At 36.6% G+C, this 72,089-nt stretch overlaps 2 protein-coding genes across 11 annotated transcripts; both read right to left on the bottom strand.

The window, feature by feature from the left end:
- Nucleotides 1–1,406: 1,406 nt before the first annotated feature.
- Nucleotides 1,407–16,179, bottom strand: LOC149068235 (uncharacterized). Of its 5 annotated transcripts, XM_089251481.1 has the most exons (4): nucleotides 16,040–16,179; nucleotides 13,648–13,915; nucleotides 9,030–9,335; nucleotides 5,747–8,945 (listed from the first exon to the last, which is right to left on the bottom strand). In XM_089251481.1, the coding sequence occupies exon 4, from the start codon at nucleotides 8,823–8,825 to the stop codon at nucleotides 7,764–7,766; it is 1,062 nt and encodes a 353-aa protein (XP_089107607.1). In that variant the 5' UTR covers nucleotides 8,826–8,945; nucleotides 9,030–9,335; nucleotides 13,648–13,915; nucleotides 16,040–16,179; the 3' UTR covers nucleotides 5,747–7,763. The 5 variants fall into 5 exon arrangements, 4 of the variants coding, with proteins under 4 accessions (XP_089107607.1, XP_089107608.1, XP_089107609.1 ...); XR_016195173.1 differs by lacking the exons at nucleotides 5,747–8,945; nucleotides 9,030–9,335 and adding an exon at nucleotides 1,407–1,518; XM_089251482.1 differs by having other exon boundaries at nucleotides 5,747–9,335.
- Nucleotides 16,180–25,974: 9,795 nt separating this feature from the next.
- Nucleotides 25,975–65,632, bottom strand: LOC149068234 (uncharacterized). 6 transcript variants are annotated; one of them, XM_089251475.1, is made up of 3 exons: nucleotides 65,338–65,632; nucleotides 63,618–63,696; nucleotides 25,975–31,982 (listed from the first exon to the last, which is right to left on the bottom strand). In XM_089251475.1, the coding sequence occupies exon 3, from the start codon at nucleotides 31,431–31,433 to the stop codon at nucleotides 30,261–30,263; it is 1,173 nt and encodes a 390-aa protein (XP_089107601.1). In that variant the 5' UTR covers nucleotides 31,434–31,982; nucleotides 63,618–63,696; nucleotides 65,338–65,632; the 3' UTR covers nucleotides 25,975–30,260. The 6 variants fall into 5 exon arrangements, with proteins under 6 accessions (XP_089107601.1, XP_089107604.1, XP_089107602.1 ...); XM_089251474.1 differs by lacking the exon at nucleotides 25,975–31,982 and adding an exon at nucleotides 53,866–57,105; XM_089251479.1 differs by lacking the exon at nucleotides 25,975–31,982 and adding an exon at nucleotides 53,868–57,105.
- Nucleotides 65,633–72,089: the final 6,457 nt, after the last annotated feature.

Below are 72,089 nucleotides of genomic sequence, written 5' to 3'. Positions count from 1 at the left end.
AATTTTAATTTTTTTTCTTTTTAAATTTTTAAAATTGTTAAAAAATATATAAATATTTTTAAAATTATTTTAAATATTTATTTTTTTTAATCTTTTAAAACTAAATACTTTTATTAAACAACGTTATCCACGTACGGCGTTCACTCAGACCGGATTAAGACGTTTGAAGGCCCCCCCGAGCACTTGAATAGTTTTGGTGTCCCTTTCCCCACCCCCGATACCTATGCGTATATTTTACTCGATATTGACTATAATATCGATATGACTAATACAAACTAAAAAAAAAAAAGTGCAATTTTATATTTCAGAAGTAACTAAAAGATGGGATTTCATTCTAAAAGGTTTATGAAAGTTATTTTATAAAACTTGAAAAAAAGAAACTAATAAATTTATCGATTACATTCGAGCAAATACAACCGATCAGCTTATTGGTTGCATTGGGTTGTACGAGAGAGAATACTTGAGTTCGTGATAAAAAAAAAATCCGCTAGATATTGATGAATTTGTGAGATTTTTTACATTTAAATGAAAATTTTTAATCACTTTAGGGATAATTTTATCATATCCACTCGATTTTTTTTTTCATTATTTCTTTAATTACATCCTTTAAAAATAATCAGAATAAAACATGGAATTAATTGCTTTATTATTACTTGTTTCCTCGAAATTTATGATTATGAAATCCACATTGAATCCTTCGGAAATTTCAGAAGCACATTGTCTTGTGAAGTTCAACTTCGTAATATACGAAAACTTTTTGCCACAAATATCACACTCGTATGGATTTTCTCCAGTGTGGATCCACTTATGCAAATATAACTTACGGTACGAGGAGAACCTGGTGCCGAAAATACCACACGCATACGGCTTTTCTCCAGTGTGGATACGATAATGAATATCTAAACTTGCGCGCAGTTTGTATTTTTTGTTGCAAATGCCGCATTCAAATGGCTTTTCTCCAAGATGTATTTTATTGTGCCTCTTCAACACAGACATGAGTTGAAATATATCTCCACAAACATCACACTCGTATTTGCAGCTCTTTCTCTTGCGAGGCATTTTCATGCTCGTATCAACAAAAAATATTCGCAGATTGAATGTCACAATCTAATTTCTTAAGCGCGTTACTGAACAAGCTTATTTCTTTTATTATAATGTGGGTTACAGTGTCAAAAGCTTTTGTAGAACAAAGATTCAACACACATTGTCGTTCGTTGCTAACATTGATTCTTGTACGAATTCGTAAGGTTTGAGATCGGCAAAAGCCTCCACCGCACTCACGTGACTTTCGTATGGTATGCTTTCGACTTGTTCTTCAACTGCAAGCATCATATCACTGTTTACCAGAGTGAAGCTGAAGAACAAGAAGGCGACGGAAATCTTTGCACCGACATTCATATGATGATCTCTCTCTTGTATTTGCGCAGATGAGACACATCCGCTGAAATCTTGAACCTTTTGATGGTCTCCCTCCAACAAATGCGATTTCTAATTTAGATTGTTATAGTGCTTAAAAGCCTGCAGAGAGAAGGAAAAGTCATCATAAATTCTTCCCTGAAAAAAAGTGCTTTTTTGGTGGAAACATTTATTTATCATCAACATTAATTAATCATTTGAAACATTATATTAATCTTCATCTCAACCCTTTACGCAGAAAATTCTTTCAAAAGAAAGTACATATACCTACGTGATTTTTTTGCTCTCTAAAGAAAATCTCTCGATATTGTAAAGCCGTGACAAAATAACGATAAATTAACTGTAACAAAATATTCCCATAATGAGGTGCAGCGACAAAAATTTCCATAAGATTTAGTGACAGAATATTCCCACAATGAAAGATTATATATATGCGAAAATATTCCCATAGTGTGTTAGAAGCTATGGTGAAATTCCGAAATATCCCCATTTTATTGTCCACCTTTCATTTTTTGTTTACATTGCGTTTTCATTGTTCACATTTCGTTTTGGTTTGCATTGCGTTTTTGTTTGCATTGCGTTTTTATTGCCTACATGAACAAAATGATGTCCAAAGAGAATGAAAAGTATCTAATACAACTATATATCGTTCTCTCCACAGATAATTTTTTTATATGTTGGTTTATGTGCTGATTGGATATCTTATCCTGAAAATAAATTGTCAGAAAAGGGATTGTGTACCCCTATTGAATGTGTGCTTCTCCCAAGCTGACCAAAAATCAGGGGGCAAAATATATTTCGATAAAAAAATTAAAATATCGAAAGAAAAGTACCCTTTACATGCTACATTAACCAATTCCTGTTGATTTAAATGCTTTTTGAAGGGTGTTGACTCAAAATCTCTCGGTAAAAAAATTTTTGTGCTCCCCCCCCCCCCCGAAAGGTCGATCCTGCCCACGTCATACCGTTCTTTCATGAAGATCTGGACACCGTAAGGGGGAAGGGGGGGGGGGTGTTTATTACGCAGCCGTCGTGTTAGCAATTTCAAACGTGTTTGAAGTTTGCGGAGCATTGTCGTTAACGATCTTCATTATGCTATTCGCTCTGTTTGGCGTTAGATAACTGGGATTGGAAAGCTTTCGTTGAGGTCGCGTTACGAAAATAAACATGGCCGCTCGAGCGTACATTTTTCGACTAATACGAGAGCAACGGAGACAGATTAGTAGAATTGAAAAATTCATTATTAATGTATCAAGTTTGTTTATTTATTTATTCAAGTTCATTAATTATCATAATTCAGAGACATCATCATTATTGTTGGTAGGGGGTCATTCAAGTATTACGTCAGCATCGATGGGGGGGGGGGTTGGTTTGGATGATGCTTACGTCATCAACCAACCTTTATGAAAATATGAAATATTCTTAATGGCATTTCATTCGGTGCGCCAAAAACGGGGGAAAAATCTTTCGATAGTTATTCGGCACCTGAACTAACATTCTAACTATTGATAAGTCCCGTACAGAGCCACTTTAATGATCTCTAAATGTTTCACAGATCCTTCAAGTGCTCTGGAAATGTTTCCAGGCCGCTCCACGCGTCACTCAAGTGATTCGAAATTATACCGCGGATCACTTAAGTAATCTGGGAATGTTTCACGGGTAATTTGAGCGATGTAGAACCACACTGGGCCACTTCAGTGACCTGAAAATGTGCCACTGGCCACTTAAATGCTCTAGAATTGTGCCATGGGTCATTTAAGCGATCTTTAAATCTGCCGCTTAGTTCATTTTTACAAAATTAGGTTTGAGGAGGCAAGCCACATCAGATAACCTTCAGGGCCACATTTGGTCCGCGGGTCAAGGGTTTACCGTATACGGCTTAAAGTATGGATCGCAATGAATTTCTTATTCTTAAACAGAAATTTTGATTTCTTAGCCTTCAAATAGCATTGAAATTAACAGAAATCGATTATAATAACATAGAAAGGTAAATACTTTCGAAATTTTAATTTTTATATAAAAATGTTTTTACATTAAAAAAATTTTTTTCTTTTTTCGTCTGGGCGGGTGGAGGCGCACGAGCCCCCTGTGGCCCCCCTCCCTCGTACGTTTCTGATCCCACCAATATGAGTTAGGAGGTAGGGGCAGTGATGGCGAAATTTTGTGAACAAGTGGGGGAAGGGGTTAGAGTTTTGCTGACGGGGGGGGGGGTCAAAAATGGCTAAAAATTTGCTTACGTAATACTTGAACGGCCCCTAATAAAAATGTTATCTAATTACACATACTATACTGACTGAAAAAATCATTCACGGTGAAATCTCGCAAAATATTCGATACTCACACGATTATATATATATAAACTCCTCTACATTTTTTTTTTTTTTTCAAATCTTGCTCGGAAATGCCTTTATTCCAATGTTATACTTATCTCAATCTAACGATATTATTTTCAACCGCGATATATTTTTAAGGCATTTTAAAATCGCTGCAATATTTTTTACACCTCGGTCAAAATCGTCTTTAATATATTTTTAACCTTAGGGGCCGCGGAAAAAGTGCGGCTGAGTAAAAAAAATATCCGTTTTGTTTTTTTAGATGCCTTTTGCGTAAGATAGATGGTACTCACTCATACGTTGCAAATACATTGATACTTCGGCTAACGAAGATAATTCGTACCGGAATCACGTTCGTTAACCGAAAATTTCGTAACCCAAGGCGGCGTGATACAGAAAATCTGTACGTATATCTTGTGCAATCACCAACGAAATAGCGATTGGGGGCGGGCAGGCATTTTACCACAACTCAACAATCTACAATCATCCCACAAACAAACTTGTTAGAAAAATAGAGGAAATAATATTTAAATAAACTAAATATATCTATACATACGTCAACTATACGTCATTTTGGGAACTTCACGTTAAAAAATTTCTTTGGAAAAAAAATCACGATCATCCAGGGATGACCGAGCACGCTGCTACGTTCATAATCCCTAGATGATGGAAGTACGCTGAAGGTTAACCACTTCACGTACAATGGTTTGACATTAAATTTCAATTATCTCTAACGAAACGGCGATAAATCTGGTAACCTTGTCCTAAAAGTTTCCCAAAGTGAGCAATATTGGCCCTTGGGGGCGATGTAATGGTCCGGGAGGGTGATAGAAGCAACGGATATAGCATGGGATGCTATGGAACATTAAGTTAGTTATGAGAAACTACGTCCTAATATAATCGTACGTTAGAAAAAAGTAGAAGGGGGTTGAAGAAAAAATATAGAAGGGAAAGAATAATAGTCTTTTTTAGAGTTCTCTTTCGCTTTTACATGTATAGAAAAATATATTATAATATAATGTATGAATTACCATATGAATTTCTACCAAATTCATATGGTAGAAAAATACATTATAAAGAGGGAAAGAAAAAGCAACTTTCGTAGATAACAGGGCTGCTATTTACCTCGCGATGATGGAGAGGAAATAATACACAGAGGATTTATTTGAATTCATTCCGCTAGCCGTTCATTTTCGCCAGCCGTTTTGAAAATTAATAGAACATCTCACTGTTTAAACCAAATAGTCTAGACTAACGGTTCTGAACCGTTTTGACTCGCGGAGCCCTTTTTAATGGCTGAGCCCGGTGTGTGGGCATATTTTTTATTTATTCGTCAAAGATACTGATTTATTTTTACGATTTAGAAATATTTATAATATTTGTTTTTCAAATTTACTGTTTTTATTTTCCTCGAGCGGCCCCAAGGGCTCCGCGGAGCACCGATTGAGAATCGCTAGTCTAGACTATTTCCTTGTGCGAGTTTCATCTCTTTCTCAGTCATCTGGCGAAATGAAAAACAGTCCAAATGATTTTTTTTTTTTAATGTAGCTTACAAAAATTAGCCACAACACATACAAACGGGCACAAAAAATATAAACGCACGTGCTGCACATACACAGCAATTCAGCTGCTGAGAAAATTATCTGATTGGTTCATCGCTTTCGTCCCAGAGTTTTTCATAAAATTGATAACGGAAAGCCGACAGGTTTGATGAGAAAAATCGCTTTTTTTAACGACATTCGTTGAGGTTTGCGTATGGTAGAGCTCGTTGAGACTGTTAAGCGCGTAACGTCACCCAGAATCGCGCTCTTGAAAAATTTTACAATAAACTTCTCACATTTATGTGTTTCTTTTTTGAGTAACTTTTTATGCTCGTTTAAGTCGGGAGAAGTTTTCCTCCGCAAAACCCGAATTTGTATTGTTTTTCACTTGTATACTACCACGTGTGACTGTTAAAAGCAGACCTTAAAGCAAATCTCGCACTCGTCGTTCATATATCTGTTTAAACCAATTCCACAACTGATATGAGAGTAAATGCACGATACAGGATATTCAATAATTTTCTCGTAATTTTGTAAGAAATACTTTATTCAAAAAGGCACAATTCATTGCAATCCAATCAGCATTTTGTTTTTCGTAGAACACATTACAATTATAGCACAGTACACACAAGTTATTACTGTTTCATCAATAATATTACTAATTTGGAAGTCCTTGGTGGAGGAAGTTCCACAAGTTGATACATATATAACGACTTTACCTATAAAAGATATATCTGCAACCGTTAATTTTAGAAGTACTGTATATTTTCAATTACAAATGACGTAAAGTTTCTTAAAATGCTGCAATTTTTTGAAAGGGTTGCGTAAGTAAAAAAATAAAATAGCTTTTTTTCTACGAACCCCGTGGCCTAAAACTTACAATTAGTAAGATATAGAATCCGCCCCAAAAAAAGTCACATACATAAAACATCATATTTCTATACGCAATATACAGGGTGGGCAAAAAGTCAGTAGAAACTTTAAAAATTCATAAAAAAACCGGAAAAATAACCGAAATAAAAACGGTAGTAGACGTTTTAACCTCTTACCGGCCGAATTACTGAATTGATTTCCTAAATTCTTTTGTTATTTCCCGTTCCGATCCTTTAGTATAGAGATATCAACCATAAAATTAATAAAAAAAAATTTCCAGCCTGCATGTTTTTTGTGCTTGTCTATGCCCATACAAACATTAAAATAGACAATTAAATTTATTCTCCCTTGAAAATAGGCGATTTTAAAAAAATTACATTTAATGGCATAAGTGATGAAACGAATAAAAATTTTTATTTGTGAATCAACTTTGGAATTTCACTCGTTCAGGAAAAAAAAAAAATGCATGTGCTTTCATGTAAGAAAATTATCTTTCTAATTAATAAAACTAATGTTCCCAATAAAGAACATTGGCTATAAAAAGATTAACAAATCTTAGCTGGACGATTGTCGAACATCTGTAACTCTGTGTTCACTACTGAAAGAATGTTCTCCAAATTAAAAAAAAAAAAGCTTGTTCACCTTTAAAGACAAAGAAGCGTTGTAGAGAAGGAATATGAAAAATTGACCTTTTAAGAAAATTTGTATAGGGACTGGAAAGCACAGCAGACAGACTTCCATCTTTGGAGAAAAGTATCGCTACACCTTCCACACAAACAAAACTCGCCAGTGTTTTCTCAGTGGAAAGCAAACAATTATTTTCTCAAAACTCATAAAGAATATTTCAGTTTCCTTTATGATGTGCAAAAGAATTAAACTGCAATACATGACCACAATAATTTGGTTTTCATTAAACATGTGGAAAAATTTGCAATTTTTTTAAAATAAAAAAAAAAGTAATTTTGTGCACCTCAAATGCGTTATATTGCAGAAAATAAACATTAATTGATTAAGAAAAACTCGAGTAATCAATTTTCATGACTAAACTCTCTTGGATAACTAAAATTTGGTTTTCTCTGCATGAATGTATCAATAGGGGACAGGAATCGGCACGGTCATGGCTTACTCCTTTAACGAATCACTCCGCTTACGAGGTCATATTTTTGGTATCCCAAGAGTGACTTATTAACAAGGTTTGACTGTATTTCAAATGGAAAAAAAGTTATACAAATCATTTTGTAAATGTCTCTTCTGTCGATAGACATAGATCCAGGAAACATTGACGGTTCCAACTTCAAACCACTGGATTCCACAAAATGTGCAAATGGAAAGGTAATTTTGTTGCAAAACTACTTTACAGGAAAGGCACTGAAAGGTGAAACTATTTATTTTCTCTCTCTCAGCCACAATGTTTTATTACATATGTACACATAAATGTCTTTTCAGCAGTGTGAATTGTTTTGCGATTTCACGATATAAACAATGTAAAACATTCTACCGCAACCTCCACACTCGCACTGTTTTTCATGTGAATAAATTTATTCCTGAATTTTCAAGTAAGATGACAGCAAGAACCTTTTTGTCAAAGATCATCCTCAATTTATTTTTCTCTGGTGTGGGACACCAAGTGTCTTTTCAAACCTCTGAAAACTGAAAAACCTTTACCACACATTTTACACTCGTGCGGTTTTTCTCCAGAGTGCACAATTTTATGACTACACAAACCTTTCGAACAAGAAAATCTTTTACCACAAACTTCACATTCATAAGGCATTTCTCCGGTATGAACTCTTCTATGATCCGTTAACCCAGAGCCATTAAAATATCTCTTACCACATATCTCACACACATAAGGTCTTTCTCCGGTATGGGTATTTATGTGGATCTTTAAATAAGATTTTTGCAAAAACTTTTTACCGCAAATCGTGCAGTCAAATGGTTTTTCCCCAGTGTGAATTTGTTTGTGATATTTCAAGTGAGATGACTGCAAAAACCTCTTTCCGCAAAAATCACACGCATATGGTTTTTCACCAGTGTGAATTCGTTTGTGATATTTCAATTCAGTTGATTGTGAATATCTTTTGCCACAACATTCACACTCATATGGCTTTTCACCTGTGTGGATTCTTGCGTGTCTCTCCAAGTGATGTTTTAGTAAAAACCGTTGATTGCATCTTTTGCATTCATATGGCTTTTCACCAGTGTGAATTTGTTTGTGATATTTCAATTCAGTTGATTGTGAATATCTTTTGCCACAACATTCACACTCATATGGCTTTTCACCTGTGTGGACTCTTTCGTGTCTCTCCAAGTGATGTTTTAGTAAAAACCGTCGACTGCATATTTTGCATTCATACCGCTTTTCACCAGTGTGAATCTGTTTGTGCACTTCCAAGTGCACAACTTTTTTACCACAAATCTCACAGGAATATTTCTTTTCTCCAGAAGGAGCTAATCTGTGTTTCCTTAGCTCATTGCTTGTGCAATCGTTTTCGTCACAAAGATCACGGTTATGTTTCTTCTCCCCAGTGAAAAAACTCTCTTGGTTGACCAGTGCAAGGGTACTCGGAAGCTTTTCACCAGAAAAACCATAGTCATTTGGTTCTTTCTTGACACAAATTTTCCTTTCAGCATCTGAGGGGGAACTCTCTTCACTGGACATCTCCTCAATGTGGATTAATTCGTATTAATCGATTACTGTGTTTTCAGTGAGTAAAATTTAATAATTTTGGATAACTACTGCTGCGAGTGTTGACATTCATTCAGCAACATTGATAAAAATCTGCAAAATAAGAGGTTAAAAAAATAAGAGTTTCACTTTTTTTTTCTTACAAAAATTTTCACTAGAATTATATCAATACCTTACCAGAAATTCTTGTTCTATCTCGAAATTGTTCCGAGCAGCTTCTTGCAGCACTCCTCCTAATTTATACAGCAGCATGCCATTTCCAATGAATATGGATGCGATGAACGAAATTGACAAAAACGAAAGAATTGTTATTAATGCACGCCTTCATTTTTTTAGCATATTCATAAAAAAAAAAGACATTTTAAGGTGTCAGAGCTGCCAAGACAGACAAAAAAAGGACTCTGGAATGCACTGTCTATGTATGCATGCACCCTCTGGAATAAGGGGCGAAAAGAACCATCCACATTTTGTGAGACAGAAAAGCTAAAGAATAAATGATCTCAAATCAGCAACTAAAAATGACATTCTAGTACAATGCTATTTTTCAGACAAAAATTCTGTAGAATTTCAATTTAATTTAAGAGAGTATAACAGATCGGATGATGGTATGGAAATGCTGGAAAAATATTGGTTCATCAAATGGTTGCAAAAGGATTGAAGCACCAGGTGTTATCTATTTATGTATACACCCCCCCCCCCCCCCGTATGGCAAATCACATTCGCCGGGCCGAAGTAAGTAACTCATATGTTCATATGTATGTATATGTTATGGTAAAGGACAAGCTTTAAAATTCATGAAAATTATAAAATTGGCATTTTCAGTGATTTTTGCGAATTTGAATGACTAATTAGTTAGTTATCTTAATTAGCATCAGGATCGTTGTGATTAATAAATTACAAGCTTTGAAAATTAGAAAATTCGCAATTTTAGTAATTTTCATGAAAGTTACTAAACGTCAGCTTTTACCAACTCGCCTTTACCAACTTCGGGCTTTTACCGTAACATATACACACAGCACATCAAAATGAGTTTCAATAAAAAAAATTTTGAATTAAGGCAGACGCGGTTTTCTTAATATTTTTTTACTGCAAATGCATGATTATCATTCGACATTTAATAAATGGCTGAAATAACCAAGGATCAACAATTCTCTAATGGAATATTCTTCTACAATCAATGTATCAGGATGGGAGAGGGATTTTCAACTACTGGTCCCGCTGGCCACTGCAGTGTTTCTCTTAGTGGTCCGATCGTTTAATCAGTGATCTCGGACCACCAATGATTTTGAACGCAGATATTGTGTTACTCTTTCACTTCAATATCATTGGAGGTGAACGAAAGAAAAATGAAATTTAAAAATTTCGTGATTTAAATCAATAATTTTTTTTAAATAATCAAGTGATTTTAATCACGATTTCAGCATACCCTGTGAGAAACCACACAAGGCATCAAGAGGCTAACTTTTTTTTCTGAACTTTCGATGCTGGAATTATTTTTTTCACTAATTCTAAATTTTCATAGGTGATGAAATTACTTCTTTCAATTATTTTTTCTTATTTTCAATTCATCAATTCTAAATTTTCATCAGGTTTTGTTTCTTGCATTCATTTAAAGGTATTTTCAGTTCGGAATTTTCATTAATTTTTGTGTCAATTTACATTCAATTGTGTTATTTTTATTTTTGTGTAGATATTTTTCAGCGTTGCTGTATATCTCCCCCTCTCGCACACACACCTCTGTTGTAGAACCAACTGTGCTGTTGTAAAGGATTGGGGGGAAAAAAAAGATTCCACATTCCAGACAGGTGGGGACTTGCATAGCCTACATGATTTCTGAAAAACCAGTTGATAAAAGAAACTCCATAAATAACAGATAATATTGGATACATATAGAGATGTAAAATTCTCGAGAATAATCTTTAGAATATTCTAGGACATTCAGGGATATATGCGAGAATATTCTCTGGAAGGACTACTATTATAAATAACTTGAGAATATTCTTATTGAAAATGATAAGCATTATTCTCAAGTTATTTATAATAGTCCTTCCGGAGAATATCCTCGACTATTCTCCTCATTGAGAATATTCCTTAGTTATTTATAAGAGATGTAAAATTCTTGAGAATAATCTTTCGGAGAATATTCTGCGGTAGGACTACTATTATATATACATAACTCAAGAATATTCTTATAAGTTCTTGATGAGAATATTCTCCTGTTATTTATAATATAGTTACATATAATATCCTTGAGAATATTCTCTGGAAGGACAACTTTCATAAGTTACTGGGAAATATTCTTATAGAAAATAATAAGAATTATTCTGAAGTTATTAATAATAGTCCTTCCAGACAATATTTTCGAATATTCTCCTTGATGAGAGTATTCTTCAGTTATCGAAATCTTTCCAGACAGTATTATCAAGAATATATGTAATAACATGTATTATAATAAATAATCTCAATAAATAACTTGAGAATAATTATTATTTTTGATAAGAATATTCTCTAGTAATTTATAATAGTAGTCCTTTGAGAGAATATTCTCAATTTGAGAGAATAGTCAGAATATTCTAATATTCTCAAGAATATTTTCTGTCCCCGTCTCTCTTCCCGTCAAGAAGATGGGTATATTGAAGTTTGTAGACCACACAATATTAAAGTTTGAAAGCAAGAAAATGAAACCAACACATGGCTGTGAATTGCATAACTTTTAAAGAAATGTGAGTGATAGAGAATTTAAGTGTGTGAATTGAAGAAAACAACAGTTCTGTATCTTGGAAGGTGATTATATAAGAATAGCTTCCTTTATCAATCAACTTTGATTTAATTTCTTTTATGTGTTGCGAGCTTATTTCTGAAAATGTATCTAATTTTAAAATAATTTTTTAAGGTTTTAATCTAATAGTTTCTAAAATATTTATAACCAAACTTTTAAAACTTCTCATTATGACCTGGAGAATATTCTGGGGTGATTATACAAAATATTGTTTTGTTGTAAATGTTTCAGGCAATGAAAACTGATTTATATTTCACAATATAAACAAAATTAGTAAAAAAATTTAAATTATTTAAAAGAAAACTGCATATTCTCGATTATTCTCCAATTTTTACATCCAGGAGAATATTCTCACCTCTCTAATTTATAATAGTAGGTCCTTCCAGAGAGAGAATATTCTGACCCCCCCCCCCTTCCCGTCAAGACAGGGAATATTGAAGTTTGTTGCCCACAATATTTAAGTTTAAAAGCAACATGGGGCTGAATTGCATAACTTACAAAGAAATATGAACAGGGTTTAAGCTACGGTCGTAGAATGCGAAAAAAGGAGTAGCCACTTTCACAAAAATGCATACAGGAGGTACGCAACGAGTAGACATCCAACCATCAATTATTACATTAGGGGTCATTCAAGTATTACGTCAACATCGGGGGGGGGGGGTTTGAAGGTTGCTTACGTCATCAACCACCCTTTTTGAAGATATGAAATATTCTAAGCTGCTGACTAAATATTGCTGACAAGGGGTGGAGGGGGTCAGTGTTTTGCTGACTTTTGTTGACAAGAGGGTGGGGGGGGGGGCTCAAAAATGGCTAAAAATCTGCTGACGTAATACTTGAATGGCCCCTTAGCATCGTAGCATTTTGCTAAAGCTTTTCCCCCCCTTTCTGCTTTTTTGCGAAAGGAATTTTTTATCCAGCTTAAACCCTAAATATGAGTGATACAGAATTTAAGTGTATGTACATTGAAGAAAACAACAGTTCGGTATCTTCTTAGAATGAAGGTGATTATAGAAGAATAGCTTCCTTTGTGAATCAACTCTGAGTTTTATGTTTTGCTTTGCACTAATTTCTGAAAAATAATTTAAAATAACTTTTTAAGGTTTTAATCTAAAGGTTTCTAAAATCTTTATAACCAAACTTTCTTAAAACCTCTCGTCATGACCAGGAGAATATTTTAAGAATATTCTCGAACTGAAAGCTGTCATTGAGGAGTGATTATACCAAAAATTGCTTTGTTGTAAATGTTTAAGGCAATGAAAACTGATTTATATTTTAATATAAACAAAACTAGTAAAACAAATTTCATTATTTAAAAGGAAAAGGAATATTCTCGATTATTCTCCAATTTTTACATCCAGGAGAATATTCACTCGTTTCTCTGAGAATATTCTCACTTCACATCTCTAGATACATGTCTATCAAGCAGAACGATGAGTGGGGTGTCACATGTTAGACTAAGAGTTAAAAGACTGGCGAGTTGAATGCTGCCTAAGAAAGACACCATGCTGACTGTCGCAACAAATCATGGGGGTGATATCAGTAGCTGAAGCTGGACAACCTACCGGTGAATCCTTGAAACAAAAGGGATGGCAACAAAGAATTAATAGCAGTTGCTGATTCATTGAAGTCAGATGAAAGAATACAGAATTTGATAAAAACATTTACCTTGTATCATACTCAAGAGGATTATCTCCATTTAAATAGCCACAACAAAATTAAATTCCAAGAATAAAAAAACTGAAATGTCAAAAGCTATTTCTACGCAATCTGCAGATTGTTTCATACAATGGGCAAAACGAACCACCCATGCCTGTAGAAGCGACTTCAAAAACACCTCTATCTCTAAAATTTTTATGCCGTGGAGTGATTTAGCTTCATGAGGAAAGAACAAAAGACATTGAATTCCTCAAGAACATTCTCTTCAAAAACAATGCCCAAAGTATAACGAATAAATACAATACACATGTCGAGAAGTTTGACCAGAGATGAAATCAGCAACCTCTACAAAATACCAACCTCTGATTGGCACGATCCCTTCTCATCCTGATACGATGACATCACCAGTAGAAGTCAAACAGCTTATTGTGCTAGCAGATCAGGATTTTATCGTATTTATATGCGGACAACAGTTGCATAACATATCACTTGGCCATCAAAATCTTGGACCAGAAAAGTTTGCCAACAGTCTTGGAGGTATGCACTTGTCACTGAGTTTCATTGGTAGTGTTGATTCATCAATGGCTTATAGGAATTGTCTGGTGTGTTTGCAGGAGTCCCGAAGATGCTGAAAGGAAAAAAAAAAAAAGTTTCCTCAAAATATGAGAGCTATAAGAATGGTTGCAGAAGAAGTCTTACTGAGTGTGTATTTGATATTTCACCAGCCAAACAACTGCAACAATATATGTCATACGTGGAAGCTGAACGAGAAGGAAATTGGCAACTACATATTGAAGTTGTTAGTAAAATGTACTTTTTTGTAGCAGGTCATTAAAACTATGCACAGTACGGATGGATGATGATTTTTGCTTGGCTAAGATACAAGAAATCAATTGGCTTTCTGGATATTACGTCGAGGTAAACTTGGAAAAAAGTGTAGTTTTTCTCCACTGGAAATCGAACTTGAAATCAAACATGGGAATTGATCAAGAAGTCCTGGGGAAAAATGACACTTCTTTCGAGTTCATCTTTGCATAAGATCCAAAAAGCCTATTGATTTTATGCGCAGTATGTCTATTTTATCTAAGAGCAATGGAAAAAATACCTGTCAGTGTAATGAAGAACTTTCTGAATAGAGATCACGTTATGCCTGGCACCTGGAATCTAATTTGGAGTGGCATGTAGATTGAAACCACATTTGAGCACTTTGGGCCACGATCTTAAAGGTATTATCGGGATAACTTTAAAGCCAGAAACTCTGAAGGCATGAGCAGTAAGCTTTCATATTTTCACTTATCCTGGAGGAAGGTCTTGCCACTGTGGTGGCTGAGTGATCAAAGTGATGGACTTGCATTGCGAGGACCCAGGTGTTCGAACCCCATCGGTGCCACAGTGGTGGTTGGCTGAAGTTGGTTATCTGCTGTTCCCAACTTTTAGGGGTGAATACAAGCTGATCTCCCCATTAAAAAGTCTCGCCACAGAGAGCAACAGGCCTACAATATTATAATTATCCATTCATTACACTTCACGCTTTATGAGTTGCGCGAAAAAACTCATAGTTTAAAAAATTGATTGCGAATGGCAGCACTGCACATATAACAAGCATTACACAGAAACAAACTTCACGGAAGGTTCACTATACATACACCACTACTACTATTAAACCAGACATGCACCTCGTTTATATTCCACTGCGGAACCTCTAACGAACTGGTAGGTGTTGAAATGTGTGTGTACGTATAGTGAACCTTCCGTGAAGTTTGTTTCTGTGTAATGCTTGTTATGTGTAGTGCTGCCGTCTACAATCAATTTTTTTAAACCACTATACATACACCTACATTCCAACATGTACCAATTCAAGAAAACAGTTATTTTCCAGATATCTTGCTGAGGTGAACTCGGAAAGAAAAGTCATCACAGCTCCGCCGGGACTCGAACCCAGGCCATCTTGCATACCGGGCAAGCATGCTATCATCTATACCACTGGAGACATGACCCTGCCTTCCTTATATCATGCACTGTGGCGTGAAATAAGGAAGGTATGTAACGAATTAACGTATTGGTATGTACCAATTATACCAATTTGTTAGAGGTTCTACAGAGGAATGTGGGTGACGGGAGGGTAGTAGTAACCAATCACTGCCATGCTAATGCTTCCTGTGTTACTAAGAGAGTAGGGATTGTAATTACGCAACCCGGGCTCCCGTGATCAGAAGCAGTCGGCCAATCACGCCCGACGTAAAGAGCTGGAGTGAGGCGTGTTGTGCCCCATAGGAGGGCAGTCATTTCAACTTTTCCAGGAGGGGGGGGAAAGAATATGTACTCAATGTATTTATAATTTTATTTATATATATTTGTATACATACCATTTTTATTGTATTTTCAAAAGCCGGAGGGGGGGGGGGGCAACTCCCTCAAATGACGGGCCTGAAAGCAGTCATGCTGCTTTTCCTACTGGCGAGTGGGCGTCGCGTCGCGCTGGGCGATTCACGTTGCACGCGGCGCAGGAAACCTGCTCCTAGGAAAGCCTGGTTTAAAATGTATAGAAACCAATTGCGACCGAAGCTAAATGCCGAGAAACGTGAATGTCGTTATAAGTGAGCGACGCGTAAACGAGGTTCTACTATAAATACGTATGAAGACGCTCAAAATGACATCAGCAATGAGGAGAGACACCTGGTAACCGATTTGAAAGGAATTTTAGCACCCCCAAATTGATCAAAAAACAAATATATACATATATTTCACTTACCTCGAAATGTAATGGCGAATATGGCTTGCCTCGAAATGGATGAAGTTGGCGACTTTTCTACCGGCAACAAATCTTTTATGCGATGGATGATGAATTCAATGCACTTATGTGGGTTGGAAAGCTGAAGGTAACATAAACATACTGCTTCTTCTTCTTCTTCTTCTTCAATTATACAGGGCTTTATGCCTTCGGGCCATCCCCTGTTAGAGAAAGAAACTTCCACAAGAGCATAGAATATGTTATAAAAATGTACTAACGAAAGAGCTTTCAACAATCACAGAACACATAGAAATTTCAGCAATTTCCATTCTTCCTTCTTCTTCAGAAGGGTATGAAAAAAAGAAAAAAAAAAAAAACACAAACCAGACGAAACAAACGCAGATGGAGATGTTATATGAGATGGAGAAGAAGTCTTCAGGCTTAGGGGACGATGCTAAGCCGCTTTAAAATGATATGATGACATGGAGTCCCTGGATGAGTGTGTGGTAACAAAAAATGAAACCAAACAACCAAGGTAGAAAAGGACAAAAAACCAAACGAGAGAAAGAAAGAGGGGGAGAGAAAAAAAACAAGAAATAAAAACTCAAGAAAATCGTTGACTAAGGGTAACAAACCTCTCAAAGCAACAGATAATGTTCTCAGGTCTGCCTGAACAGAACTCGGACCAACACCTAACTGGTGGAGAAAGAGAATTAAAAGTTGAGAACCGAACCTGGGAGAACCTAATACAAGAAAACAAAAAGTGAGAGGAAGTTTCAGGAATCTTGCATTGTAGACAGAGAGGGTTAGCCATTTTCTTAATACGATGTAGGTATTCGTTCAAGGGAGCTCTATTGCAAATAAGTTTGTAAAATAAACATTCCAACCTTCTATTCGAAAACAAAGGGGAGAAGTTCTGGCAGCAGTTATAGAAGGAGCTAAACTCAGGAATAGATAAGAAAAGAGCATTGCGAATATTTTCCTTGAAGTGGCGATAGTAAAGAGAACGAATGTCCTCTACATAAAGGCTAGAAGGTAGAAGATCAACAGTAGTAGAAGCTACAGTACGAACATGATTGTCAATAGTTTCATTAATGGCAATGCCCGAATGACTTGGGACCCAGATTAGTGATATGCTGTTAACCAAAGAACTAGTATGAACCAGTTGAGCATACAGTAGGTGAGTCACCGTAGATGAATGAATAGAGAAATTGTCGAGAGCCATGATGACTGATTTGGAATCCGTAAATATGAATATTGAAGAATTAGACGATTGAATGAAGGATCTAAGACCTAAAGTAATAGCAAGGGCCTCCGCAGTGAAAACTGAGGAGTCTTTATTAATGAACCAAGACTTGATAACTTTTGTAACCAAACAGAAAGCTCCACAAACCACTTGAGATGATTTAGACGCATCCGTAGCAATTACATGAGCATTCAGCGGCAGAGACTCAATGTACTCTTGGAATATTGTTTGATAAGGGATGGTAGACTTAGTTTTTTGAAAGTTAAGACCCTCCGATATGAAATAGATATTTGAGGGTATCCACGGCCAAAAAGAATAAATTGGACGCAGCATGGACCTGTGGGAAAAACCAATGGTATTATTGAACTGTGATATTTTCCTAGCCAAAGATGGCGAGAGGCGACAAAAACCCGAATCTATATGGTTAGAGTGACCCTGCGTGGGAGAGGCTGTGGCAGAAATACAAGATAACCCAATCCTGAAGAGAATGGAATCCTGAAAGGAGGGTAGGGCGAGAATGGTTCTGAGTTTATCTATGCGAGTTGACGTAGGGAGGCCTAAGATAGATCTCATCGAGGAGTTATAGATTGTGTTTATCTTGGTGAGAGAAGATTTGGCTGCATTAAACCAGGCCACAGCTCCGTAACCAATGGTACCTCCAATGATGCTCATTAGCACAGGTTTGAGGAACTTGCAAGGAATATTTCTTGATGAGTGAGAGATGGAGCGACAAATGTTTAAATATAGAGTGCCCTTAGAACGCAGAGATGATAATTGTTTTTTCCAGGTGAGAGTACAATCCAGATGAACACCCAGAACTTTCAAGTACGGATCAAACGGAATGGATTCGCCATTAATGTTGAAAGAAGGAAAGTATGGAGGTCGTCTCCGTGAAAAAATAGAAAAACGAGATTTGGATAGAGAGATGCACAATCCACTATTTTCAGCCCATCTGAGAATGTTAGGCAAGGTGTTCATCAATCTGAACTCAGCATACTTCCCATCTAACGCATTCATCTGAAGGAAAATATCATCAGCATACATAAAAAACTTAATGTCAGAATTAATATATGAGGTTATATCTAATGTGAACAGGGTGAAAAGTACTGGGGAGAGGGTAGAACCCTGTAAAAGACCGCAGTTGGGAGCAAAGGCACCAGATATGGAACCCCTCCAATGAATGACATGTTTACGGTTCGAGAGATAATTAAAGAGCCAAGTTAAAAATTTACCATGAAAGCCCAAGCGGGCTAATTTGGCAATGAGCAAATCATGCCTCACAGAATCATAAGCAGCTCTCAAATCTAGAGCAATAATGTAGCTAGTATAGCCCCTTTGGAGGGCATATGAAATAGAGGACACCATATCTTTCATGCAAATCTCAGCACCAGTTTTTGGTCGAAAACCATAAAAATTTTTTGGAAAGAGCTCAAATCGTAATGCAATCCAGGTGATCCTAAAAAGAATGATTCTCTCAAAGATTTTGCTAATAGTGTTTATAAGGGTCAGAGGACGAAAGTTCTTCGGATCAGTAGTTGGTTTACCTGACTTTGGAATAAAAATAATACGTCCTTCTTTAAAAGACGGCGGCACCAGCGATGAAGACCAAAGGGTATTAAAAGCATTCAGAAATTCAATCCCCTTATTTGGAAGGAGTTTGTACACCTTCAATGGAACACCATCTGGACCAGGGGTAGTTGAACGACCAGAACAAATGGCTCTACGAATTTCCGTGGGAGAGAACGGTGCATCCATCTGAGCCTGGAACTCACGAGGAGGACCATAAAAAGTAACGGTTTGAGATCGGCCAGGTGAAGAGAAGTGGTAAAATTTTAAAAGTTGGATCTGTACGAGAGGCTCGACATAACTATTATTAGCAATCTTGAAAATATGCCGGGAATCATCCCAAGTTTTCGCCACGATATAACGGTGTCTACGCAAGACAGAAAAGAGAACTGAGGGCTGAGTAAAAGGATGAAGTTCTTGAGCTAGAGTCTTCAATCGTAGAATGCGAAGGTGGCGACGAAAAACCGAAGCTAATTTTTTATATTTAATCCAGTTGGCCTGAGAGGGCACACGGCGAAATAAGCGGAAAGCCCGTTTTTTTTCGATAAGAGCAATACGCCCTTCTTTATCCAACTTAAGCCAAGGTTGTTTCTTCCGGTACACAGAGTACCTAGCTGAGTTAACAATGGAAACAACATGATTGTAGATACTGTCGAAATCGTTAGTAGCGGGGATGACAGAGAGACCTGCCATTACTGCTGACCATTTAATGTAACGGAATTCCTGAGATATGAATTGTTTATTCAAAGAGACGGAAATTTTAATTGGCAAATGATCACTATTGAATAAGGATTCACAGGGAGTCCAGATAATATATCTATAAAGACCTGGACTACAGAAACATAAGTCGATATAAGATTGTGAGTCCTTGCTATAAAAGGTGGGGCAAAATGGAGGAACTAGACAAAGGTTATGATTAAGATACCAATTAAATAACATAGTACCTGCAGGAGATACAATATGTCCTCCCCAGTTTGGATGATGACTGTTGGAATCTCCGATTATGATGAAATTCCCAGAGATGTATGAGAAAATATTGTCAATAGCAGCGATATTGAAAACACCTGGAGGACGATAAAAATTTACAACATACATAGAAAAATTATTTAGAAAAACTTGAACAATCATAATTTCAAAAAAGGGGTCCGAAATTTTCCATATCAAAGATGAGGAAAGAGATGAATTTACCGCGGTCACTAAACCACCACCTGGGAGAAGTCGATCATTTCTAAAAATCTGAAAACCAGCAAGAAAAAAATGGTCCTTCGGTTCCAGAAAAGTCTCCTGTAAACATAACATATCATAGTTTAAACAAAAATTTCTGATAAAGGTTGACTTGGACTTGATGCCTCGGACATTCCATTGAAGAACTCTAAAATTCATATTATTCATAGTATTTTTTTTTTTTGGAAAGGATTAACTAGAAAAATATATTGAACTGAAGAGAGGGAAAAAGCATCAAATTCACAGAAAAAAAAAAAACAAAAAAAACAACACTTATTTTTGGGAGAGAAAAAGGAAATATCAAGCGAGAAAAACACAATAGGAAAGGGAGGGGAAAAAAAATCAAACGAAGCTCGATTTGATCACAAAAATAAGAATACTGAACTCTTGTCAGCTCTAAATGAGGTAAAGAAAAACCATTATCAAACTCGATAACAGAGAGAAAGGAAAAAAGATCAAACGAGGAACAAACTTTAAACGAGAGGGGAAAAAAAAGGGGGGGGGAGACAAAAATGAAATTAAGTGAAAAACTAGGTTCCAACATTTGAGGCCAAGTCATTTTTCAGTCTCTTAGCTAATCGTCTTTGTTTAACCCTTTCCGCAGGAGAAGTATAGAATTTATTCGATTCAGGATCTTGAGAAAAGTCACTATCATCATTATGCTCAGGGGGCAAAGGTTGATTGAAGATAGCAGTCGAAGGACCAGAAGTGTCCATATTTACATTCGAATTAAGTGGCGGTATTATATTCACCTTATGTACAGCTAGGTTAACCGAATTGACTATTTCGGGAATAAGCGCTCTAATAGAGTCATTCAGCGATTCCTGAAGACTTATTTTCAGATCTTTAAGTACAATTTCTTTGATGGCAGATACTTCCGCTTGGACCAGGGAACTGATCTCAGCCTTGAGAGCACTGAAGTCAGATGACATGGAAATGCTGGTCCGAGCAGCATATGAAGAGGAATTCATTTTACATCTTTCTCGAGCGATGTTTATTGGAACATGATGTTCGGCTTTATAGTGATATGCTTTTGACTCCAAGACATAAGCAGGGCACTGACGATCAGAGGCAAGATGAGTGGAAGCCTTACAGTTAATGCAGGAGATAGGGTTTTGGCAGGTTTCATGGTTATGATTTTGGCCGCATCGTTTGCAGATCTGAGATGATACTCTACAAAACTTTGAGCGGTGAAAGTAGCTCCAGCAGCGAAGGCATTGATTAGGACGCTCAATAAATTTACGTGGTCGAAATATCAAGAACCATAACTTTATTTCCAGCGGAATGTTCCTACCAAGAATCGTTACCAGAACAGTTTGTAAAGGAATTCTTTCTTTTATAAATCTTCGAATACCGATGACCTGTAACCCCTCCGATTGCAGTTCTTCCGCAATTTCCACTACTGCAATATCACACGGAATATTTAGCAAAAATTTGGAGGTAATCGAATCCTTCAAAAGGACCGATTTAACGGGAATGTTCAAAATCATATCTATTTTTTTTATCTCTTTCGCAGTGTGAATATTTTCCGTAGAGATTAACAGCTCACTTGAGCGTGTGAATCGAATCTCCGAGATGTGTTTAGGAACAGAGATTTTTGAGCAGATATCCTTTTTCAGGCACAAAGGCCTGGATCTGGGAATAATTTCTGCACCCGAAAACTTGAAAGTTAGCAAAATGCGAGGGGACTCACCAAAACCGTCCAAGATGTCTTCATCAGATAATAAAGTATTCCAATTATGACTTGTAGACGAGACTTTGTCTGCACTGCCCGCTGGCTGTGTATCTATTTCAACAGCCATAGCTGCACATTTGAAGGAGTCAAACTAGACCCCGGAAACGGGCAGAGCCCTAACCAAGAGCCTTGATCCTTCACTTCAGGAAATTAAATAAAATTACTCCTACGAATATAATAAATAAAGAAAACTGTACTTAAAGAGGGAAACACTAGTAAAAAATTAAATAAAGGGTAAGGCACAAACGCAGAGCGAGAGGGGCGTAACCTAAACATACTGCAATAAACAATACACAACTTCTTCAATTATACAGGGCTTTATGCCTAAGGGCCATCCCCTGTTTGAAAAAGAAAAAACTAATACCAAAAGCACACAAAAATGTCCTCTAGAATAATCTGACCATATTTTTTCCAGATAAATACGGGACAGTGGGATTCCAAATACGGGAAAATACAGGACATTGCCAATTATCGCCAAAACCAAACAAAGTTGCGAAATTACAGAAAATCACAATGGCAGGAAATGATGCATTACTACAAATAGCAGTGGATTAAAATGTATTTCACGAAAAAAAAACGTTCACCATGGGAAATGTGGGAGATTAACATTCTCATAGTTATAATTAGGGTGACCATACGTGCCGTATTTCCCGGGACAGTCCCGGTATTTTCTGTTTTTTTGGTCGTCCCGGTTTTTCCCGTATTTTACACGAAGCCTACTTGAATTTTTATTTTTTTATTGAAGTCAAAGATTCACATTATTTTTCAACTCATAAATTATATTACGATAATTATAACTATAAATAAGAGCATTAATCTCCCACATTTGTGTTGGTGAACGTTTTTTTTCGTGAAATTCATTTTAGTCCACTGTAATTAGCAGTAATATTTCATTTCCCGCCATTGTGATTTTTCCGTAATTTCGCCAATATTTGGCAACTGTTTAGTTTTGGCCTCATTTTTGGCGATAATTGGCAATGCCCCGTATTTTAACGTATTTCCAATCCCAATTTCCCGTATTTATCCCGAGGAAATATGGTCAGCCTCCTCCAAATCGTTTTTCACAGTAGTGCGTGTTCCACATGACCATACAGGCAACACATATAGGCATATTGCGTTTTAGATTGAAAAAAGGATTGGGAGCTCATCTATATATACAGTCGAATACAGTTACAGCGAAAATCTCGTTAACGAACACTTTTCTAATCCCCCAAATAAGTTTACATAGGAACAATGCTAGGTAACCTGGAATTCCTTTATAACGAAATTTCGTTTTAACGAAGTGATTCCTCCGGTCTCTTGGCGTTCGATTCAACTGTATATAAAAAAAAGATTAAATTATTTCATTAATGCTGAAAATTTTCTTTTACCAATTCTTGAATTTTCCTTCATTAATTATGGAATTTTTCTTCATTAATTATGGAATTTTTCTTCATTAATTCTGAAATTATTTCCTTTAGTAATTACCATTTCTTTCATTACTTCTGGAGTAATTGATTTCATCAATTCTGGATTTTTCTTTCATTAATTCTAGAATTTTTTCTTTCATTAATTCTAGAATTATCTCTTACTTTAATTCTGAAATTACTGCTTTCATTAATTTTGGAATTATCACTTTCATTAATTTTGGAATTATCACTTTCATTAATTTTGGAATTATCACTTTCATTAATTTTGGAATTATCACTTTCATCAATCTGAAATTATCTTTCATTAATGCTGGATCGGAATTATCTTTCATTAATGCTGGATCGGAATTATCTCTATTAATTCTATAATTTTTTCTTTCATTAATTTGGAATTATCCCTTTTTCTTAATTCTGGAATTATATCTTCCATTAATTCCAGAATTTTATCACTTTCATTTATTCTGGAATTATCTTCCATTAATTCCAGAACTTTATCACTTTCATTTATTCTGGAATTATCTTTCGTTAATGCTGGAATTATCATTCATTAATTTTGGAATTATCTCCACTTGCATTAATTTTGGAATTATCTCCACTTGCATTAATTTTGGAATTATCTCCACTTGCATTAATTTTGGAATTATCACTTGCATTAATTTTGGAATTATCACTTTCATTAATTTCGGAATTATCACTTTCATTAATTTTGAAATTATCAATTTCGTAAATGCTGAAAGTATCTTTAATTTCTTTCATGAAAGGAACAAATCTAATTAAAGAAACACAGAAATGAATCGATCTGCATGTTTTTGCTTCAAAAAATGCTTCATTACAGCTGCGGAATTTCTTCAATGTAATTTGTATGGGCCCCATAACTAATTTCAAAACATCCTAAATTATATGGATCGATGCAATTGGACAATATAAGACAATACGGAGACATTAATTTTCATTTTCGTGCTTGAGAAGATGAAAATAAAAAGCTGAAATTAATGTTATTGCATGGATATCCACCTCAAAAGTGGGTCTAGCTCATTATTTTATATTTTTGGCTTCGTATCTCTAAGCGAACTCAATATTTCGAAAATCGAGAATTCAATTCAATTTTTACAATTACTGATGTGGCGGGAAAACCCTAATAAATTTTCGCATTTCTATGCTAAAATCGGCAATTTTAACATTGATCTCTGTGGGAGGGAGGGGGGGTTCGTTTGCTTGCACCGAGTCACATGATCTTCCGACAAAAGATGTTGGAGGTCCATACTCCCTCCAATAATATAAGCTCGATGGATGCGTCGTATTTTAGAGTCACACATCTCTTCCAGGACAAAAATGAATTCTACGAAATAAAACGCGTTTTAACACGATTTTAAACGAGATGAATATTCTAGTCATAATATAATTAGTCGTAAATATCATTGTGATTTATTGGTTGGGAAGATGGATTATTTTGATCCCCCTGATCATGGCCCCCACATCCTGAAGCAGGGCCCCTAGGCTGGGATCTTTTACGGGCCCTCTTTATGATGCATTTATAGCGTGAAAAAACAAAAACAAAAAAAGATTAAAATCCTCCCGGGCCCCAGGGCTGGAGCCTTGTCAGCCCACCCCTTGTGGGGGCCATGCCTCTGATCCTCCAATAAAGAATGAAATTTAAGTTGAATTCGTTGAAAATACGTGAAAAGGGGGCATTTTTACAAAAAAAAGGTCGAGATAGCTGAAATTAGGTCAAAATACGAAGATTTCCCAGGTAAATATGAAACGTATGGACAGTCACCCTGGAAATTTCGACAAATATCCCATTTTTGTAGTATTATTTTCAATGAAGCCAGCTTAATCTTTTATTCATTGCTGAAACTGAATGGGACAAGCCATTTTCACAACTTAATTTACATTACTATGGTGATTGTGTCCACTGACTAGTAACCACATATGCACCTCGACACATTCTTCTGCGGAATTAATGAATCAGTATATGGAAGAATGTAAGGTGTGTGTGATATGTTACTGCCAAAGTGCGGCCATTTCATGAAATGGACGAGGTGTTTGGCTAAAGCTCAATTTTCAGGAAGGATTCGGGCTTTCGCCGGCTAATTAGCGGAGTGGTCGGAGATTTCTGACCATTGCATTTGTATAAAGGGATACCATTATCCTTGTGGGCAGGAAAAAAAAGGGACTGCATTTTACAGTACTAGGAAATCCTCATATTGAGAAAAATTGCTTATCTTCACTTTTTCAACCTATTTTCAGGGATAATTTTCTATCATGTTCATATTATTTGTAATTTTATCCTCACAAACATAGCAAGAAATGGGTTCAAGTTGTTTAAACTGACAGATAACAAACTTCATCATTTAGTACCAGAAAACAGCGACTATGAAGTGGTGCAAGAACTTGATCAAGAAAACCAGGTGTTTATACCATTGAACGCTGAGATTTTTTTGTGGTTTGAATTGCTGACCCAGCACATCGGAATTATATACAAAAGAACTTGGAGCTGGTCACAAGTTTGTTGTTATATGTTCTCAAATGGTTAATAAAATGCAAGTGTGCCAAATTGCCGGCCTGTGTAATAGATCTGAAAATTTTTTAAAAAGCGATGAATAACTCCAAATCACAGAGCATTGTGAATGATAAAAATCGCTACCATCTGCCATAAATTATTTAACTATGAGTGAAGTGTACCGATATATATTTTAATGATTTATAAAGAATGTGTATAGATATAAATAGATAGATCGGCATATTTTTCTACAAAAAACGTCACAAACAACCCTTTCCATTCAGTAAAGATTTTATTCATGAACAATGAAACTTATGTATGTGGATGTCGCTACAGACTATACGACAAAAATTACGGTAGTGAAGATTGACTACATGTGACTGATGCAGTTTAAGACCAAATAGTCATCAGAAATTTACGAGAGAAGCTTTCGTATAATAGGTTGGTTGTATTTAAGTGAGAAGATCGCAGAAACTTTTCACTTCAAACATAGCACTCATGCAGTTTCTATTCAGTGTGGACAATTCTGTATATATTCACGGCAGATTTATACAAAAAAAATTTACCCCACAAGCATCACACTGATATATTTCTTACCGTATTTACCTATTCAAGAGGAAGAAAATCGCAAGAAACTTTTACCACACGCAACATTCTTATAAGGCCAGTATGCCTAGATTTGTCTCCATTTAATTCAGAGAACCACTTAAACATTTTAGCACAAATATCACACTCGTATGATTTTTCAGCAGTGCAGATCGTTCTGTGTTTGACATCACAAACACATTGCACTCATGCAGTTTTTTTCTCTACGAACCAGTCTGTGATTAATAAAGGCAGAGATGTCTGAAAACCTTTTACCGAAGCATCACAATACGCTGATGCATCTGTGCTTTATCCAGAATGAATCGGTCTTGTGTTTACTCAAGAGAAAACTGTTCAGAAACATTTTACCACAAATGACACGCTCATATGGTTTTTCCCTGGTATGAAGTACAGTCTTAATGAGCATCATAGGCCCGCGGGCCAAGTTATTTTTCTGAGGCCCTTCCTGTCCAGTTCTCGAAAATTTGTACCTTTTTCTCGTTTTTGTGAGGTGCCCATGCATTTAGGCGGCACTGATGGTATGGCTCTTTCAAGATGTATTCAAATAAGAATGAGACACAAAACGTTTTACTACAAACATTGCACCCATGTGGCTTTTCTCCAGTCTAGACCCTTTTGTGTAGGGGAGACTAGAGCAAGTTGGTATAAGAGGTAAGGTAGTGAGCATTCAGTGCTAGTATTGCCCACGAAAAAAAAAATAACAGGTGGCGTGACCAGCGCGTCCGTTGAGAAAGTATGGGGATTCGGTTGCCAGATGAAGCCAGTGATCGCTCTATTAAAGGGACCAAGTAAGCCCAAACAAACTGTGGCTTCCCATGCTTTCCTATGAGAAACATCCCCGTTTATAAAAAACATTTAAAAACTTTCACTTCAGGAACTCAATTTTTTTTCTCCAATTCTGCGTATATATTTATACAATTAAAGAGCTTTGACAATTTTAATTGTTATTTGTTTTCGAATATTAATTTCAACATTGGAACCTTTTGCAAAAATAACCAAAATTTCTTCTCGGCATTTTAATTTTAAAATAATTATGCCAAAGCATGTAACACCTTAGTGCTGAGAGGGACAATATTTAAAGACACTTGAACAAGCGGTGTTTGAAAAAATTACTTTTTTTGCGAAAAACGTTATATATTCAAAACATTAGCATATATAACGCCTTTCAGCTGCTCATATTAAAATGCTGTAGAAATATTTCCAGTCCAGATAGAACAAAAACTCAAACACAATTTTAGATTTCAAATTCAATTCGAAACTTTTTTTGTCAAATTTTCGTACACACACCACTTTAAAAGCAAAGTAATGGGTACAAAATGAAGAGGAAAAAAAATGGCCCAAGTGATTATTTTCCTGAATACTATAGGCCAAAGAGATGACTCATCGCAGCTCGTAAAAAAGGTTCATTTTTCATATTTTTTTCTCAATCCTACATCCACATAGCGGAAGGTTCGGGTGGGCGGCATATATTTCAGTAATACATATTCAAGAATATGAGAGTGGAACAATGGAAGGGTGGCGAAATTTGTACAGCCTACAGGCAGCAAAACCATAAATACACAGTGGCGGAGGACGCCCGAGCACTTCCAGTACTTTGAGGCACGGGGGAAGCAAAATGCTGTTTGCCCCGGGTGGCAAAAATCCTAGCTATGGCCCAGTCAGAAGGTGCTCGAGCACTGCAGAATTGATTCAGAAATCAAAATTCCTCATGTAAAGCTTAAGACGAGTGCCCATGGGCCTGAAACAGTTTTGAAATGCCCCGGATCTACCAATGATGAACGAAACAAAAAGGCAAAACAAACAGTTAAAAGAAAAAAATTTGAATGAAAATTTCAAAAAATTTGATTAGATAATTTATTGGAGCGCTTCATGTTATTTTAATTAATCATTTTCCCATAGACATTAATAGGATACATCGAATTTTTAAAATAAATTAAAGGCACTGAACTAAAAACTTATGACGAGTTGAGAGTGAAAAATTATCTTCTCCTTTCAAAAATAAATTAAAAATATACATAACAACCCCCTTTTTATATTTATCTTATATATAAATGTGAAAGTATGTATGTCTGTTCTTTATACAAATCTACAGTTTTAGGCCAATCGTCCCCAAATTTTGCACATGCACCAAACAGGTCCGGGATTGAACCGTAGGCTACTTTAAACGCTCATCAGAGCTGAGCAAATGCCCGGAATGGGAAAAAACCGTCGGGCAACAATGGTTCCTGAACCCCAACAGTCACTATCTGAATGTTTACTTTGGTTACCGTGGTTCCCTAAAAATGCGTAACAGACATGCGTATGCCTTTACAATGGTTTGTCACTTTTCCAATCCTCCCAGTAACAGAAGAAAACCCGGGAAGCACCGGGTATTTTTGCTAGTATTATATATGAAGGATAAGATTAATTTATCTTTCCCCATTATCGGATCATATAGATTACCCGAAGATGCATTAAACAGTCATGGTGCTTAAATTTATTTAGTTAACATTTTAAAAGAATTCGATCCGGCAAAACACATGTTAAGTATAGGGAAAAGAGCGGTTTGTGTGGGCTTACTTGTCAGCCCATAGTGTTGCCACAACGGCTTCAATTTTCGTGCCTGATGTGTCCTCTTTGTATTCTTTCCTCCATGAGTATTGCCACTGTCAAACCACTGAGGGCGTTTCATCATTCACTGTCGTTTCAGTGTGATGGGAACTCCCAGAGAGAAAGGACTGCAAATTTCCTGAAACTTGGAAGACAGGAAAAGTATTTTTCACCCACTTGAAGTTTTTTTTAAAATCTGTGAAGCCCATGAATGTGTGTGTTAAAGCATTTTCAACAGTAGTGATGAGTAGAGCATTCAAATGCTGGAATGCCTCATAAAACTTTTGCGAAACAGTGACTTCTGCAAAAACTCACGTTGGAATTCCAACTGAGGGAACACCTGCTATAGGAGAAAGTCTCAGTGCGAAGCTTTGCCGTTACTAAAGTCGTCTATTTCACCTGTAGCCAAGGGATACAGCAGTCCAACGTATGCAAAATCTTTACTTTTTTCCCGTATATCCAATGATTATAGGTGAATTGGACGACTTCAGTGACGTCACGAACTTCGCACGGAGACTTTCTGCTATAGTAGGTGCTGGCTGAGGGGCTTGTTCACATACAACACACATCATATGCCAACTTACCGATTCGGTGTAACCATAGCAAAATTGTACAAAAACTACAACCACCAGTTTAAGTGAATGATCTATCCACTTTCTTGGTGGACATGACGCTGTAAATAGCGATTTCCTTATTCTTTTTGGTTTTTCGTAACTTTTTTTAAACTTGCATTCGTTTTCTATCTCAAAATATCGAGTACTTAACATGTACGCCTACATAATTTTTTTTTCTACATTAAAATAAAAGTTTTGTACCTAATAATTCAGGTTTATTTCCCAGATCCTAATAATATCACAATATACCAACTTGCACACATCTAGGAGTAAGTTTGCGTAGTTCGAACCATTCTGTAAACAATTACTGATGAATTGGGCATACAATTTTAAGTGATATTTTCATTAATTTGTAGCCAAGGGGAGTACCGTTATCCGCAGCATCAGCCTCATTTGCTGTGATAAAGGAAAAAAATAGAAAAACTAAAAACTATGCCGATTTGCCCTAATCTTCCCAATATTTAGCCAAGATGGATACAAAAACGTTTTACCACAAACATCACATTCATATGCAGTTCATCCAAGGAAAACACTTTTCTGCTTTTTTAGGATTTCAAAACATTATCACTGTAAGCATCACACTTGCATGGTTTCCTTTTTTTTTTTAATGTGCCTATTTTTGCTCCTATTTCAAGTAGAAACTATGGAAAACCTTTCACACCATACTTCAGAATTTTTTTTTAATTTGGAGAAAATTCATATCAGTTTCAAACCTGGGAATTTAAGAAAAAATTTCACCTCAAACTTGCATTATTTTTCTCCAGAGTGGATCTTTTTGTGTCTTGCCAAGATAGAATTATCGGTGAACTTGGTAAAACAAATATCACACTCATACAATTTTTCTCCAGTGTGGACCTTTTTGTGTTTACCCAAGTAAGACTTGGTTGAATATATATTACCACAAACATCACATTCATATTGATTGTCTATATTGTGGATCCTTTTGTGCTTACTTAAGTAAGAGAATAGCGAAAACCTTTTATGACAGACACCACATTCATATTGTTTCTCTCCAGTGTGTATTTTTCTATGTGCATTCATGCTAGAGCTGGCTGAAAACTTTTTAAAACAAATATCACATTCATATGGTTTTTCTCCAGTGTGGATCCTTTGGTGTTTTGCCAAAATATAGTTTTCAGTAAACTTCTCAAAACAAATATCACATTTATATGGTTTTTCTCCAGTGTGGACTTTCTTGTGTTTACCCAAGTAAGCATTGGTCGAATATATTTTACCACAAATATTACATTCATATCGATTTTCTATATTGTGGATCCTTTTGTGTTTATTTAAGGAAGGTAATAGCCAAAACTTTTTATGACATACATCGCACTCATGTTGTTTCTCTCCAGTGTGTATTACTTTATGAGCATTCATGACAGACTTGTCAGTAAATGTTTTACAACAAACATCACATTCATATGGTTTTTCTCCAGTGTGGATCCTTTTGTGTCTTGCCAAGATAGAGTGTTCCGAGAACTTTTTCAGACAAATATCACATTTATAAGGTTTTTCTCCAGTATGGATCCTTTTGTGTCTTTTCATGGTAGAGCTGTCTGCAAATCTTTTATAACAAACATCACATTTATACGGTTTTTCTCCAGTATGGATCCTTTTGTGTTTTTTCAAGGCAGATCTGTCTGAAAATCTTTTACAACATACATCACATTCATACGGGTTTTCTCCAGTGTGGATTCTTTTGTGTCTTTTAAAGGCAGATCTGTCTGAAAACTTTCTACAACAAACATCACATTCATATGGTTTTACCCCAGTGTGAATCCTTTTGTGCATACTTAGATTAGAATAGCTTTTATGACAAACATCACACTCATATAGTTTTTCACCGGTTTTGACATTTTTTTGCATATTTAGCTGAGAGGGAAACAAAAACCTTTTACAACAAATATCGCAGTCATATATCATTTATCCATAACATAAATTTCTAGGTGAATCTACCAGTGACATATCTGAAGCAATCCATGTATCCAGTTGATGTGGTTTTTCATCAGAAGGAATGAGTGTGTAAATGGAAATGCAAAAATGTGCGAACTACAAACACCACATTCAATTGTTCTTCTAAAGAATGAGTGATCTTATGTTGTTTTAGTGAAGTTGAGGTTGAAATCTATTTCCGATACCACATTCATATGTAATCTCAGCATTGAATATGATTACTCATAACCATGTCGAAACTGTGTAATATGATATTCCTATTATGCTGTTCCTTATATGCCATCACATTGTTAAGAATAGAAATGTTTGGCATTGAAGAAAAGTAATCTGTATTGAAATATTGTGACATGAAATCATGAGGTAATCTGAAAGAAGATAGAAGAGTCTACTGCTGCATTCCAAAAGTGATTCATCTTCGATCAAGAAACTATGCTGGTGTGTTTTTTTCAAGTTTTTTTGTTATCCATTCAATGTGTTGTCTTGAAGAAATTGAGTTGTCTGACGAAGATTCCTGAGCACCTGGTAATGGGAAATTATGACGTTAACATACTGATAAATTTTTATCAATATTTTACTACATGCAATATTTTTGGGCAATTGATTGGATTTTTATTTTTGATATATGGCGCAAGAATCTATATAGTCCTGAAGTGCCAATCATGTCCTCAAATAAAATATCTTATACGATAAATACAACATGACTGAAATCAATAACAAATACATATATAAAATCACAATATATATAATAGAGGAGCCAAATATTAACATTTGGAATTATTTTTCACACTTTATTTATTTAATCAAATATAGTAAAATCTTGATAAGTCATCACCTCATGTTATCGAAAAATTATGACAGCTTAAGCAAAATGATGATTCAAGTGAAATGCCGTTAGTTTCAATGTGTAATATTGTTAAAATCATATAAATTTGAAGTAATATAACATTTATTAAAATATGAATTAAAATTACAATATTAATAAAATTTATAGATTGCAAAAGAAAAAAAATTTAAATTTTTATCTTTTTTAGAGCTCTTATTACTTAACTTATTGTGTTAAAATATACTGGTATAGTTTGGTTTATATTATTTATACTAGTAATTTTTAATTTAGACTAATCAGAGCAACTGCTATATTAGTTAGCGCTTTTCTTCACATCATAACTACTGCACATCAATTATAAATATACATGAAAAATTTAATTTTAGTGCTTTAATTCTTTACCAGTAGTTCATGAAACTACAAGGTAATCTTGGTAAAATTTATCAAGGTAATCTTTCACATATACTAACTACAAGGTAACCTCAAATTTCACTTTGAGGGACTCCATGACGGAGGGCCCAGGGTAGGGAAAAGCACACATTAGACCTCAACTCTGGAAAAAAATTTCTGATTTTTCAATAAAGATAATTTGTTTAAATTTGAAGTCCCAAATTGGTGGGCTTATGCAGAAATCAGGTCTAGCTCGTCAGGTCGTTAGTCGGCAAATGAACTTCTCCAGCATAACTTTCGTTACTTGAACTGTTCCGTTTTGGTACATAAGGCTTTTATGGTGACTTTTAAACATATGGCCATGTTGTTAACAAGCTATTTTTTTTAAAGGAAGCCATAGAAATTATCTGTTCCTCTCTAAAACTTTTTCATGGTGAAGAGTTAACCGAAATTAGCGATGAGTAAACGAGAGTTTAATAACATTGTTGTCTATTAAAGCTGGACAGGCCTGAAGAAAAATGACGACTTATTAGGGTATGACGACTTAACAAGGTTTTACTGTATATGCATATTTCCTTCTTTTAGCCGAATATTTTTCATTTCTTAAGTTACTTTAATCCCTGGAGTTTCTAACAAAAATCAATCCTGACAAGCTTTTGTTATATTTTTGCCAATAGTAGGACCTGCTAGAAGATATAGAGTTTAAACTTGCACATATTCTCTAACTTTTTTCATCACTGATGGATTCACCTAGAAAGTTACGTGAAGTTGACAGTTGCTTGAATGAAATGCTTGCCGATTCCAGGAAAAATATACCCAAGTATCAATATTATCAATATCATGCCTATATTCAGGGAAAATATATCCATGTACACAATATTTCAACATGGATATATTTTTGCTGAAATCAGCAAGCATTTATTTTCTTTGAAGCAGCCAAACAGTTTGAGTAGGTTAATGGAGAAAATCTTCGCAAATTAGATTGTTTGTTATAAAATCCTTAATCAGCACACACATGTGCCTTTTTTAATTCAAATCATCAAAGTGAATGATAAAGAGGCAGTATAATGAATGTAAATGCATGTGAAAAGCAGTAAAATAAAAGAAAATGTCAATCATTATTTACCCTCAACCATTAAGGCATAAAATTTATGATTTTTCTTATTTTTCCTCTCTAGATGTTCTTTGTCCCTTTCAGTAGCTCAATAAGTAGGCCTATCTTGTCTGAGCACATCCTTGAGTTAGTGAACTTGTGTTATTCATGCTCACTTCCGCTTTATTGCAGTAGTATTCTATTTTCAGGGTGCCATGTTTTCATTTTCCAAAAAATTAGAAATTCACCTTCACGTGACCTCTTTCAAAGAAAGGTACATACACCACACAATAAAATATAATCATTAAATTTTTAATTTATGTGAAAAATTCCAATTAATATATGTTTTCCAAGATTAGTTTGTTGTGCTTAGATTTACACAGATATTCGGCAGAACCGAATATTCGTCCCATCTCTACTTTGAAGTGGTTCTTTTATATAGGAAAGTATCTACCGAAACTATTCTGGGAAGCTGCAAATAAACCATGAATTAGGGAAGGGAGCCAGAACTTTGCCACTGGACTTATCTCGTTGCCGAGATCTCTTCCAGCCCAGCTTAAGGGAAGGGAGCCACAAGTAACAAAAGTTTGAGAACCACTGCATCAGGGTTTAAGCTACGGTCGCATTTTTCGCAAAATGCGAAAGAAAATCGTAGAATGCGAAAAAAGTAGTAGCCACTTTTGCAAAAATGCGCAACAAGTAGACATCCAACCATCAATTATTACATTAGGGGTCATTCAACTATTACGTCAGCATCGGGGGGGGGGAGAGGGGGTTTCGGATTTGATGAGGGGGGGGGGTTGAAGGTTACTTACGTCATCAACCACCCTTTTTGAAGATATGAAATATTCTAAGCTGCCGACGAAATTTTACTGACAAGGGGTGGAGGGGGTCAGTGCTTGCTGACTTTTGCTGACAAGGGGGGAGGGGTCAAAAATGGCTAAAAATCTGCTGACGTTATACTTGAATGGCCCCTTAGGATCGTAGCATTTTGCTAAAGCTTCCCCCCCCCCCCTTTTCGCTTTTTTACGAAAGGAATTTTTTATCCAGCTTAAACCCTGCACTGCATTATATATATATATATATATATAAAATTCTTTTAGAACTATCAAAATACCCAGAAAAATAAGGCGTTTTGGAAAGACGTTTCATGTTATTAAGGCATATATACTATACAAACTCTGCACAAAACATTATTAGTGGTGTTATGCAGAGAAAAGGAACGTGCATTAGAATGAGTTTGACAAAATTTGCATTCTAAAATTACTGGAAGAGCTTTTCGAACAGTGATTCCCAATGTGGGCGTTAACATCCATTGGGGGGCGATGGAATGTTCCAGGGGGGGGCAGTAGAAGCTACGGATATAACATAGGATCCTATGGGTTGGATTGCATTGGGGGGGGGGGGAAGCCGGGAAGAAATTTCTGAAGGAGGAGGCAATGGGACAAAAAAGGTTGGGGAAAAAGGGTAGAAAGAAGAGGAAAACTTCTAAAACAAGAAAATGAAAATCAACATGGCTGAATTAAGCAACTTGCAAATAACTATGAATGATAAAAAACTTGAGTGCATCTTTTCAGTAGGAAAAATTATACTTAGGCCACATTTATGTTGTTGTTTTTTTTAAAAAAAACCGCATGGTTAAAACCAATGTAGTTTAAACCAAACAACCCTGACACACTAATTGAATTCATTTACATTCTCTCACCTGAAAATTTCAAGCTCAGGTTATATAAATCCAGCGTTTTAAAGAGTATTCTCAATCAAAGCTGAGCTAGCAGGACTTGATACACAAAAAAGCATTGCTTTGGACATTTAAGATGCAGCTTCAATCAGGGAAACCATAGCATTAAAAATGCTAGTAAATATGCCATATTCTAGTCAGACTTGGTTATTCTTACATTTGCACTGAGTAAGTTACAGGAGTTTCTCAAGCATCATATACAAGCCAGCATGGCTAAATTGAAGGGCATTTTGGTCCTATAATTCAGTATTTTGATTGCTAGATATATTCTAATGTTATGCACTATAAGGGCATTGCTTTAAAAATCAGTAATTATCCAGACCAGTGTTTCTCGATCCCTGGGCCCTGATATCATTCATACCAGGCCGCCACGAGTGATTATAGCCGCTTCCTTTTAATCGTTCATTTTCTGTTGGCCGTGTGTTTGACTGGGCTTTCAACTCACAAAAATGAATGAAACCGGGCTTGCAATGGTTGAGAACCACTGATCTGGATAATTTAATAACAGCAATCAACATTCCATAGGCCTTCACATGATGTAAAATAACTTTTTAAACACCTATCTTATTTATAAATGTGAAAGTATGTATGTTTGTTCTTTATACAAATCTCCAACTTTAGGCGGATCGTCCCCAAATTTTGCACATATACCAAACAGGACCGGGATTGAACCATAGGCTACTTTAAAAGTTCATCAGAGCTGGGCAACCGCCAGGCAACAATAGTTCCTGGACCCCAATAGTCACTTTCAGAATGTTTACTTCGGATGTCATGGTTCCCTAACAATGCGTTTAGGACAAAATTGTGTGAAATATCTTGCTTCCCGCTCCAAGCTAAGAAAGTTCGAAGTTTCCACTCATCTCGATAATCAATGAGCTTCAAGTGATGGCAAGGATCAGTTTGTCACATAGGCCTACTGTCAACAAGTGTGTGAGTTTCCGTTCATCTCGTGCACTAGCAAACCTAGCGGGTTCTTCAGGGTTAATCACTTAAGGATACGTCCATAGTGCACTGCTTTCCGATTAAACAGCAGCAGTTGCAAACAGTAAGGAGAATCCAGCAATTCTAGCTTGTGGTGGTTATAGTGCACCGTTTGCACAGGAGCGTCCGCCCGCATGATCAGTTGGCATCATGGAGATATCACGTGAGGATCCATTATGTATTTTGTCGATAACATAATATTTATCTTAAATCTAAACATGAAAGAACGGCGAACGTTCATGAAATGAATAGGACTCGTCTTCAGGGCCCGACTTTGACTTCATGGGGGAAATGGGATCCAGAAATTTTGCACCTGACATTTTGCTGCCCTGAATATATGAGTGGCAGACTGAGTGATGAAGTGATTAGGTAAGTGACCATATAAGTGTGAGTGACTGATCGTATTAGTGACTAAGTGTGTGCTATTGACTGTATGAGTGACCGTATAAATGACCGAGTGAGTGACTGTATGAGTGACCAGGTGAGTGACCACATAAAAGACAGAATGATTGACCAATTGAGTAACCGAGTGAGTGACCAAATGATTGACTAAGTAAGTGAGTATGAGTGACCAATCGAGTATGAGTGACCAAGTGATTGGCCGTATGAGTGATCAAGTGAGTCACCACATGATTAACTGAGTGGGTGACCTAACGAATGACCGAGTAATTGATCACAATAAGTGACCGAGTGATTGTCCAAGTGAGTGGCCGTTTGAATATGTAAGTGACTATACTTGAGTGAAATGAGCTAAAATCGCGTGAGCGACAAAGCCTGCTGGTCCTGATCCATATAGTTGTGCGAATGACCAAGTGATCGTCACCGGCTCCCGCCGTACACCGAATAAACTTCCGGCCCCGTATCCACAGCTTTCTTCATGCTTAAATATAAAAAAAAAAAAAACCTTGAAAACAACCCTGAAAAGGCTCGGGGGGGGGGGGGTAACTCGTTTTTTGCCAACCCTGCTCATAACTGACACGAAACTAAATTAAAAGAGAAATAACTGCTTACTTATCTTCTCGACGCTACTTTTCTTCCTAATATTGACTCCCTGAGCTGAGCCTCAAATTACATCAAATACAATACAATACAATAATAATTATACAGGGCTCTCGGCTACTAGGACCATACCCTGATCATGAGAAGAAATAGAGGAGAAAATTGACAGGAAAGAAGATGCTCGATCATAACAAGAACCATAAATAAAGTATTTTCACAAACAATGACAAAAACAAAAGCATTAATAATGCCTCATAGTCATAATTAAACAGATACTGAAAAAAATAAAAAAAAATTATAACAGTACAAAGTTACGAGTATGAAAATAACTGGAGAGGGAGGAGCAAAAAAAAAAAAAAAAAAAAAATTATATATATACATATGCACATGCAAATAAGTAACAAAAGGAACAGTAGCACGCATTAGCCGAAACACTACGAAAACAAAGAATCAAAATACAACAATAAATATTAAAATGAGATGTACCTTACATTCAATGAAAGAACCTTAATACTGCTGTCACATAATTCATTAGGAGCAATCAGGAGAAATAAGTAAAAAAAAAAAAAAAAAATATATATATATATATATATATATATATATATATATATATATATATATATATATATATATATATATATATATATATATATATAATAATAATAAAAAAAATACATCTGTTAAAAATAGCCCAGACTGATGGGAGGGAAAAAAAAAAAATTTAAACAAGATAACAATGAATTCTTTTCACTGAAAGCGGAAAGTAAAACAAGAGAGAAAGAGGGGGGGGGGGGGGAACATAAACATAAAGGCAACATTATCTACTTGATAACAATCGGGGGGGGGTGCTTAAAAAACCTTCTTTTTTTTTAATGTTCGACGTTTCCTTGCTCTTGCCGCGGGCGAGATGAGAGAATCGGTACAATCAATTTCACAAGAATTATTGGAACCAGGATCTTCATCAGATGGAAGGGGGTCATTAAAGTTTATACCTGAAAAAATACCTGAGGCCTCCATGGCCACATTTACACCTGAAGGTGGCATGCACGTGTTTTGGAGAGATGATTCAACTGAATTCACGATCACCGGTATCAAGGATCTAATAGAGTTATGAAGGGATTCTTGGAGACTGGAGGTAAGCTCCTTGAGAACGTTTTCACGAAGCGCATTTATTTCCTCATGTACCAGAGATATGATCTCAAGTTTCAAAGAGTTAATGTCCGACGACGTTGAAATATTAGCACGACCAGCATACGACGAATTATTTGATTTACACCTTGCGCGTGCGATATTTATAGGGACGTGGTTTTCAGCTTTATATTTGAGGACTTTAGCTTCAAAAATAAATGACGAACAATTCCGGTCAGTGGCTAAGTGTGAAGCTTTGCAGTTTATACAAGAAACTGAATTTTGACATAGCTCAAAGACATGGTCATCACCACCACACTTTTGACACAATTGAAGAGGGGCTCTACAAAACTTTTTTCGGTGCGAGTAACTAAAACATCTAGGGCATCTATTTGGATGATCGATGAAGCGACGGGGATGGAAAATCAAGAACCACAATTTTACCTCACTTGGTATACTTTTACCAAGAATCGTAACTAATACTGTGTGTAAGGGATTATTGTCTTTGATGAAACGACGAACACTGATAACATGGAGGTTTTCACCAAGAAGCTCTTCAGCAATCTCGCTGACTGGAATATCAGTAGGAACATTATTGAGCACAAACTTAGATGAGATGGATTCCGTAAGAAGGAAAGGTTTAACCGGAATATCAAATATATTCTCAATGTTTAAGAACTCCTTCGCAATTTGTGGATTACCTGCGGTGATAAGAAGCTCACCAGCACGTGTAAAGCGGATTTCATGAATATCTTTGGAATTAGAGATTTGGCCACATATAAATTTTTTCAGTTCAATAGGTCTTGTTTTCGGAACGGCTACCGAACCCGAAAATTTGATAGTATACAAACACGCAGGTTCAATAAGATCGATGATTTCAGCATCACAAATCGAGGACGACCAAACATTAGAAAGGCTGGGCACCTTACCTTTGTTGGCCGAAGAAAAGGAATCCGCCTTGGCAGAACACATGGTTTTCGGGAACTCTTTGGCACCTTCAACCATAGATCAAAATTACATCAAATAAAAACAATCTCTTTTACATAAAAATTCTTCTTCAATTATACAGGGCTTTATGCCTGAGGGTCATCCCCTGTTTGAGAAAGGGAAAAGAAAACTTCGAAGACAAAAAATAATGAAGTAATGGTGTTTTCCGTGAATAATACCATCTTTTCACACAAAAACGCCAATTGGGGCGAAAATTGCTGTAGGCTGCTACATAGGCGAAGATGGACTAGAAAGTCTGGGGGGAGGGGCACGATGATGTCAATTCATATATGCATATATACAAATACAACGCCACAACAGGCAAATTGCCCAACGAGGTGGCTGACTTAAGAACATCATGGATCCCCGAGCCATTTTTTGGAGGCCCTACCTACTACTGCTATATATATATATCTATATATATCTCAGTATTTAAAATGATAGTTATGGACGGCACAGAGGTATAATTTATCATCTTCCCTTCTCGAGAAAGGAATGAGACAAAATAAAGTGAAAACCACACACAAAAAAAACCGTATATGAAGAGGTCTTCAGCTATAGGAGACGATGCTACGCCACTTTTAAATGATTTGAAGTCCCTGGATGAGTGTGTGTAAAAAGAACCAAGCACCATATTTTTTCTTTCAAACCGAGTACAACTCAGGTATATCACCATCTATGGACGAAATAGTGAGATAGACCTAGTGAGTTGTGCAGGAAGTGTGAATGTGTGTGCACCTAACAACAGTCTGAGTGCGTATGTAGTGTTTGATTTTTCAGTGCTGCCATCTATATTTAAGAAGTGAGTGATGGTTATAATTGAATTTCATTTGTACTGTTTGTAGGTCTGTTGCTCTCTGTGGTGAACTTTTTTAAAGGGGAGATCGGCTCGCATTCGTGCCTTGAAGTTGGGAACCACAGAAAACCAACTTCTGCCGACCACTACTGTGGAGTGCGGCTCTCGCGAAGCGAGTCCGTCACAATGACCACTCGACCACCACCTGCCCTAGCAACCATCGAAAAACAAAACCAAACACAAAACAAGGAAAAAGAAAAGCGTTGCTCTGGGTGACAAAATTTTCAAAACATTCAATAACAACCTCAGGCTTGCCTGAAAAAAATTCCGACCAGCAGCTAATTCGAGGAAAGAGAGAATTGAAGGTCGAAAACCGTACATGAGAGAATGATACGAGAGAAAAGAAAATTAGAGGATGACTCAGGTACTCCGTATTGAATACAAAGAGGATTAAGCCGTGTTTTCCCAGGAGTATAATTTCTGCAGCGGGTAAACGCTGCTTGGTTAAAAACTTGAAATTCAGGTTTTTTTTGACCAGTCAGAGTTTTCACGCTGTACGCGCTGCAGAAACATGGCTTTAGTAACTTTCTCGATACGGTGGAGGTATTCATTAGTGTGTGGGGGGAGGGGGATCTGCTGCAAATAAGTTTGTAAAATATACCTTCCAACTTTCTACTCGAAAAGCGCGAGGAAAAATTCTTGCAGCAGTTGTGGAAGGAACGAAATTCAGGAATGAATAAGAAGAGGGCATTGCGAATATTTTCTTTGCAATGGCGGGAGTAGAGTGAGCGGATATCTTCCACGTAAAGGCTAGAAGGTGGTAAATTAACGGCAGAAGATGCAACGGAACGAACAACAAAAGAGTAGAGGAGGAAAAATAAAATGCGTCGCCAAGTTGGAGATAGTGGCCAACCACTGCAACTCTACCGAGTCCCGTGGTGTACGTTGGCGGGAAAGAAATGAATATATAGACTTGCCTTCCTTGAATATCCCTCCCTATTCACTTAAAACTACCTTCTTTCAAATTTGCATACTTACTCTCGAAAATTATAATCAGATCTAATTGTCATGAGATCCCTGGGAATTAAAGTTAATATATAAGGAGACGGGCACCAAAATCACTTTTTGAGTGCTTAGTGTCATCATATGGGTTAACCCGGCCCTGACGATAGGAAACTGTCTACTTCTTTACAAAACTGCATTTAAGAGAACTTTCAAGCAGCTTCTTTGCTGTAGTCTAACGGACGTATTCACAGGGTTTATATAACTGCAATCGCAGGTTAAAAAATCAGAGGATCGAAGCAGATTGGTAAAATTCGGGATTTTTTACCAATCCGTGACGATCTCTAATCCTCTAACCTGCGATTGCAGTTACACTATGTCGGTGAATACGGCCATAAGACAATTTTTTGGACTCACAGACGGCCAGGAAAAGTTGAACGCTCTTGCACTATCCACAACATTATGAGGACTTGTTATGCCCGACAACAACGCGGGCATATCACCATCTTTGAGACCACGAGGAGGGTTGACACTGCAGTGACGGAAAAAAAAAGTGATGTTCAGAATAATTTTTCCCGGGGCCTGTGAAGACACGGCTCGGGAGCCTCGAGTGCCGGGAAGGCCATGGCCCCCACATGCTAGTGCCGGGGCCCCCAGGCCAGGATTTTTTGCGGCCCCCCCCCCCTGAAAAATTTTGTGCACCTTCCTTGAGAAAAGATTATGGTGTATTTTTTTAGTAAAAAAAAAAGAAACCCCTTTCGGGAAGAAAAAAAAGTTGCATGCCGCCCCCCCCTCCCCCATGAGAAAATCCTTCATACGATACCGCATTTGTATATGCAGCAAAACATCACTACAACGATAATCGATAATATAAATACATCTACAATGATATTTTTTTTCAAATCTTGTTTGGAATTGCCTGGCTTAATGTTAAACTCTCAGTACAACGACATCATCTACTATGATAAACGCCTCTATAACCCGATATTTTTAGGAGAATTTTGAAATCGCTACCACATTATTTTTTATATTTTGTTCAAAATTGTTTTGAATTTAATTTCAACTTCGCCACTTGTTCTCGTTCTTTTGAAGACGTCTGATGACATCAATATTTTGCACTAAATGATCACCGAAAGCTAAAGTTATTTGTATTGCTGCACTCTGTGTACGACACAAAAGCGCTATGCGGTAAGCATCTTTACAGGGACAATACACATCTAAGTGAATTTTATAAATAAACTAATCAATTACAATTTTTTGTAACCAATAAATACATAAAAGCACATTTTACGATGATATTAACAATGCCGATATAGAAAAAAATAACATAAATTTGATCACACGTGAGGATAATGTTACCTCTTTAATCCCTCTACCACAATATTTTTTTTTTGGTCCGTAGAATATTGTTATATCGAGGTTTCACTGTCTAATTAAACTAAATAATAAAATATAATTGTGTGTGTGTGATAAATATTATCACATTTCGAGATATGATTATGTGATTTGTATATAATTTTACCCAATACAATAGAGCTCCCCTATGGGCCAGTTAAGAGAACGAATTAGTTAGGCGATATGGTTTTCCCATAGAAACTTGTGATTGCCATAGGCGTATTGCCATTTTCACGAGGGTGGGGAGTTACGTTCTTTTTTCCTGCAATAATTTTATAATAATTTTCCCTATAATCTCGGCTCTTGGGGGGGGGGAAGGGGGGTTAGCACCTTAAACCCCCTTTGCATATGCCAATGGCGATCGTGATCCTTGGTCGGCAGAGCCGCAACTGGGGGGGGGGGGGGGGGGAAGGACAAGCAGGTATCTTGCCCAGGGCCAGAAGAGTGCGCAAAATTCACCTTTTATAGCCTCTTCTTCAAAATTACAGGGGGGGGGGGATGTCAAAATATGTGCTTACCTCAGCTGATCAAGCATTTAGTTGCGGCCCTGATGGCTAGTGTTCAATGTCAAAGTCTCTCGATTAACGATAATACCTCTGTTATGGTATTTTTCTCCGTCCGCAGAATATCGTTATATCGAGATTTCACTGCAATTTTATCATGCATAATACTAGCTACAATAACCGGCGCTGCCCGTGTTTTCTTCATTTATTGGGAGGACTGGAAAGGTGACAAACCATTACAAAGGAATAAATATATAATACTGGCAGCATTAAAGAAGTGACAAGCCATTGTAAAAGCGCGTGTCAAACGCATTACTAGGGAACCACGGTAACCAAAGTAAACATGAAAGTGATTGTTGAGGCCCAGAAACCATTGTTGCCCGACGATTTTTCGTCTATCGGGTATCTGCCCTTCTCTGACGAACTTTTAAAGTAGCCTATCGTTCGATCCGGGCCCTGTTTGGAATATATCCAAATTTTGGCGACGATCGATCTAAAATTGTGGATTTGTATAGAGAACATACACACAGACAGAAAATCAACTATATATATAGATATATATGCACAGTATCAAATTTTTTCTCTCAGATAAGATATCCACACCGCATCTCTATAGTTTCGTTGTTCACCAAGCAAGCAAGTATACTCATACTACACCAAATGAAACTACTGTAGAATCTTTACACATGACGAACCAGTTTGAAACGTGTTTTACACAAAACAAAATTTCTATCCAAACGTTTAACTTCAATTTAGAACATCAAAGATTATTCCTATAACGCACGGGTTTTCAAACTGTGCGCCTTCTTTGTCATGGTGTGAGGTTTTCGAAAATATTCTTTGTTAAACAGCTCTGGAGAGCCGGTGGAGCTCGCGGATAAGCATTGAATAGGGGGAAAGAGCGCCTCAGGTGGAAACGCCCTGCTCTAACGTGAAGTTATTCCATGCAATGATTTTTTTGATAAAACGAAGCGATTCCGTTATGCCAGGCGATTCACAACAGGCGTGCAAAAATAATAAATAAATTTAGGGAATTAAAGAGTTAAAGTAATAATACTTTTTTTTTTTCAAACCGAGCACAACTCAGGTCTATCGCCATAGGCAATTTACTACCTAGTGAGTTGTGCCGGAAGTTAAGTGTGTGTACCTAACAGTTTGAGTGCGTGTCTAGTGTTGTGTACGATTTTTCAGTGCTGCCATCTATATCTCAGAAGTGAAGTGAGTGATGTGTAGTGACTGAATATTTGTACTGTTTGTAGGACTGTTGCTCTCTGTGGCGAGACTTTTTAACGGGGAGATCGGCTCGCATTTGCGTTTCGAAGTTGGGAACCACAGAAAACCAACTTCAGCCGACCACCACTGTGGTGACGGTGGGGCTCGAACCCGGGCATCAAATGATTAAATTTATAGACTTCTGTGAAGTGTGGTTCCTGCCAAAATCAGTAGCCAGAGTAACCGCCATTGTTGGAGATCACCGCTGCCACACGCTTCGGCATTGATTCAAAAAGACTTTGGATGTGTTCTTGGGGTACCGCAGACCAAGCAGCTTCCACGCGTTGCCAAAGTTGATCTGGTGTGGCAGCTGGGGATGTAATCTGGGTCAATCGTTCAGCAACCATGGACCACATGTTTTCTATCGGCGAAAGATCCGGAGAGCGAGCTGGCCAGGGAAGCAATTCAATCTGGCGATTGACGAAGAACCTTTGGACAATGCGTGCCACGTGTGGTCGCGCATTATCCTGTTGAAATATGGCTGTGGGCAAGCCCTGAAGGTAAGGAAGGACAACTGGCTCCAACACCTCGGAGATGTAGCGCTGGCTTTTTAAAGTACCGGCAATGCGTACTAGAGGAGTGCGAGAGTGATATCCAATACCGCCCCATACCATAATACCCGGTGCAGGACCAGTGTGGCGGTGCATAACGCAGCTGTTCAGCATCCTCTCTCCACGGTGTCTCCAGACTCGAATCCGACCATCGTGGTGTTGCAGACAGAAGCGTGACTCGTGAGTAAAGACAATTTCATTCCATTGTGCCGTCCACATCCTTCTTTCATCGCACCATTGGCGGCGGAGACGTCTGTGGTTCTGCGTCAAGGGTAGACGAAGCAATGGACGTCTTGCGGACAGACCACTCTGCTGTAAACGGCGTCGAATGGTACGCGCAGACACTGGATGATGCGGTACAGACTGAATGTGCTGTGCTATGGTTCGTGATGTGGCTGAGCGATCCGTCACTGCCATACGCCTGTCATCACGTGAAGTGGTGCACTGAGGTGGATGCGATCGAACACGTCGGTCCGTCGTACCCTCCTGCATCCAACGATCACATATCCGCATTACAGTTGTTTGGTTTCGTCCAACACGACTACCGATTTCCCTGAAAGATAATCCACAATCTCGGTAGGCCACTATCCTTCCTCTGTCGAACTCGGATACTTGATCAAAAGATGATCGTTTTTTTGAAAAAACCACAAGAAAAACACAATTGCCGTACTTCGAATCGTCCAAATCTCCAAGCCTTAAATAGCGCTTTGAAGTGGCGCCACAGGCGCGCGTGATGTGCGTCTGCGCTGAAATTCTGATCATTTGCATATCTCACCTCCGCTAATGCATGTTGTAAATTTCATATTATTTACATGCTTCCTTCAGGGTGTTGCATTTACGGTGGCCAGCAGTGTATTTATGTTCACTTCATCTATTCAACTGAGCAACTTTACAATTCTGTTACAGTCGTTTATACGACGTTCAAAAGGCCGAGTCAAAACGTTTTATGTATAAGTCGAAGTGAATAACAGCCTTTTTAAAAAATTATTCCCCCCTCCCCCCACACATATAAAATGTTATAAAATTTTATGTGCATTCCAATTCTGTTCTAAAAAAATATTTCATACTTCAGAGGAAATTAAATCACATTTCAAATCAGTTAAAGAAATAAAATTTAGCACAACACACATTACCTTTGGGACACGACATTGGGTACAACAAAATCTTCTCGACTTGCAAAAATTTCCTCATCTTGGACTTTTTTTTTTGGCAGTAAAGGATTTTCAATCAGGAGCTTGCTCTTTGGTTGTTTCTCTACTTTATATTCGTTTCAAAAAGTTGAAACGAACATGTTCAATTGTTTTGCAAGCAGGGCCGTCATTTCAACATTCTCCGGGGGGGTCAAAACACATGTACTCAATATATGTATATATATATATACCATTTTTAATGTATGTTCAAAAGCCGGGGGGGGGGGCTTTTGTTCCCCCCCCCCTAAATGACGGGCCTGTTTGCAAGATGAACTTTCGTTATCAATTTAAAATTCTTGTTAAATTCTTCCAAAATTTCCAGTTTTTTTAGAGAGAGAGTTTTTTTGTTTTTCCGACTTTACGAACGACGAATTTGACAGTCAGCAAGCAGTGCCGTCTGAGCGCAATGGACCCACCCGAGCACGGCCCGGGGGCCCTCACAAAAATGGGAAGTAATTGAAATTTTCGAGAATTCTCTAGGTTGGGCCTCGGAAAAATCAATTGGCCCGGAGGCCCATGATGCTCTTAAGACGGTCCTGTCAGCAAGCAAAGCACCACATCGAAAGAAAGTTCTACAGGAAATGATCGATAGAATTTACTGTGCATGTGTACCTATTTTCGGCAGACCTGCACCCCCCCCCCCAAATGCTTACAGTAGATTTTCTCACCCTCTCGGGATAACGTTGAAAACATAGGAAGAGAAAAAATTCTGAAAGGTCATATGGCCGTCAAAACAATTGAAACCCATTTCTTCGGGACTCTCCACATCTGCGTATTCTCAGAAAGAGGCAATAAACAAATCACCTAACTGTCCACTCTAAATGGTCATCAGCCATCTCACTGGCAATTTTCGTATACGTCAGCAATCACCCTAAAATTTATGTCTTTTGCGGTGACAATATGCTAGAACTGTTGCAGCAACGCTTTTTCACTGCATACAAAAATTTTGTGCGCATTTGATGGATATAAATTACGTTTTTCTCTTTTCAAAAGTTTCCGAGTTTTAGTCGAAGTGAAAACGTCGAATAATTGAGGTTTTACGTTAAATAAATGAATGAAATATTTTAACATTAAAATGTATTTGTTGTATTGTTGTTTAAAATGTATTGTTACCAATTGCTACCAAAGTTAAACGTTGTATAAACATGAAAGTCGTATAACTGAGTGACGTATGAACGAGGTTACTCTGTAATTTGAGATATGCCCTATTAAAAATAATCGTTTTTAAACTTTATGAAACACAATTCAACAAACATCGCAACTGGCCTCGATGCAGGGCCAAACTCTTCTGACATAGATTTATTATAGTTAACTCTTAATGCTCAAAATAAAAATTTAAAAATTCAAATTTTCAGCTTTGCTTACCGTTCTTTTGGGCTAGAACCGTAGGATTCATCCACGTGGGGAAAAAAATCAATCCTTTATGTACGCAAACTCGTTCAACTATTTTACTAGAAGATTTCGAACAACTGTATTTTTGCAGACGCGAACCGTAAATATTTTTCTGTTCAACAATATCGTCTGTGAATTGAAGTTTTGAGGGGAGATGTGTCCTCACTCAAGACAGTACAGCGAATAAAAAAGGCCGATGCGGAATGTAGCCTTTTTTTTCAGAAGCAAGGAAAAAAACCCCCTTGATTTGTTCGGACTGGGAGAGGGGTTACTAGAGGGGCCGTGAGCGAAATCACGTGATTCAGTACACACGTCATTACAGCCATTCCATACAATACTTTTTGCGGGAAAACGCTTTAAACGAGAAATCTCGATGAGTATCAGTAATAAGAGTTAGCACCAGAGAGTCGCAGGACCCAAGGAGGAAAAAGTAATGCGGGATCCACTGTATACAAAAGCTTGCAGCAAAGCTGTCTCAGTATCGTAACCCGCCCCACGAGAGTGGGGCTGGCGGAGCTTCAGGTCTGGGGCCTGGACCATTCTTGTCATTTTTTGTCTTTTTTCCACACTATTAGTTCACTATAGAGGGGGTCTGCTGAAGAGCGCAGCCTACGGGCCCCTGTTCCAGGATGTTGGGGGTGGGGGGGTTCATGCGCTTTATCGGCAACCAGAGGCAATTTCACTGTGGAATACGACGTCTGTTTACTCCAGTTTTCATTCTATCCAGACATTATGGCCTTCTACGAACTGAAACAGCAGGGGTCGCGCGGTAGCCCTGTAGGTCCCTACACACGCTAGACGACTAGATAAGGATTATTCTAGTGGCTATAGCCCTGAGGACACACAAAATGCTGGTGTCCTTGACGTCTCAGTAGCCATGACCATCACAATGTCTTTTCCTCCTTCCTAGGAGAACGACTGCCCTGAGAGCCGGGGGGGGGGGGGGGCCTTGTACAATGTTCTTTTCTTCGTTTCCGGTTTTTTTTCGTTTACTTGTACATGTGTATATTTAAAAAAAATTTCAATGAGATCTAAGGTACGTAGTTCAAGATATCCGTCCATACGAGTACAAATTGATATGATTGATATTAAAGAGTCCTGTCTATTTTCCTATGGGATATACAGCCCTGTATCTGAAAGAAAAAAAATCAAAAAGTTCTTTCCACGGGCCCCCCCGACTCCCGGGCTGGAGCCCTGTCAGCCCCCCCCCCACATGTGGGGGCCATGGGGAAGGCCTCATAGCAATTTGATCTGGTTAAAATTTTAAGAGAGTGAGTATCAGGGTTTAAGTTACGGTCGTATTTTTCGCAAAATGTGAAAGAAAATCTTAGAATACGAAAGTAGTAGTCACGCCACTTTCACAAAAATGCGTACAAGAGGAACGCAACGAGAAGACATCCAACCACAAATCACCAACATTGTAGCATTTTGCTGAAGCTTTTCCCCCATTTTCGATTTTCTGCTAAAAGAATTTTTTATCTGGCTTAAACCCTGGTGAGTATGCAAATTGTGTGATAGGCAGGTACATAGGCGTACGCAGAATTTTCTCCAGGAGGGAGGGGCTCAGTTTTTTTTCTTCTCAAGGGGGGGTTTTCAATTTTTTTTCCTTCTCAATGAGGGTTTTTACGTTTTTTCCTGCAAAATAAGACCATAATCTTGGCTTGGGGGAAAAGGAGTTAGAACCCAAAAATCCACCCCTTGCGTATGCCAATGGGCAGGTATATGTATATAACAGTAGGGGACCTCAGCAAAATTTGTTTTACCTGGAGGAGGGCTATATGCACTTGCATGTCTATGCAATGAGATTCGTTGTTAAAGGTTGTCAAAAACTTTTTCGTCCACTAAGATTTTTGCACACTTTGGACACATTAATTCTTATTTTCCAAAACAAATTGTAATCATGTTGTTTGTATTACACTTACCACAAATTCTATTCATGCTAAAAAATTCCACTATTTATATAAAAAAAAACAACACTGAGAATTTTATTTTTACTACAAAGTCAAAAATGTAACGAATGCTTAACTACTGTGTCAACTAATCTTTTTTGCCAGTTTTCTTGTGTCAGTTGTTAACTCATCTCAAATGATACTCACAGAACAAATTAAATATATAATACAGACTGCAAAATAAATTCAAGTGAATTTTTGCCTCATTGGTTTTTTTAATCTGTAGCTTTTGCTGCGCATCGAGCATTTGAAGCAGCAGGCATCTCAAAGCATTAAAATGGTGAATAAAGTGAGCAAAACATGATGGCAATATTAAAAAATGATTATATTATTGAACATTGAGGCTATTTTAATGAATCTGAATGGTATTGGATTTGAGGACAAAATAATTTCATCAAAATTCATACTTCACAATCTTTAAACAAGTTTTTCTCAAAACAACACCTTTTGTCATTGTGGCACGATATCTCATGAACTATATTTCATAAAATTTGTTGTCTGGTATTTGTATCTTGCCCAGGCATATAAAATGAACTAGAATGGTTGACATATATTTAAGTTTTTATTTAAATTTTGAAAAATTTCATAAAATTCGAATTCTGATTTTTTTTTTAAATATTTTAACTTCACATATCTTAAAAAAGGCCAGTTAATTGCATTAAAAAACATTTTAGGACATTAAGCAATGTTTTTCACACAGGAATTCAAATTTGGGCAGATGAAATCACATGCTCAGTGGTGGTGTGTATGATCAATTTTTAACTTTTGATTGTAAGCAAAAACAAACAAAAAAATATTTTGCAAATTTGATGCATGTACATGAAACTACACAAACTTTAAATGTGACCCTTAAAAATTTGAAAAAATTGGGTGAATCAGCAATTTTTAAATATACAGGATGAATTTGACCTATTCGGTCAAATGAAAGGGGGGTGATAGACAAGCCCAAGTTGTATTATGAAACGCCCCCCCCCCCCCTACCTCAACCCTGTCCTATTTCAAACTGTTTTTGAGTTATGGTGGATAATCGATTATTACGAAAAAAAAATGTGTCAATTCTTAAAAAAATGTATTTGTGAAGTTTCTAAGAGACCTACACCAAAACTAAGCACATATTTGGAAAGAACGGGAAAAAATTATATAAGATCACATAATTTTTATTGAAATATCTGAATGTGTTGGCAAGCTACAAGCACTGAAAAATTGGTGAAGTTCAAAATCGAATTTTCGCTAAAATTTGTTTCCAATTATGTAAATACCCTTCTGGCCATAATCAGACAAATTTAACAAAAACTTGTCCATTGCATCAGCTTTTGAAAGAGCCTACAATAAACCGTATCAGCGTTCTGGTTCTGGAAAAATTCAGTCTTTTGTCTGCAATACAGTACTGTTTATTGAGTAGATATTCAATGAAAATTTGGAACAGTCAGTTACAGATGTTGTTGAAAATTTGATTTGCAAAAAAAATCCTATAAAGTGACTACCTCTGTCTACAGGATATTTGTATTTAATGGCAAGCTTCAAGCGCTGAGAGATGAGAAAAATCAAATCGTCGCCAAAACCTACTAAAATTACTATTACTTTGACGAACACAGATTTCGGTGATGTATTGCAAAGGACTGAATTTCTCCTAAACTAGATCGCCGATATGATTTATTATACTCTTTTGAAAGCTGGTACAATGCACAAATTTTTGGTAAATTTGACAGATTGTAGCTAGAAGGATGTTTGCGAAATTAGTGATGAAAAAGTTTGGTGACAATTCAAGTTTGAACTTTCCCAATCTTTCAGTGCCTACAGGATTGTTTTTGTTCTTTTCAAATCTCAGTTTGCATATAGGTCTCTCAGAAACTTCACAAATGCAGGTTTTTTAGACACAATTTTTTCCTAATTGATTATCCACCATAACTCGAAAACAGTTTAAGATAGGACAAGGTGGGTGGGATGTTTCATGATCCACTTGGGCTTGTCTATCACCTTCATTCATTTGGCTGAATAGATCAAATTCACCCTGTATACTACATTTTTCTGCATTTTCAGAATTTCACTGGTCCCTGCTGTAATGAAATAAACACTCGTGTTATTCCCAGACTGTAATTTAGCAATTATATATGTAGAAAACTTTCGGCCAATAAAGATTTTCTAGTTGCCTTTGCGGCCTGGAATTTGTCATGCGATGGTATACTAAATACATTAAAAAAAATTGTTCTCACTCAAAATAATATGCAAACCATGTTAAGGTGATTTTAAGTTTGAAAGAAATTTGGTCAAAAATTACTTTGTGGCCCAAATGATTTATTGTTCTCGTGATCCTGAACAAGAGAAAGTGTGATTTTTTTTAGATTCTTCTGACGTTGGCTTCGCGAATCTTTGTTTTCTAGGTGCTTTCTTTACCGATATGAACCTTCTTTGTCATTCAATGTTCTTATTTGTTGGTATTTTACCTGAGTGGCCAATTGATGATTCTGTAGGCCTACTTTGGGATCTCGTTGCATGAATGATGGGTTGTATCTTTTTCAATTGCTTAAAAAATAACTGCTTCACTATGATTTTTTAAATCCCTCAACTGATTTTCTAAATGTTCTCTTATCTTGCTTTTCATATTTTAAAAAGATTGTTCACTTTGTGATGAGCTTCTGGGGTTATCACTAACTAAACTTCTCATAATACCTTCTTTTTCACTGTCTTCCACGATAGTCAATTCTGACACTTCTGTGCTTGCAGGAATCGGATATTTTGTGCAAGCCAAATGAATATGCTTGCACACATTCCACTTGACACAATAATCTATGCGTGTGCAGCTGTATTGATGGATGCATAATTTCATTGGCGGCACAGAATTTTGCAGTTGCAATTGACTGCATTTTCTTGGATTAAATAACCTGACCCATCAGATGAATTGATTCCCTACCCATTATCAGTTTTCAGAAGTTCCGAAGAAAAAGACTCAATTTATGCCTCTTTCTTAGGAACTTCACCTTACTTGACAGTTTTCCCTTGTGGTAAGCAATCAACCTATCAAATAATTTATCCCTCATAAATTTCATTACCACCACTATTGTTTTATCAAGTCTTTTCACATGTTTACCCTTCAGGTAAATATTCTTGATAGTCCGGTCCATGCTCTCCACGTGCATGTTGGTGTTGAGGCCTGCATTTATTCTGTAACAAAATGCCCATGATTGGGGATTGTTCACATAATATCTGGAAAAATAAGTTCCAAATGATTCTGTTTCTGTATCATTTAGAAAGCATTCAATCGCTTTCTGAAGTATAATGACAAAACTGTCTTCATCTGTTTCATAAAGAAGGGTTCTCAAAACTCTATATGCTTCTGCCTGCTTTTCTAAATTTTTTATTTTGCACAAATTTTTTCGCCATGCTCTATCAACATGCCAGCAGCAAAAGAGGCGTCTGTTAGGAGTGTCTATTTACACAATCCAAGCATTGCAAAAATTGTCTGCCATGTCTGTCTGTACCAGCTTTCATTCTATAATGTGGGGAAATTTTTTTTAATGCTGTTTGATACCATAAAAGCACATTGAAAGCCTTGGCGCAAATCGTCTAGGTCCATGAGCGTTGTAAATTGGTAACCATATTCGTTTATCCCATGCTGCCTATGGTTACACAATCTGATGCAAATTTTTAAAAAATCTCCAGCTGTCTCTCATTTATTATAATAAGCATGAAATCCTCTGCGTCCAATACAGCATGTGTGGTACCTCGTGCCTTTAAAAAACAAAACAGCTTTTTTATTTCACCCGACTGTACCAAAGTCACAAGTCAGCAAAGTTTTCATTGTCAATTTCTCCAACAGCTGAAGGGCGGGATAGTTTAATGTGTTTACTCAAATACAAACCAGTTGAAAAATTCTTCTAGCAGACAGAACAAGTTTTCTTCACAGAGGGCTCTGGAGCTGAAAAGGGCATTTTGAGTGACGAAAGACATAAGTAGTGTTTAGCAAGAGAAAGAGCCATAAAATCTTTGAGAATAAGAAAATTACAACTATTGATTATGCAATATTGATACAAAAAAATACAATTACAGGAAAATACATTCAATATAAGAAAAATAATTACAGAAAAATACACTTAATATAAGAAAAATAATTACAGAAAAATACACTTAATATAATAAAATGATGACACAGGAAATATATAATTACAGTAAAATATACTTAATCTAGGAATATTACACTTGACATAGAAAAAATATCTAAAAATATAAATACTAAACCTAAAAAATATTTAAAAAATGGAAAAATAAAGTTAAAACATTAAATATATAAAAAAAATAATAAACACTATAAATACAAGAAAAATTGACCAAATGAACAAAAAAAAAGAAAATGAATGAAAAAAATTTATGAAAGTGAGCCCTAACTGATGTACTAATGAAATAAATGATGTTGGGTTGTGATGTCACCAAATGCACATGCGCATTATATCATGGCCCAAAGTTCCGAATTCCAAACAGGTTATGAAGTCTCCCGCATGAAATCATGAGAGGGTGTTGCTTCCTTAAGTTTAAGGCCTGCTGTTGTCAGCAGCCTTCGCGTTGAATGATAATCACAATGTCTTTTCTTCCTTCCTCGGAGAACTCCAAGAGCTGTGCCTTGTAAATTATTTTTTTCTTCCTTCCCATTATTTTTTCAGGTAATTTGTACATATGTATTGTTAAAAAAAATTTGCAATAAAAAGAATGGAAATACTTAGTTAATGCTGAAACGCATACAAATTGATACGATTGATGTTAAAATGTCCTGTTTTCTCCAATGGAACATATCTGAAAGGAAATAAAATAGAAAAGTTCATCCTACAGGCCCTCTTGACTCTCGGGCCCCAGGGCTGGGGACCTGCCAGCCCCTCCCCCATGACCTTCCCTATATTTAACCAAGAGGGATGCAAAAACTTTTCAACACAAATGTGTTCCTCTAAAGGGAACACTTTTGTGTTTATCTCCAAAGCAGAATATGCAGAAATCTGTGACGTATGTTGCAGAACAATCAGTGCTACTGCAGAATAACCTGGAAGAATTTTAAGGAAGCTGTAAAAAACACTACTATGGGAATTTATACTACTACTAACTATACATGCACTATGTACATATTGTTCTACAGAATTTCTAACAAATTGGCTGCACACTGGAATAAGTGTCCCTAACATAGTTATGTTGTCTGAATCACATGCTTGTTTAGTGTTCCTGTTGGTGCTGTCATCTGCCCTCCATATTTCAAAATGAAGATGGTAATTTTTTGTATCTTTACGTTATGTTCCTGTTTTAGGTCAGCTGCTCCCTTTGCACACACTTTTTAAAATGAGATACTGGCTCGCAACCATCATTTGAAATTGGGAACTGCAGAAAACCGAACTTCAGCCAATCACCACTGTGTCAACAATGTTCTAACCTGGATCCCTGTTATGAGTCCAGTGCGATGCCCACATGACTGCCTAGCGGGGGAATTTATACTGCAGAATATTTCGGCAGATAAATGCTGAGGAGGGCTTACTGCAGAACAATGCAAATTGCGCTTTAGGAGTGTTTATTAAGAGATTTCAAAAAATCATCAACGCAAACATCACACTTGAATGTTTCTTCGTTATGACCTTTTTGCTACTATCAAGTTGAAATTATAGAAAAAGTTTCACTACATACTCATATGAATTTTCTCCAAAATGAAAAAAATTCTTTCATCTTAAATGTGAAGAGATTTCGGAGAATATTTTTCCTCAAACTAGCACTGTTTTCCTTCAGAGTGGATCTTTTTATGTCTTGTCAAGATAGAACTATCAGTAAATTTTTTTAAACAAATATCACATTCATACGGTTTATCTCCAGTGTGGATCTTTTTGTGCTTATCCAAGTAAGACTTGGTTGAATATATTTTACCACAAACATTGCATTCATATTGATTGTCTATATTGTGGATCCTTTTGTGTTTACTCAAGTAAGAGAATAGTGAAAACCTTTTATGACAGACACCACATTCATATTGTTTCTCTTCAGTGTGTGTTCTTCTATGTGTATTCAAGCTAAAGCATGTGGAAAACTTTTTACAACAAATATCACATTCATACGGTTTCTCTCCAGTGTGGATCCTTTTGTGTTTTGCTAAGATATAGTTTTCAGTAAACCTCTCAAGACAGATATCACATTTAAATGGTTTTTCCCCAGTGTGGACTTTTTTGTGTTTACCCAAGTAAGCTTTGGTTGAATATATTTTACTACAAATATTACATTCATATCGGTTTTCTTCAATGTGGATACTTTTGTGTTTATTTAAGGAAGACAATAGCCAAAAGCTTTTATGACAGACATTGCACTCATGTTGTTTCTCGCCAGTGTGGATTATTTTATGTGTTTTCATGATAGACTTGTCCGTAAATGTTTTGCAACAAACATCACATTCATATGGTTTTTCTCCAGTGTGGATCCTTTTATGTCTTGCCAAGACAGAGTTCATTGAAAACTTTTTAAAACAAATATCACATTTGTATGGTTTTTCTCCAGTGTGGATCCTCCTGTGTGTTATCAAATTAGAGCTGTTTGAAAACCTTTTACAACAAACATCACATTCATATGGGTTTTCTCCAGTATGGATTCTTTTATGTTTTTTTAAAGTAGATCTGTCTAAAAACCTTTTACAACAAATGTCACATTCATGTGGTTTTTCTCCAGTGTGGACCTTTTTGTGTTTTTTCAACTCAGAGTTAGTTATAAACATTGAACCACAAGCATCACACTCATATGGTTTTACCCCAGTATGGATCCTTTTGTGCATACTTAGATTAGAGGAATGCGAGAAAGTTCTATGACACACACCGCACTCATATGGTTTTTCACCAGTGTGGACATTTTTGTGCATATTTAGCACAGAGGGAAACAAAAACCTTTTACCACAAACATCACAGTCGTATGGCATTTCTCCACAACGTAACTTTCTAGGTGAATCCATCAGTGACATACCTGAAGAAATGCACAAATCTAGTTGATGTGGTTTTTCATCAGAAGGAATGGGAGTGTGTAAATAGAAATGCAAACACCACATTCGATTGTTCTTCTGCAGAATGAGTAATGTTATGTTGTTTCAATTAAGTTGAGAGTGAAATCTGTTTCCGATACCACATTCATATGTATTCTCCCCATTGTGAATGTGATTACGTATAACCATGTTGAAACTGCATATTATAACACTTCCATTATGCAGTTCCTTATATGCCATTGTATTGTTAAGGATAGAAATGTTTGGCACTGAAGAAAAGTCATCCATATTAAAATATTGTGACATGAAATTACAAGGTAATCTGAAAGATGATGGAAGATTCTACTTCTATATTCTGAAAGCAGTTCATCCTCAATCAAGAAACTGTGCTGGTGATTCACTTTCTTTATGCATTCTATGTATTGCCTTGAAGAAAAATTGACTTGTCCAATGATGTTTTCCAAGTACCTGTTAATGGGAAAATAACTGATAAATTTATCAATATTTTAGTTTTTGGGTGATTGATTAGATTTTCATTTTTAATGGTGCAAGGATCTACTGTATATGGCGATGTGTGTGTCAATCATTCATTAAATTAAAAAAAAAAATTCTTATATAACAGATACATATATAAAAATAGCAATCATATAAAAAATAAATAAAAAAATAAAAGAACTGAATACTAACATTCAGAGTAGTTTATTATGCTTCATTTTTTTCCCCCTTTTCAGACTTTCTCCCTGAATTTTATCAAATATTTGCATAGTTCCATCTTTTCAAGAAATATTTTTAATTTCCCTGAGTTTCCCAGTTGCTTGTAATCCTGAAGATTCTGCTTTAAATCCATACCGACAAAGAGAGCTTTTGCTATATTTTTGCCAGGGGTAAAACCTGCTTGAATATAGAGAATGTAAACTTTTACACATTGATGAAAAAATTTGGAGAATTTTTACAAAGGCACAATATTTCAGCATGGATATATTTTTCCTAGAAGTAAAAAGCATTTCTTTCAAGGAGCCAAATTTTTTGAGAAAGTAAATGAAGAAAACAAGGAAACATCTATTTTCTGGATATTACGCTGAGGTGAACACTGAAAGAAAAGTCATCTTGTCACCGCCGGGACTCGAACCAGGTCCTCTTGCATGCTGGGCGAGCATGCTACCATCTACACCACTGAAGACACGACCCTGCCTTCCTTATTTCGTGCACTGTGGCGTGAGGCACTGAAATAGAGACATTAGTAGCCTCTCAACTTTAGGAAATGGGCCCCAGGTGGGATGGTTTAGAGAGAGATAGATGGCTTTTTCCCAGCCCACGATATCCAGGATTTTCTTTCGAAGTTCACCTCAGCATAATATCCAGAAAATAAATGTTTCCTTGATATCTTGGGCTGAGAAAAAGCTATCTCTCTCTAAATGAAGAAAATCTTTGTAAATTAGCTTGCTTGTTATAAAATCCTTAATCAGCACGCACATGCCTTTCTTATTTTTAATTCAAATCATCAAAGTGAATGATAAAGAGGCGGTACAGGGGTGGGAAGTGACTAAGTCCATTTCGGAGCAGCTTTGGAGCAGCAAAATTCAGGATTTGGAGCAGTTTTGGAGCAGCAAATTCGGGATTTGGAGCAGCAAATATGAGATTCGGAGCAGCAAATATGAGATTCGGAGCAGATATTTATAAATTGGAACAGTGAAATTAACAAGAATATTTTCGTTAACCCTCAACCCTTTTCAAAATAAACTGCACTGTCTTTTGTTATCAAACATCTTTTCGTCAGCTTGATTTTTGTGTTTTAGGCTTTTGACACCTTGTTTGAAAGAGCGGCTATCATAAAATTTTTTGCACCCGTCTATTTAAGATGATTTTTGCTTACTGTGGGCACTATTTGCTGCCTTGAACAGCAGCACTTCAAATGAGCTAAAAAAATTTTATAAGTTTTTAATTTTTTTATACTTGGAAAGAAATTGTTGCAAAATGGGAGAGAATTTCGGAACAATCAACTCGATGTTTGGCGATTCAGCACTCATTATCTGGCGAGATTGGCGATCTGACACTCGCTATTTGGCGAGATTGACTATTTAACGCTCGTTATTCGGCAAAGTTTCTAAACTAACATCCGTAATTCGGCGGACATGCGCTTTTTACTCCCGGAATGAAAATTTTTTTCACGAAACATCGGGATTTAACACAATGACAATCGACTACAGTAATTTCTGCTGCTTCCAGTGACGACTTTTTTTTTTAAACGGAAACACTCGAATTTGCACTTTAAAGCTGAAAGGCATTGCAAACCATCTTCAGTTCCATGATCACGGACAATATCGGGGTTTCGCGATGGAAAGCCCGATCAGGGGCCGATAGTTTAAGTATAGTGGAATAAAACACGCTCTTCTCTCTCGTAAAGAAACGTTTCGTGGCTAGCAGGAACAAAATTTTTTTGGCGTCCTCTCCGAAATTCCGGGCATACTGAAGCAAAATTCGCTATTTGGCGCAGAAAAATGCGAAAATACGCTATTGGAGCAGGATGGCGCAAGATATTAGTTTTGGCGCAGTGCGGCGCAATTGGCGCAGAGTTCCCACCCCTGGGCGGTATAATGAATATAAATGTGTCGACAAAACAGTATTAGTTTTAGGTGCTTTATCGCAGAACTGTGAGTACAAAAAATTCAGTTTCATTGGTTCAGACAAATTTAGTCAAAAGAAGTTGGTTTTTTTCTATTGAACGCTAACTTAAGCTGAGATTATAACTTTTTCTCCGAATGTTATATATAGAAAACACAGCACCATTTTCAACTGAAAGTATCAAACATATCATACATTAAGGTAAATACACCACTATAGTGGGTCACTTAAGAACATTTAATTCATTATACAGTAGTCTCTCACTTATACGTTGGTGCAAGGGAACAAGAAAAAAAAGACGAATAATTAAGAACGTAAGTGAAAATTAAGAAAAATGCATTCAAAAAATATCTATTACATGAAAATTGACAGAGGAAAGTACATTAAATTTTAATATATGTATACTGGTTTCATTCTCTGAACATAAGACTATTTTTTCATCAAAATCATATAACGCAACTGAAAATCTGATATTGTTTCTGTTGCCACCTATCCTGGAGAGAGCCACCTTTTTGATTAATGCCAGGACCACATTGGCCAGTCAAGGCTGGCCCAATATGTTCCAATGTTGGTTATGGCCAAGTAGTATGGCCGCTCCACCATTGGCAAAGATTGTCAAATATTGGAGGCTCAAAGATATTGGAAGGCTGGTCTAACAGAACAACCAATACCTTCCAGCTTCTAACCCAAGTCAAAAGTGCCACCTTCTTTCCTGCTCTTCCAATTAGTCTAGCCACACATTGGTCAAAGAATGCCAATAGTCACAACTAGAGATGTAAAATTCTCAAGAATAATCTTTAGGAGAATATTCTCATCTAGGAATTTCTATTATAATTAACTTGAGAATATTCTTATAAGTTCTTGATGGGAATATTCTCTTGTTATTTTTAATATAGATATATATATAATATCCTTGAGAATATTCTCTGGAAGGAGAATAATATAATTTTATAAATTACTGGGGAATATTATAGAAACTTAAATATTATCAATAACTTAAGTTATTAATAATAGTCCTTCCAGACTTGAATATTCTCCTTGATGAGAATATTCTCCAGTTACACAAGTCCTTCCATAGAGTATTCTCAAGAATATATATAATAACATGTATTATAATAAATCCTCTGTAAATAACTTGAGAATAAATCTCATCATTTTTGATAAGAATATTCTATGTCCTCGTCGCTTTTCCCATCAAGGAGATGGGAATACTAAAGTTTGTAGCCTACAACATTAAAGTTTGAAAGCAAGAAAATTAAACCACCATGAGGCTGAATTGCATAACTTGCAAAGAAATGCGAGTGATACAGAATTTAAGTGTGTGTGCGCATTGAAGAAAATAACAGTTCTGTATCTTCGAATGAAGGTGACTATATAAGAATAGCTTCCTTTGTCAATCAACTTTGGTTTACGTTTTTGTTTTTAACTTATTTTTGAAAATTTATCTAATTTTGAAATAATTTTTTAAGGTTTGAATCTAGAGGTTTCTAAAATATTCATAACCAAACTTTTAAAACCTCTCATCACGTGACTGAGAGAATATTCTGAGAACATTCTCAAACTAAAAGTTTTCCTTATGAGGTGATGCCAAAAATTTCTTTGTTTTAAATATTAGGAAATGAAACTGATTTATAATTTACAATATAAACAAAATTAGTAAAAAATATTTCATTATTTATAAGAAAAATGAACATCCTAAATTATTTTCCAATTTTTACATCCATTTTCAAATCTCTAGTCACAACAATGAGAGTGTTCTAGAGAAACCAGTTCTGTTCTTGGCAAATATTCACCAAAGAATATTGGGATAAGCTGGGCCAGTGTGTAGCCAGCCTATGCTGCTTCTTTGTATCAAAGGAAAGGCAAATATCTGCGAATGACTATTGGGCAAGGCTTGACACGAATGTGGCCCTGGATTTATATGACTGGAAGTTGGTTGTAAAAGTTATGAAGAAATTTTAGCCCTTCTGAAACTTGCAGATTCCTTTGAATTATCCTCCAAAATGTGTGATCTCTTCCACGTTGTTATGTACATTTCAGACGCAGTGTTTTTTAGTTCTCCTAACTTAGTTTTATCAAACTTCCATTTATTCATTTTGAGTAGAACCAATAACTGTTTTCATTTACTCATTTCAGGTATTGAAAATATAGCAATTTCTTTCACAATCAAAGCTACTACAAACTGGAATAAGTAGTCAAACATGAAATGCAATCTCTTGCCAAAAATGTCATTTTTCTAAAACATTTGCTATTGATTGCAAGTTCTTAACCCTATCACCATTCTGTCATGTGAATTTGATTAATCCTTTCAGTTAAAATCCCTAGCACCTGCAAAGGAGTCTGGTCAATTCATACTAATAAGCCACATTGAACGAGGTGATAATTGGCACTAGAATCTGACTATGAGAGTTGTTCAGGAGGAAAAGAACATAGGGAACCCATTTTGATTGATGGCCAGTCAACCATAAACAAATGAAAGAAGGGAATAAACCAAGGAAAGAAGGGAATACACTCTTGAACAAAATCAAAGCTTCTTCAATGAAAATCTGTTTAAACCCTTTGAAAAATCCTTTTTAGGGGAAAAAATCTGAACTTTTTGCGGCTCATAACTGAGAGGTATATCACAAATTAAGTTGTAAAATATGAAAAAGAAATGAGCATTATTTTCCTATCCCATAGGCTGGGAGCACAGAAAATTGTCTTATAACTGAAGCATAGGCGGAGATAGACTTGGAAGTCTGGGGGGGGGGGGGCACGATGATGTCAATTCATACATACACATACATTAGATCAGTCGACTCCACCTTTGATGCTGGGGGGGGGGGGATGCCTCCCCCGCATCTCCGCCCATGAACTGAGGAAATGTATAAATGAGAGGCTGTATAAGTGAAAGAGGTCACTGTATTTAAAACTTAAAGTAATATCCATTTAAATACAGGGCATCCATAATTAAAGGACCATATTGTAACGTAGCCTACAGGCAAAACCAGTCATCAGAAAATTGTGAAATTTTGTAGACTTCATGAAGTGATGGGAATTTGTTTTTGGGGGGGGGGATTAGTTGCACATGTTGCCACCAGAGGGCGTTTTATTAATAAATTAGACATTTAGGCAAACTTTAATAATTTTAACAATTGTTAAACACTTACAATTCTTACTGCAAAAAAACATGTTCCAGATGATGGCCATCATTTTCAGATACCATGTGAAATCACAAGATGGCATGTGACTGAAGAGTGTGTGTGGGGGAAATGTTAAACACGCGCCGTGAAATGCTGCCTTTAAGGTCAGGTAAAGTTCTTGGATTGTCACAACTTACTAGACATTTAAAATGCCCCCAAAGCCAAAAATCATATAGATCAAGGTCTGGGGATCGGGAAAGCCATAGATTAGGGAAGTGCCGGCTGATGACAAGCTCTTCTGTGTATTTTAAAAACATTCTTAACACACACTGCAGTGTGTGGAGGGAGGAGCTCCGTTTAGCATAAAGATTGTGTCTGCAAAGCAGTGACGTGCTTGCAGAATTGGAATGATTTCTTTCTGCAACAGCAATGCATATCGCTTCCCAGTGATCGAATATGTCATTGGACCTGTAGAACGTAACTCCTCGTAGAAGTAGGGACAGAGAATAAATGCTGCAGTAAATCCACACCATACTGTCACTTTTAGTGAATGCAACGGAACCTCTAAGATAGCGTGCAGATTTTCTGGTTCCCAAATTCAGCAGTTGTGAGTACTGACTGCATCATCCAAGCGAAAATGTGCTTTGTCTATCCAGAGAATATTCCAAAGCTAATCTCGTAAATTTATCGTCATTGTGAGCAGCAAACACATATTGAGAAACAAGATCTCCGTGAATGTTTCTAGGTTTTATAGCAGCTGCTGCGTGAAAAATTTACAGATTGAGGTGAAAACAGACAGGTGTGTTCAAGTCGCGCACCTCGTTGAATAGCTTCTTCCTCGCTTCTCGAGTATGTGTGGAGTGTAACAAAACAATATGTTTTCATCACCAGTCTCTGTTGCACACTTCCATACCTCTCAGTCACTGCAGTATAGTGCAGCCTTAGAACACTTGCGTTACTCTTTGACAGATATACCATTCAAGTTAAACTCCCTATCAGAACTCAAACGTTGATTGTTTACATGCTATTTTTGTAATTATGGAGTTTATAATGTGTAAGTCAGATTCTATTATTTTGAAATTAAAGAACATGTTCACCTTATTAAGCGGTAATTAATTTGTGGTTTTGCAATTTGTAGTTTTGATATACTATATAATCTAAACAAGTGTGAACTTTTGTGGCACTGTAGTAGCAGCACACCATACCCATTGCCTGGAAAAACCTGAGAAGACTTACCTCTGTTGAAAGCTTTCTTTGTGAACAATAAATGCGTTGATTGGTCGATATTATCAGTTTCAGTTGGAATTAGTTGCATCTAAATGAGAGAGAAAGTTCAAAATTACTATAACAGTGATACATACTTACATTTTCGATGGAATTATGCAGGGCTATTGGCTGCAATGACCTTCCCCTGACTGGGATACATGCATATTTAAAAGAGCAACAACATAATTGATGTCAGTTTCTAGATCCTTGAAAATTTTCCATCCACAACACTTAGCTATAAGGAAAGTGGAATGAGGACTTTGCGAGCTGTCCCTACGTGACCGCATCACACCCTTTTGGAGCGAAGCAGGCAAAACATTCCCTGAACTTGTTAATGCAATGGGTCAATTCCAAATACGAGACCTATACATTCCATTTTTTTTCATTTTCGGCCATTATACATCTGAATTTTTTTTTTTATAAAAATGAATACATACTTCCGTACAAGAAAAATACCTTTTTTAAAAACTAAAGAGGAACTATTTTGTTTATAAAAAAACATACATTTCTAAAATATTATGTTTTGCATTTTGGTGAAGGCTTCCACATTGAAAATTCGTAGCAGTGAATATTTCCACGAATTAACTGCTCAAAAAGAACTTACAATGCAAGAAATGAAATAAAAATTAAAAGGGAAAAAATATTTTAAATAAAAAAAATTAATATTTTTTTCCAACATTATATATACTACAATGTACACAATCAAGTTTTTCCCCAATAAACAACTTACAAACAGGTCCGCAGAGCATAATTTGAAATATTAAAATCACAATTCACAAGAGCACGTATACATGCTTGCTATCAATAATGGCTAGAAGAGATCTCGGCAACGGGATAAGTCCAGTGGCAAAGTTTTGGCATTCATTCATTCATGCTATCAGATAATTACTTAGTTACAATGCAAACCTTCGAAGAGGCAACCTTTTATTTAAAAATAAAAAAAGTGTATTCATCACCAGGTTTCAAGAAAACAATAGAATCAATCATTGTTCGTAACAGTAGCCAAACTATGATAATTGTCTGATAATTACAATACATTGATAATATAATTACATATTATCAACGTAATTATAACACTGATGACACATTTATTATTTAGCATATTTCGCTTTCCATATTTAGCAAATCTGATGACGTAAATAGTATTAACTGAGTTTTACTTACTCCTCATTCTCGCATTATTTTCCCAAAATTATTTTTACCAGGAATAGAAAAAGTTTAGGTCCTTTTTGTTTCTTTGATATTTTACATGCCATAATTTTAGTTCTTTTAAGTCACTATTTTGTTTAGGACATACAAAATATGCTCCATTAAAACATGCATGTAAATTTTCCTGTCATACAAATTATAACCCAAATAGTAATAAGCAATTTCTACAAGATTTCAAAAAATATTTATAAAGCTAAAAATTCACGTGAAATTAATTTATTTCGAATTATGCTCATTAAGCGGAATTTGAACGTGAAATGAAAACTACATGCGTTTAGTTTTACAAATTGTAGTAGTCGAATCCCGTTATAGCGAAATTCTCGTTTTAACGAACATTTTGCTAATCCTTCAGATAAGTTCACATAAGAACAATACAAAAACATGGAATTCCTTTATAACGAAATTTCAATTTAACGAAGTGGTTTCTCCGGTCTCTTGGAGTTCGCTATAACGGGATTCGACTGTATAAAAGTCAATGCACCTTTTGATATAAAACCACGTGCACTTGCTTATGAAACTGAAGTTTATTTCCCATCTCTCCTTTAGTTTTCCCCATCGGTTGGTGCAATTATAGGCAGAGCACGATATCGCCATTTGCGCATGTGCAGATGGGCAGCTATACTAATGAAATAATATGAAAACAACGGGAAAAAAATACTCGAGATGGAAGTCTTCCCCCATTGTTTACATGCTGATATCGGCAATTGTTTTGCTTTTGCCTGTAGAGATGGGCGATCCGCTCATGAACCGTCTAGAAGAGCGGCTCTTTTTCAAAGAGCGAGTGAGTGACGTTTATTGAAAAAAGAACCGCGGTTCTTACACTTCCTCCACACCCAGGAACTACCACAAGCGAGTTTTTCCAAAGGGGCCGTTCAAGTATTACGTCAGCAATTTTTGAGCCATTCTCGACCCCCCCCCCCGGTTAGCAAGAAGTCAGAAAAACTTTGACCCCTTTCCCCTACCTGACAGCAAAATTTCGTCATCTCTGCCCCCCCAATCACATATTTGTGTAATCAGGGTGACCATACGTCCCGTATTTCCCGGGACAGTCCCAGTATTTTCTGTTTTTTTGACCATCCCGACTTTTTGGCAAAAGTGTCCCTGTTTTTCCCGTATTTTACATGAAGCCTACTAAAATTTTTATTCTTTATTGAAGTCAGAGATTAACATTATTTTTCAACTCATAAATTATTTTATGATAATTACAACTATATATGAGAATATTAATTTCCCACATTTGCCTTGGTGAACTTTTTTTTTTTTTTTTTTTTCGTGGAATGCATTTTAATCTACCGCGATTTGCAGTAATGCATCATTTCCCGCCATTGTGATTTTCCGCAATTTCAACAATGTTTGGCAACTTTGGTTTTGGCGTCGTTTTTGGCGATAATTGGCGATGTCCCATATTTTCCCGTATTTGAATTCCCAATGTCCTGTATTTCTCTCGAAGAAATATGGTCAGCCTAGGTGGAATCAGACACTGTACGCTGGGGGGGGGGCATAAGGGGGCCAGTGGCGTAGCCAGGAGGGGAGCAGAGGGAGCGATTGCTCCTCCAATCAAAATTTTGCTTACATTGGCTCCTATTTTTCTAAATGACTTGATCTTTAGAAAAACTTGAAAAATATTGACTTTTTTATTTGCTACCTTCATTGCGCCTCTTGCAGTTTCACAGTGATTGGGTTTGTGCTAATCCTTAAGAGAAGACGGAAAAAAAGAGGTTTTCATTACCATTTTTGACAATTGCTCTCAAGCTCTTCATCTGGAAGCATGTTCAGATCAGCCTCTGTTCCCCACCTTTATTAAAGGGCAGAATCTCTCTTGCCCGCTTCTAGCTGTAACTTTTTCCTCTTGCTATCGGTCGTTCTCGGTAGAGCTCCTAGAAATACCTTTCATAGGTATGAGGATATGGCGTTCACGAAAACCCATTCTGTTCTGAAGGGTCACCAAGAGCACTGACTAAGGCGCCTTTTGAAGTGAACCTATTGTGGACAGACCACTGAATTCTATGAAGTAATGACTAAGATTCAAGCTCCAAGAAGTATCGCCTTTTCTTTAAGCGCCTTAGGTAGAGCTCGAACTCCTAGGAATACTACTTTATGTATGGAGGACTTATCTAGATTCATAGTGCCTAGAAATGCCACGTTATCTGCAAGTGCCTTGGCAAGAGCTACTAGCTTGTGTATAGGGCAGTGTCAAAGATTAGGAAAAGGTGGAAAACAGCCATGAGCTTTTGAGCCCTAAAATACCCAAGATTTTGGGGCACAAAAAGATGTTCTGGAAGTCTTTTTTAAAGGTGGGTAAATAAAAATATCTATAATCTTGGATCAATAGCGCTCTGATATGTAGGTAACGGGAGAGGAAATTATAGTTTTCCATATTTGTGCGATAATATATTGTACTATATATTGTACGGTGATAATGCATAATTTTATGTTGAAATGTGACTTTTCAGAAACATTTCTTTTTCATGGTGTAGTTTCCCTTTTCTGCGAATCACTGTTTGTTTCATCATTATGCATATACAGCAGTGTGCCGCATCGGAGAAATTATTCCTTGGAAAAAGTTATGGTCGGTGTGTTTGTTAACTCATGACACGTATATCTCCCCTTCAATTAATCCAGTGTTTCTTAAACTTTTGGCACCCGTGCCCCCCCCCCCGACTTCGTCATCATTTATCCGTGACTGCTCAGAATAGCCTGAAGCCGGGGGGGTTCTCGAAATTTTCCACCTTAGGTGCCCCTTTCCCCTATTCAACGCTTATCCGCGAGCTTCGCCAGCTCCCTAGAGCCCCGTTTAACAAAAAATATTTTCAAAAAAACCTTTGTCAGGGTCACCGCTCCGTGGTGCCCTGACGAAGATTGGAGGCGCACCAGGGTGTCGCGGTGTACAGTTTGAGAACCCCATGGCCTAATGTAAAAAAAACCCCACTACAAAGCAGTGAATGAGCGCGCATCAATACACCAACTTTTAATTTTTTCAACTTCGAGCAGAGAGAACTCCCCTTTAAATAGTATCTCCAAAGGAAGCCGGTAGATAATAAAGCGTAAAAAATATTTCAATCGATTCATACACCTGCCACTTTTACTTCGCCACTTGACACATTCGGAAGATGAGCAGTGGCATCACAAACACGCCTCAGGGATACTTAAATAGATTACGGACACATACGACAATTTCTGGCGCACACTAATTCGTTTGAAGCAGTGGTTCCTAAACCTTTTTGGATTCAGGCCACCTTCTGCTTGTGCGTCTGCAATCTATAGTAGTATGTGGTAACCCCTGCGATCGTTTGGGCATCATGATGGATTCATCCCGGTTTGAACCCCCACTAGTGGCACAGTGGCGATTGACTGGAGCGAATCTTTTTTTTTTTTTTTTTCAATTTCCAGGTACGAACGCTAACCGATCTTTCGTTTGGAAAGCCTTCCCGCAGAGAGCAGGCAGGCTTTCACCGTGGTATTTGTATAACACGAAACTTCAGGCACCTGCCAGTTTTACTTCTAATATCGAAGACAGATGGCAAAACTTCTCAAACTGAAACCATGCATAACTATGCATTTCTTATATTATGGTCACGCATAATATAAGAAAACTTTCCTTCATCAATTAATTTGTTTGAAATTCCATAAGAGAAATGTCTTGGAAGTACATGTACGATTGAGTAGAAGTAGTGTACATGTGATACGTTCTTACTTACGATAAGAGTGTAACATGATAAAAGCGATTAAATGGAAGCGCATGAAGATTTCTTTGAACTTTCATATCTTGGAATAATTTTAGAGAGAGAAAATATATATTTTTTTCCTTTTTATTTTATTCTATCATTTTTTTATATTTTAATCTAAATTTTTTTCAAACTACCTTTTTTAGGGTGACTTCCCAGTTGTTTTTGCTGCTTGCATTTGTATAAGTACACAAAACATAAAATGGAATTTACATTTATTTTACATTACAACTGAAAACAAAATAAATTTTTAATTTTTTTAAATTGGGAAATTCAAAATTCGTTCCACTTCCACTAACGCATAATTTCGAGTTTGCGCCTTAAGCACGAACAAAAAAATGGCACCTTTCACAATTTCGCTCCCCCCCCCCCCCCACGGACCAAAACCTGGCTACGCCACTGAAGGGGGCTCCTGCCCCCCTCCAAAGGATCGAAAAATCATTTTTTTAAATGCAAAAAATATTTTTTTTTAAATCAAAATTTGGAAAGAAAATACCTTTATATTGGGGAAAAACAGCTATAAGTGCGGGACAAACCGTTTTACCCGCATTTAACACTGTTTTTTTTTCTTAAATTTCCTCCGTTTTTGGATTATCTGAGTGAATATCCTACTTGGAAACATGGAATGTTTTTATGGTTCCTATCGGGAGAGACAGGGCAACAACTTTCTAATTGGGTTTTTGGGCAAACATACAAAAAGGTATTTTTTTATTTTATTAACTATATGCGACCCCTTGCAACATGAATGACATATCTGAGTACAACACGTTATTTGGAAACTTTTTCTAATTGGAATTATACCTCTAGGATCAATGGTTTGTCAGTAAAATGCCCCCCCCCCATCGCTTGTTATGCACCCTGTGTAATAATTGATGAAAATTTAATTTAGACGTTAGGAACTCCCCCCCCCCCCCAATCGTAATTATAATTACAATAAAATTAAGGACAAAACATTAAACCTGACAAATATGTGAGATGAATATTTACAATTTTTGCTGTGTATATATTCACGGATTTTATAAATATTAAAAATTCAAATAAATGCCGTTGAAGAAACGGGACAAATGTATAAAAAAAAAAATATCGGAACAACGAAAATTATAGGAATGCCCCGTAATACGGGACAGAAATGGTCCGTCAAATTGTTTCAGACATTTTACTGGTCCCTTGTTTTTCCAGAAAGGTTGAGGAACACTGCTATATATACAGGGGAGATGTACACTCACGGATGTCTTGGGAAACAAAAGTTTCAGCTGCCAAATTGCTTATATACAAATCATTTCATGTTCTATGCACCAATTTTTTATACATATTGTATTTACATTTCATTCGATCGAGTTTCTTCTTTAGCAGGTGAACAAACTTTACTTTGTTTTAAGCACGTACTTACGAATCACGGGTTGGACAACTTCCATTCTTGATCTCTCCGGACATTGCTGCTGCTCAAATAGTTCATCGTTTGATAAGTTTAATATTAGACATAAGTCGTTACGTTAAGATCAAACCTAAAACTTATGCAAATAAATTAGATTAGGCCCAACAGGTGCTTCGAAACCGTTTATCATCACTTGAGATGAATTGCTCTCTATATATAAGGAGGATCCACTGAGCCATAAAATACAGTTTGTTTTTTATGCGAAAAGTTGAGACATGAAGTTCTTTTCCTTCTCGTGGATACTTGCCCTTGCGGCCATCTTGATGCTTGCGCTGGTCCAAGGTAAGGACGAAGATTACATTCGTTAATAATCATCTTTTATTCTTCTTTTGTAAGGCTAAAAATCGACGGATACCTAGGATGATTACACAGTTACTACTGCAGATAGGTGAAATAATTGTAATAAACGTGCTTTTAATGATAGAAGCATACAACTTGGGGCCACATATACACAGGGGGGTAACTATAGACCGCCCAATAATTACACACGTGATTCCTTGTGAAAAACTAATATGAGAAATTTTTTTCAGTTTTTTTGATTTGACCCATAATTAATGATTTACAACGCTTTAAAAATTGATGACGCCACTTGAAAATTCTGCCAAACTCACCGAACGTACACCAAACATTTTACTTGGCGGTTTTTTAAACTGAGCAGTGGTATAAGCCTAGGAAGTCGAGAAAGTAAACCCCAGTTTCTTTTGCTTCACTGTTTTTATAATTGAATGAAATATTTTCTCTTAAATTATGTCTCAAAAATCGACTTCATTGATCAGGACACCCCTTAAATTAATAAAGTACCTCCAACAATTTTGATATAAGATTTTTTTTTCTAGTTCCGATTCAGACGTTTTGGAAGATCTACATGTTGTATCACAGCTTTTAATTGTAATTCTGCAACGCAATTAACTAAGTAACACAACAAGCATAATGAATGAAATCGATCACAGGTGCAAATTGTCACGATATTGAAGACTAACAATTACAGTTTAAAATTTTTACGGCATCTCATTCATGTTATGAATGTGCGTAGGAAACAGTAGGCCCCTACCCAAAACCATATTTGGAACAACAGACAGTAAACAAGTCTTTGGTTTTCATTTCGAAAATTGAGAACTGTGGGGACGGAGTAAGAAACGAAATGCATATAAAAGAGCAAAGTGGTGGCAAAATCAGTAGTGCCTAGTACAGCGACATCTTGAAGTCCGTGTCTGTTGAGAGGGAAGGGGGGCGCCGAGAAACTCCCCCTTTCCTGATATGGCAAGCACAATCATATTTAATTGGCCATTTGTTTTTTGGCGCAGTTTGACCTAATTGGTCCTTGCGCCACAAAAATTGAAATCCAATCCAATAAATACGCCCCAGAATAAACCTTCCTCTGCAAAAAATGACCAGGTTCTGCGCGAGCAGGCTGGAATAAATTTCAGAGTAGTCGGAAATCGTCCTTGTGAAAAGTAAAGTAAAGTAAAAATTTATTAATATTTCCAGCGTGATAAAAATCAATTGCACAGTCAAAAAGAAATGAAAAGTCTTCATTGCAACATGCAAGGAATCGGTATGAAAATGTGACTCGATGAATAATCAATAGAAAATATCCGAAGCCACTGATTATTTTGAATATCAGTTCATAGAATGACTAGTTTGATTGAAAGTTTCTGATCGAATCATTGTTATTATTTTACTGTTTTTACAAGTCGCCTTCGTCAATCTACCGTTTTTGCAATCCAATCCTCGTTTAAGTTTTTTACTCGTGAACTGTTTCGACGAAATTTTAAAATAACTCAAAAAATATTGCCCTGTTTCATTGATCAATTATGTAATGTGATTGAAACGACAGCGTATATAAACGATCGCGTAGTAAGCGCAGTGCACTGTATGCACCTATAGTGCACGTAATATTTCGTCGACGAAACTCTTGAATTTAAATTTGATTATCTCAGATAACGATTACATCGAATTATGTGCGTTTTCATTCACATTAGTAAATTAAAGCTTTATTTATTTATTTTCAATCCAGATGCTTCCGGTAAGTACACGTACTTTTTGCCGATTATGTAATGATTAGGGCTCGGA

Source organism: Pholcus phalangioides, unplaced genomic scaffold (genome assembly GCF_987345545.1).
Source record: "Pholcus phalangioides strain wild (caught in Gottingen) unplaced genomic scaffold, Ppha-v1.0 ptg000027l_1, whole genome shotgun sequence".
Lineage (NCBI taxonomy): Eukaryota > Metazoa > Arthropoda > Arachnida > Araneae > Pholcidae > Pholcus > Pholcus phalangioides.
The sequence above is the reverse complement of the archived record's forward strand: the minus strand, read 5'-3'. Positions and strand labels throughout refer to the sequence as shown.

Excerpts from the sequence above, each read along its gene's own strand:
- LOC149068234 (XM_089251474.1), bottom strand. The coding sequence starts at position 56,703 with ATGTGGTGTTTGCATTTCTATTTACACACTCCCATTCCTTCTGATGAA.
- LOC149068235 (XM_089251482.1), bottom strand. The coding sequence starts at position 8,825 with ATGTCCAGTGAAGAGAGTTCCCCCTCAGATGCTGAAAGGAAAATTTGT.